The 72089-nt window shown below is 34.4% G+C and overlaps 2 protein-coding genes across 2 annotated transcripts; one reads left to right on the top strand and one right to left on the bottom strand.

The window, feature by feature from the left end:
- Positions 1 to 18535: 18535 nt before the first annotated feature.
- LOC128221603 (uncharacterized) lies at positions 18536 to 53583 on the top strand. Its single transcript, XM_052930209.1, has 9 exons — positions 18536 to 18671; positions 21832 to 23062; positions 36400 to 36456; positions 41448 to 41551; positions 41611 to 41668; positions 41760 to 41949; positions 46400 to 46578; positions 46790 to 48487; positions 49886 to 53583. Exons 2-9 carry the CDS (start codon positions 22772 to 22774, stop codon positions 51374 to 51376), a joined length of 4068 nt encoding a protein of 1355 aa, XP_052786169.1. The 5' UTR covers positions 18536 to 18671; positions 21832 to 22771; the 3' UTR covers positions 51377 to 53583.
- Positions 53584 to 56336: 2753 nt separating this feature from the next.
- Positions 56337 to 65845, bottom strand: LOC128222060 (signal peptidase complex catalytic subunit SEC11A). Its single transcript, XM_052930830.1, has 6 exons — positions 65717 to 65845; positions 65159 to 65268; positions 64292 to 64441; positions 63883 to 64002; positions 63003 to 63060; positions 56337 to 62260 (listed from the first exon to the last, which is right to left on the bottom strand). The coding sequence occupies exons 1-6, from the start codon at positions 65771 to 65773 to the stop codon at positions 62210 to 62212; spliced, it is 546 nt and encodes a 181-aa protein (XP_052786790.1). The 5' UTR covers positions 65774 to 65845; the 3' UTR covers positions 56337 to 62209.
- Positions 65846 to 72089: the final 6244 nt, after the last annotated feature.

Raw genomic sequence — 72089 nt, 5'->3', positions numbered from 1 at the left:
TTTTCTACGTCAACTTTTCCCCATATTGATAATTTGAAATGTACAAGAAAGATTTTAACGGAAAGCCTCGTTACCTACGGAATGCCGTTAAGGTCATCGCATGTGAATGTGATGATCTGAAACGCGATACTCGATAGTACGATGATGAAAACGCGACCATAGCCTTCCGGTGCGCATGCGCATAAAATAATTTGCCCTCCATGTGACAAAATATCGGATGCAGGGTCGCGTTTTAGGTAGATTTTATGATCTGCCATTATCATAAATATATGATTATAATGTTAAAGAATCGTCTTTTAAACTCTCAAGTCGTTTGGAAAAATTAACGATAGCGCAGCATTTAACCGAATTACAATCTGAAGTAAAATGACGTTATTAACCTGATATGCGCACCTGTCTTTTATATGAATGATACTTCTACTACTACTGCTACTGTTACTTCTACTCCTACCACCACCACCAGAACCACTCCTATCACTACCACTCCCTACCACTACTCTTCTGCTACTGCTACTGCTGCTGCTGCTGCTGCTGCTGCTGCTGTTGCTGCTGCTGCTGGTGGTGTTTGTTCTAAGAACACGACATAATAGTGAGTGCTTGCTAGTGACTACTTAAACCAATGATGATATAGAAGTTTCTGCCTGGAAATCCGACCCTCCCTGGAAAATTTTGGTGTGAAAACGATGATTATTGGATAACAACAACATCGAAATGTTTTAGGCTAGTTGAGTTATTTTACCTTCAAATTGTCCATAATAACAACTATTATAGTACTGGTAAATACTCTGTAAAGTAAGTGCAAACGTGCAGCATTATGATGATGATGGAGATGATTATGAGGATAATGAGGATTTTGAGGATGGTGATGATGATAGTTACGATGATATAACAGCAACGACAATGTAGATAATAATTTACAAATCATAATTCAACGACGACGAGTAAGGAGAAAATAATGATATGATGATGCGACACGACGACAATGATAATAAAACTACTAATAATAATGTAACGACCACGACTAAAATGAAGATAATTAAAATAACAATAATGCAACGACGGCAATGATACTAATTATGATGCGACCAATAATGATAACGATATTATGATGCGTAGTTGATGATGATGATGATGATGATGATGATGATGATGATGATGATGATGATGATGATGATGATGATGATGATGATGTGAAATTCATTTGGATAAATGTTTGAAGATACTGTTTTTACCGGTAGGTTTCATTGTAGGTTACACACCACCATTGTCATTTCCTCTATAATTCAATGTGAAATGATTATTTTTAGACAACATTTAAACGCATTTCGAGCGAATGCAGACTATGAGAAACATATATAATCTTAAAGTACAAGCTTTAAATTACCTTTTAAGCCAATAAAAAGGGGGGTCAAGTTATTCCTAAGAAAAAACTCTCCACTTGAAAAACAAACTCTAAAATATGCACAGTCCGCCATGACAGTTCTTCCAAAATGACCTTTCAACTATAGGGCAGCAGTTTATGCTTAAATCTCTATTCTAAATGAAAAATCAAGCAATAATAGATACTCAAGGTATAAAAGTTTCAGGAATAATGATATAAAACTTTTTATTTACAGTGTATTGAGCATGTGAAAACATGTCTATCAGTCATAAAAACATTAAAAACATTATTTTTTATTGAGAATTTTTCACACAAGGGAAGTACATATGACGCAATGGTGACGTCATACCTGTATGAAGACATTCATAATTCAATCTTTATTTTTCTACATGGCACATTGATAACCACTTCCGATTTAAACTAACAAAACGATCTCGCTTTTTTCGCCGTGTACTCTCCTTGCTGCATTTGCAGCAATTTTGTACTTGTTAAATTATATCTATTTATTTTTTCCTTACATCTTTTAGACGTCACGCGAACCCATTTAATAGAATATCGCGAACAGCGCGGCCACCAATATAATTCGCTAACGGATTATTTTCCCGTAGCAGGATTATTTGCCTTAAGAAAAACGCATGGGCGATTTAACTCGGAGTTAATTTAGCGAATTATTCTCGGCTCAAGTAAACAAACTTGCCATTAGAGTGAGTGCACTTCCTGAATATTGAAACAGGCAGATATGATAATAAGTGATGTTCCGATGATCGATTATAATCGAAAATCGATTGGTTGGGCCTGAAATCGGCGACAATCGATAGTATTTGGTTATGATCGATTATCGAAAAAAATAATATATATATATATATATATATATATATATATATATATATATATATATATATATATATATATATAAGTAAGTGTTCAGATGTTATCTTTAACAAAATGGCTGATGAAAGCCACAGTGAGCAAGAAAATGAACTATTTTTTATACAACAACACTTAATAACTTCAATCATACACCTAAGGTATATGCATATAATGATTAAGTGTTTAATACTGTACATGAATAAAACTACAACTCAGGTACTATCTAGTATTTTAAAAACCGATTGTACTATCGATAATCGGTTACTAAAGTGGAACCGATCATCGATAGTAAAATTGCAACCGATTCCCAACACTAATGATAATACACGGAGGAACCAAAGGCTATGCTTCAACTGCAATCTTAGACATACTGAAAGCGAATATCATTTTCTTCTAGTGTTCCTAAATATCTTGACCGAGGACGAAAATACTTGAGACCATGTATTGTCTTATTATTTTGTATACATTTTTTATAATGATCAACGATTTCTAAAATCCGACTTTTCTCAAATAAAGCAATGTTTACCTTTCCGCTTCATATTGATAGAAACCCCGTCATGTATCTAGATGTACCGGAAATGATACTATTTACCCGTGCAATGTTACGCCTTTACGCTTCAATGATCTGATGAACATAACCCAGTGTAAATCTCGGTATTACAAAAATATCGCAGTGCAAATAATTCCGGATTACAAATTACACTCGAATCATTCGCGAATTTACAAACCTCGGATTTACCCAGAGTTAGTTCGCCGGTAAAAATGGCAATAATTCTAATAAAAGTAGTGCGATTTTTTTTTTAATCTCATCCAAATATTCCTCAAAGTTTAACTCGTGTTTACATAAGCAGTACACTCCTACACACAGGGTACATAAGGTAGAAAATTCAGCTCTCTTTGAGCTTAACGAATAATGCTCACACTGAGCCAATTTCTGACCACTGTGCGCAAGAGTGAGTATGATTTAAGTTTAGCTCAGCCCATGCAGGTCAAGATTGCAACGCCCAATTGTCAGCGTTTGTTGATTCATTATCAACTAAAGATCTAAGTATTGAATATGATTTATAAAGAATTGAATCTGGGCTCGACTTGAGTAGTCAATATAACCAAAATGATACCATTTATATCTTTCTGTTTGTATTTAGTGGTATTGATCCTAGTTTTCCGTATAGAGCTTCTAAGTTTGTTGATTTTTTTTACATTTAATAATTTTCGACAGAATTTAGTGTTTATAAGTTCTATATTTTTACGCTCGTGGAATCCAAATACTTGTATCTCAGTTTAATATTGGGGCCACAAGAAAATTAATGATCTTTATTTTTTGTAGAGGTTGGTAGTTTAGTTTCATTAAATATAATAAACAAGTTGTGAAGAGAGTTCGATGCATGCTATACAATTTGCTTAATATGTGTTCTTGACCACTTGTTGTTTTGTAATAAATGCACGCCAAGATATTTATATGTATTAACGATTTCTATTTCATGAGTATTTATGGAAAAACAAGGGTTGTGGGGCTTCCTTCTCGAAAATCATGACTTTGTACTATTGAGTATTAAGCCGCATACATGGCAATATTGGTGTATTTGCGTTAATTAGTCTTGTAGAGCCTGTATGGAATGTGCGAATACCGCATCGTCTGTTTCACGCCTTTATTTGACCATATATGCTCTAAATAATGTTTGTGTGGTAAGTACATAAAGGATAATTATACAGTCTAATGTTGATTTAATCTTTTGAATTCCAAGTTGATTACTATTATGGTTTTAAATTTCTTAATGCCATTTTCATAGGCTATACTCGAAAGAAGTCTGGAATATATCTTCGCATGAATGTTGACTAATCTTATTCCTCTAAACAGTTTAGCATATCCAGGATGACCGTTTTTAAAATTTGGTACAATAATTCCCTTTACCCCCAGGACTCTGATTATTCAACCCTACTATACATTGTATTTTATATTACAAGTAATGAGTGAGCAATAATTTGTCGTGATGTTTTGTTTTGTTTCGTGATGTGATAGATTGGTCAATTGGTAGTCTTTCAATATTTTGGGATATTTGATTGAATTTATTTGCTTGGTGATTGATCTTTTTTAAATGTTTTTGTATTGTTTTTTATCATTGTCATTTTATCATTCTACAGTGATTTATTTTGGCTTAGGCTCGGAAAACTTCGTTGGTTCGATTATTTCAAATTCTTAAATAAGATATAATCAGTCAAATCATGAAGCATAAAATAAAAGACAGCATTTTTCCCTGTATTACTACAAATGTGCAAGTTTCTATATTGTTATCTTGGCAAAGTCCGCCACTTGTTATTAGTATATCGGTCATCTTGTACAGAATGATCATTTTTCCTTGATCATCAGTTATCTTTTCCACATCTTTTACATACAGGATCAGTATTAAAAAAATCATCATAATTGGAATCTAAAATTCTATCATAATTGATGAAGTCTTTAAATTCTGATGTTCAGCTATTTAAGTCACCAGTTAAAAACGATTCTCTTTTGTTTTGAAGTATTCTATATCTAATTTTAGAATATCAAAAATGATCTGCATCATCATCATCATCATCATCATCATCATCAAATATGTTTTTGGTTATGTTATATAGAACCAACAAATATAAATACTATTATCACAGTCAACAATAGATTTACAAGTTTGCAGTCATACGAATTCTTTTTCATTTAAAATATACTCTAAAATATATACTTATTGCATTATACTTATATATGACGTCCTTTACGTGGCTGTTTTGATTTGTTTTCGAACAGATGATAAGTGTAATATTCATATATATTAAAATTACAAAGTGTTCTTTTTGATAGCCATGTTTCGTTGAAAAATAATTCATACTCGTTTATAAAGTTAAAAAAATCTAGAGATGGCATTATCTGTTCATTGTCAAGTCAATCGACCTGTTGTTATTTGTACCGTTATGTATCGTCATGATCGACCCCAAAATGCAATGTTCAAAAAGAGTTCTTATTTGGTTCACTTATGGAGTAAGAAATGTACTCTTTTTCCTTATATAAATGATTGAAGGTTTAATTCAGTTATTGCAGTTTAATACGAAAGTCAATCCATTTGATTCTGATATTTTCAAATCACCAAGTAAGACATTTCTCTTTTAAGTTCTTTGATCATACTTTTGCTCAACCAAAGTTCATAAAGAGTTCATCAAAAAAAATACAACTGCCTGAAATGATTAAACATATAAATTCCAAAGGTGGTGTGATTGTTCCCATGACAATAGGCGTTACCTTATCGCGTCTTTATAATAGCCATTGTCGGTTTCACAGCTTTACTGTGAATCACAACATGCTAATATTCTTCATTTTGTATAACTTCACACTGTATTTCACCTTGCCTCTGAGCTTTGAGTTCGTGTGTGGTTATTAGTATGTACCTTACTTCTGTAGTGGTTTTAAACAAAATCAAAGATGAATTTGTTTTTCAATTGACAACTGTTGCTCTCTCGTACATGCATGTCTTTGTGTTATGTTTTAGCATTCTGTTACCGTAATTTGCATTTTGGTAATTCCTTGTTTGCTTTACATATTTCATCAGTTTTACATTGACAGGTATTGTCCGGACATCTTAAAAAACTATTTACTTAATATTTAATCATCAAAAATGATGTATATCTATTTTGTGTGCGAAATATAGATTATCCATATAGTTCATTAAAATTGAGAAACGGTGAAATGAACTTCCTAACATAGTGTTAGTGTCGAAGATTCCCATACATACCATTGCAGAGGACAATCTTCTGGATAAATGAACAGTTCGTCACATAGAAAAGAAATCTCATAAAAATTACTTCAAGTACAAGGCACACAGAAGGCGCATAAATAGTACATTAAAATGTTCGCTATATGTAAGCAATGGTAATGCTTCTCTTAGAAAGATTATTTTAAGAAACAAGTTAATAACTGACACCAAAGCGTTCGGGTTGAAACCAATAGACAACTTTATTAAACAATAGGGGAGGGGGTGCACAAGGTTGTTTATAGGTTTTAATCTGCACTTAAAAAACATTTTCAACTAGGCTTCTGATTGAATGCTACAATTAATTATATCGGAAATATTATTTTATAATACAGATATAACAGAGGAAAATACTCTGAGACAGAAACAAACCAGTCTAGGTCAGAGTCAACCTTTTAGGGAAGAAGAACGCGACTTCAGAAACCAAACTTTTCTTTGAAATATTATGGCATTGACTTCAATTACTATTGACATGACAAGATAAAATAATGTTGATATCTTACTGAAATAATCAATCTTTCTTTAATGATTCAAATGAAGGTTTTAGCGTTTATCCCCTTTTAATGTGGATGACCATTGACCTACGCACCCCGTTGAGTGCCTCATATTTTGACCGCATAGCTGAAATATTTAACTGCATGCCGGAAACAAACAGGGCGTAATTACAATACACAGTTATTTGTATCATCTAAGTATATAAACACAGATGTAACAAAATAATATAAACAGTACATACTGATATTTATACAACAAAGTGTTTTTGCAATTGCTCACAAAACTTAAAAAACACATTTGGATTGCGTAAGAATACATATATTAATATTTCATTAGCTTGCTGTGTGAGCTTCTGTAATCGGCCGTGCATGCTGATGCTTTACATAATTGTTGGTTCTTTTTACTGTATGTATTTAAATGTTGTTGTTTTTTATTATTATCGTAACAATCGAAAGTGGCAGCTTCCTTCTTTTGACCTAATTGACCGTATCTGGCGATACTTTAAAGTCGATCGTTGATACACAAGGTCGGGCCCAGCCATTGTTTGTGCCGTCGATATCAGGGTCAGTTTGTGTAAGACTAATGATTCTGTTATCTTTACAGACCACATGAAATATTTCCAGGCGCATCCGTTCAATCTTGTCCTCTACTCCCGGACAGAAATGCAGTGGCGCGATCTTAAGAAGTTCCATTCGACATTCCCGGAACCACAACACGTACAAACAAGTGTCAAGCATACAGTTAATCGAATAAACTATGTCAATCATTATCAGTTGCAACCATGTGGTGTTCACACCAAGGGATATAATAATACTGATAACAATAGACGTTGAGATGATTACAAGTAAATATGCAAACGCAATCGTTGTTGCCTTATAACTGTGTAGAGACTTTGCTGTTCTCCTGAATCGACCGGCCTTTGACGGATTGTGCTCCATTCTCACAATTCTAAATATGTTAATGTAACAAGCTGTTGATAAAACAATGACGCTGAAAAGGACAATAGAGAACATGGTATGGGTAGCCTTGTTACATGATCCGATGACGTCAAGCCACGTGAAATTCGTCGTTATGTAACATGCACCGATACGTACACAGTAATATAAAGCCGACATAAAAAGCAAAATGCAAAATACAATTTTCTTAACATTTGATTTGGTTAATATTCTCATATATGAGTGTGGCCAAGTAAATAATATGAGTCGTTCAAGACACATTATCCCGACCATTAAATAGGCTAGCCAGGCAAATTTGATGCTGACAACTTGAACTATGATGTTGGCGGTGTTGTCATCAATGAATTTCCGAGCTGTAAATCCGATCACAGCTAAAACATCCATGGTTATTAGAACACTGGAGAGGAACCTGTAAAATCAGATTTAAAACATTCATTTCAATTTTGGCATGTAAAATCTTGTGTGTAGCAAATGTAATAATAGTGGAGCAATCTAGGAGCCTTGCCCCGTCTCAATGTAGGATTTGGTCGTATCTTGAAAATATTAAATCAGCAAAAAATAATAGATAATTAAATACAATGGAAGATAACAACAATCGGACGGCGTCTTATAATTAAATGCTTGGTAAAAGGAATGATATATGCATAGTATGATCTGATGTGTGAAAACTATTAATATTTAGCGCGTCTTTTCGAAAACATAAATGCCCGTTGCTGTATGTGCTACTGTATTGAGAAGTTGAGCAACTTTTACGAAATAATATGTTTTACCAGAAAAAAAAATCAACTGTTTTCATTTTTATGGTGAATGTCTTTCTTATATGAAAATATATAATAAAACAATTCTCATTTATTTTCACATAGAGTAGTAATAACACATTATCTTCATCGTTATATAATATAACCTTCTATGCATTTTCTATCAGTATGGTTAAGCTCACACACTCACACGCACACACATACACACACGCAGACACACGCACACACACACACACGCAGACACACGCACACACACACACGTACACGCACACGCACACGCACACACACACGACAGTGATGTCCCCTACACTTAGATATGCATACAAGTAAAAACTACAATAGAGATTTAATATTTGTTAAATAATTCAACAAATACATACATTACGAAAATAAAAAAAATAAAAATAATAATCGTTATGGCTATTTGTGTCTTTTACTGATTATGTTAGTTTCAGTATTTCCCACTTTTTATTGTGGGCTTCGTACTTATCGTTTTTTAAAGCAATTTGCTCTTCTATTTTAATCCTTAATATAAGATACATCATATATGCATGAAAGGATAGATGTCTATTATTGCACTTGGTTGAGTTTATATAAAATTTCATTAAAACAATAAGGAAGTTGCAAACATTACTATATTTGTTTTTTACATACTATTCCCAATAAAGCCTCACGTTTATTGATTACGATGTTAATTGTTGTTGAGGCAATAAAATTATTTAATTTATTCCACAACTGTTGTGTTTCATAGCATAGAAAATATATAACTAATAACACACAGGGCATTGTTGCTTAGGTGTTCCTATATTATCGACAGACTTTCCGAAAAATATGCAAATGCTTGTTGATTCAAAAGGTGATAAAATATTGTTATGTAAAATTTGGTCAGTTCCTTATTAACCCAAAACATGTTGCAAAGGATGTTTGTTTAATCCCGAAAAAATATGTTCATCAAAACAAAATAAAACATAAAGTTTGAAACGTTTTAATTTTAGACATTCCCTACCCCATTGTGAACTTTGAAGGCCCATAAGGCTAAGTTTGATTCGCATGAACATATTTCTATAAAAAAATATCGTCTCATATACTTTCTCTGAAATTCTTGATCCTAGGATTTATCTTGTTCGTCCGTTGATAAAGCAGCCGCATTGAATTGGGTAACATCTTTATACATATTTTGAATAAATACCTGGCGTTTTTCGGTGTTCTCTTGGTCCGGTTGAGAGCGACGAGAGCAAGCAGGCTGAAGGCGATTAGCGGAATGTTGACACACGTGAACATCACCTTAATCCACGAACTGTAGTCATCAAGGCTGGGCGGAGAGGTCATGTGCACTGCCTGCGTTTCATTAGTCCAATACGTCGACATTTTGTTAGTTGTACTTTTATTGAATGGCATGATCGACGCTTCTGTTTAATAAATGAATTAAAGTTTAAACAACCAACTATGCACAACTATCGCGTATATTCTGTTATCCTACAACTAAAAAGCTGATACGGCTCGTAATGAACCTATTTATTGGTTATAAAGGTAGAGCGACTGTTTCAATGGCAATTGGCGTTTTCTTTTATCACTTCTTTATAAAAGCTATTGTCTGTTTCACATATGTTGTGCAAATCACAACACATATTAATCATCAATTATAAAGTTCATACCCTATTTGATAGAGTTTCAGCACTGTCGGTTTCATCTGTGAAAGAACAAGGCACCTAAATAGGCACATCTTTAGCACTCTTTAACAGTCAAGATATGTAAGCAATTGTTAACATAGCACAGACACCTGGCGACAATACAGATCAGGACCAAGCATCAACCTTGTCAAATAACACGGACATGGTGCTTGTGTTGAGGGTCAATTTGTATGTTTAAACTAGGCTCTTGAGAACTGTATATACAATTGTTTTGGTTATATGCTACAAGTGATTATAAAGGAATTATAATTAATAGAATAAATATAACTCAAAGACTTTACATGAAAGAAATGAAATCTTAGACAGAAACATGTCTAGGTCTAGGTTTGGGTTTACACTAGGAAAGACTGGCAATTCTGAAATTAAAAGTTTGTTTGTAACTATATGACATTAAATTCAAATTCATATAAGGCTTGGCTATGACGTCAGTAAAACTATTTATACCCGCGCTATTTCGGATAGTAAACAAAACAGCATTTGCAACGTCAATCAAGACGCAAGCCAATTATCAGGTCAAAAACATCCAAGTGTTTATTTCAAACCCTTTGAAGCATAAAATTTGTATCACACTATGTGCAAATGCATAAATTAATGGCATCGAACATTGAGAGAGTGAGTGAGACCTTCTTTGGAATATAGGAAACTAGAAAGAGGAAACATTATCACCACTGGAAAAACAATTGTCCTCAATAAAACAATACAATGGCAACTACTGGGACAAGCCCAGTAGCTGAAAATCCAATTATAAAACCCTGTTTAGGAGCAAAAGGCAGGGCCAAAACGAAAATGAACTTGGGACACAAAATATTAACATCACATACGCAAATATAAAAACCACAAACATACCACACAAGCCGAGCTATCGGAGATAGTGTCTGTCAGCGGTTTCATTTTACCAATACGTGATTGTGATGTAAACAATTTGAAAGCCTTCAATTTTGATTTTTTTTTATAGAAAATTACGTGTCGTCAGTTTGAAACTTCAAAATTTAATGCCAAATTTAGATGAGATAGAAATCATAGTTTATTGTTTAAATATGGATGTTTCAGGACTATGTAAGAAATGTTTATGTAATGGATTTTGTAATGGAGATGTAATTGATAAGAAACTTATTTATTATGGTTTGACCACTTTCCAGTCAGTTTTTCTCTGGATACTCACAATTCAGTGCCAATTATATATAAGGCTTGTCGACAATTTGAGAGCTTAGATGTACAAGTTTTTCAGACATAATTAAAACATTAAGATTATAGAAACTCTACCGAAACCATGATTTTAACAAAGCCTTGAACTTTCTTACAAGTACGGTACATACTATTATTTTAAAGACCGCCCCCTATGAAAATCTTACGTGTAGAATCTATCAATATACCAGGGTGGTTCTTTCGGGAAAATCATAACTGCAATAGGGTTTCGTGATGACCTAGAGAAAAATTTCAATAAATTTAGTAAATAAAAAAAAATCACAAAATATTATGAAACAGTATGAATGCCCTAACTAAAACACAAAATATCTTACTTTGCGTACACTGATATAACGTTATAATTACACATTCATCGTAGAAACTGTCGTCATAAAACTTGCTCTCGATTTCAACTTCACTAACATTTCAAATACATGTTTTGTTAAAAAAATATTTAATATGCCGCCAGTAAATTAACAACACTGAAGAGTGTTTCTGACATTATATTTTCAATATCGACTTTACTTTTAATTCTAAAGTTTGTAAGCATAGATAACTAAGAAGATTCTAATGCCTCTGGACTTGATCAAATAGGACAAAAGATTTTCAAATAGTGTGGATATGTTATTTTAGACCGATATATAACCCAATAAACAGCAACGTTTCGAGTGATCAACTAAAAGTTGAGAAAACTGTATTAAGACTCAGTCAAAGAGATCTCAACAATTTGAAGCTACAGACGAAACTCGTTGGCTCGATATTCTAGGGACCGGCCACAATACTCCGAGCCTCGAGAATATCGAGCCAAGCGGGATTGCTTACAGAATGTGATTTTTCCTTTGATATGTTACAAAAACTCTTGTTTACCACGTTTGGTATTTGCTTCGCTATCTTTGCAAGAGAAGATTATTTATTGTAAATAATTACCGCACACACGCCGTACAGTTCGCACTATTACTTATACGATACTAAGAAAATATTTTTTTTATTTTTTTTTATTTAATTACGCAATAATATTTAAAAAAATATTACATTTATGCGAAAACAACAAAAAGGCAAATCTTATACAGTTAGTAACATATAAACATAGCTCATACGAGTTGAACACAGCACTGGAAATATAGGTATCACATGAATTAAACATTAAGCACATCTCACTGTTGAACCATTTTAGCACTAAAATAAAATGCATGTTACATGTTAAAAAATTATAAAAAAATGAGGTGATGGGGGAAGTTTCGAATGTCGCCTTTTCAAAATTTATACATTGAAAACAATTGAAGTGATGGAATGTTTGCTCAAACTGTTAAACCATTTAGATTGTATAACAATTATGCAATTGTAATCGATTAGCGCCTGGTGCTAAATGAAGCCAAGCAAACAAATCAAGATGTCAATTTTTTACCTGAACCCGCCAAAATGATATCGCCCCAAGCAAACAAACCAAAGTGTGATTTTCTTTCTTGGGACCGCGAAAATGAGCGTGGAGAAATATCGACCCTCAAGATATCGAGCCATCCGATCGATTTTTTTATGAAAAAGAGCAAAAAAATCGGTCCATTTAATTTGGTTCGAGGATATCGAGCCAACGAGTTTCGACTGTATCTTCATAAAATTTCCAAAGTGTAAAATGTCCAAAGTGTTTGACAAACACGTTGCAAATCAATTTACATTTCTTCTAGGTAACAATCATTTACTTTACAATATTCTATTTGGTTTTCGATAATACCATTAATGTCATTCCACACTTATATATTATGTGATTCCTAGTTAAGAGGCCGACTCTTGGTTAAACTGCTGGAACCGTTTTCATAGATCTTTGAAAAGCTTTTGATCTCCTTCTATATTCAGTATTATCGTCATCGTCGTCCACGTCGTCATAACAGGAGGAGAAGGGGGGAGGATAGCAGGGGAAAGAACTGTGATAAGATGATAGCGGACAGAGAAAGATAGAATGAAGAGGGAGAGGGAGAGGGGATAAGTGAAGATAGAAAAAAGAGCGAATGGGGGATAAGAAGGAGGGAATGGGAAATTGAAGCGGAGGGACTGGGGGATTGAAGAGGAGAAGAATGGGGGATAAGAAGTAGGGAATGGGGAATTGAAGAGGAGAAGAATGGGGGATAGGAAGGAGAGAATGGGCAATTCAAGAGGAGAATAATTGGGGATATAGAGAGATTATAGACGAGTGGAAATCTGAAGGAATTATGTGAGACGATAGATGGAAAAAGAAGGAGATACAGATATAGCTGAGTTCAGAGGGAATGGAAGCAAAGAAAAGGAGATGAGAGGAAAGGGTGGCGAGAAAATGGAGGCTGAAAGGGAAGGAGAAGAGGAAACAAGTATTATAGAACAGTGGTTTGATTTCGTAACATGCGCGACCACATACACATGTACGATGGTGACTCTGGGAGTCAATGGAAAGACAGAAGAGAAGACAGATCTCGTACCATGCACGACCACACGTACGAGTGGAGGCTCTGAGAGCCAGGCTCGGAAACCAGCACCGCTGGATCCCGTACAAATTCGTCCAAGACTGGACACACTGGGAGATTGTGTCATAATATAAAATTTGGAGGTTTAAATGGCAGATTTATATATCTCTTTCCGTGATAATGTTATTTGTATAAATGTTAACAGTGGTGCACTGAAAACCTACATGTTAAAATATCATATTTTTAAAACCTTATTCTGTAGTGATACTTTTTCAAAGTTGAGGTGTTTGTCCTATTTCAGCGATTTAGTAAAATAATGATGCCTTCTGGTTTTGTTTTTTTCAGCTGGTTTATATTATAAATAAATTTGATAAATATTCTATAAATAACTATATTAACAATGCTTTACTGTAGCGTGTTCGGCCATTACAATAAAAGGTGCGAAAAATGGCTTTGAATGTAAAATTGCTTGAAACTTAGGTTGCTTAGTTTAGTTTTTATTTACTCTCATCCCATAATACAAATATGTGTTTTGGGGTCATCAACATGAAAAATACAAAATGTTGTATATAAATATGTAAAAAAAAACAATAATATATATTGACCAGGCTGTATGGTTAGTAATGTAGTACTAAGTAGGTTCAAACAAAAGTTTGAGTACATAAACAGATAGAACTATTTATAAGGACAGTGGATGCTAAAATTAGACAAATAAAGTAATGTTGGTTAAGGGTTGCCAGGTGGGGTTTTAAAAGCTTGACATATAATTTTGACAAATTTGCTTAGGTTATTCAGCTTCAAAAGATCATTTTCACTCTTATTTTTGAAACAGCCTCATTTATTTTTACCTTATCAAATATAGTATTGCTACTAACAAGAACATTTTTAAATATCGTTTATTTTCTGCACATCTAGGTTTGTTACAAATTCTTCACACTTGTCATTTTGCCAGTGACGTATTCTTTCTGAGTTATTATGTAAATCAGAATCTTCGACATGTCTGAAAGCAATGGACAAAAGTCAGCAAATTCAAAGTGACTAAACAGTTTAAGACATTCTTTAGAGGCAATAATATAATCTACCACAGAAGCATTCTTACAAGTAAAACTACCAACATTTTTATCAGAAAATGCTCTTCCATTCATTATTAAAAGATCGTTGCTTTTACAGAACTCTATAAGGTTGGAACCTAATCTGTTTACAACTGTATCTTTAGAAGAGCGGTTTACAGCCATAATAGAAGAGGTTAACAATTGTGCAATGCTTTCGTCAAATACTTCATTTGGATTGATATTAACTTGCTCAAAAATAAAGTTGTCAACAATTGTTATATCAGACAGTGAGCCGGTTCTTGCATTAAAATCCCCTAATAAAATCACATTTTTATGTGATGTGCTATATATATCAATTTCTTGGTAAAAGGCTTCATAGAATTCTCTGGAAAAATATTTGGAATTGTCTGGAGGGACATAAGTTATTCCAAAGTAAACATCTTCATCAGTATTAACCAGAGTGTTAGCAATTTTAAACCATTGAATGTATTCACAGTTGTTATCTATAGTTTTGAAATGTGGTAAAATATCATCTTTAATAAAAACTCCTATTCCTCCAGATTTTTTGGTATCTCTTTGCATTCTATTTTTTGGTACAAATGTATAGTTTTCTACTTAAACTTTATCATAGTCATCAAGTTTTGTTTCAGTACATGCACAAATATCAAATTGCGATAAAAAAAACTACAAAAATCAGGTATATCTAGTTTCGGCTTAAGCCCACAAACATTTAAACAAGAAAATGATAAATTTTGTCGGTGTGATGGGTCTCCACCATGGCAGTCCTACAGTCGAGAGCTGAGTGGTTCCTGTCGGGAGGTCTCTGAGGGGCAGCTGATCAGGTCGGACTGGTGCTCCATTGACGAATAGTTTGTCTTTGAGGAGCGTAGCCTTCTGGTTGTTCCTCTTTAGCTGGCGTAGGACTGAGTAGAGCTGTCTCCTCTTCTTCTCAACTTCTCCTGGGAACTGCTCCCTAATACCATATTTAGCTTAAATGATGACTTCCGTACTAGTTCACGTTCTTTGAAGAGATTAAATTTGGCGATAATTGGTCTAGGGCCGTTTTGTCCTCTTTGGGGGGGGGGGGGGGGGGTGCCAGCCTGTTTACACGTTCAAACTGTATGTTTCTTATTTGTAATATGTCAGAGAGGAAGCAGTTTAGTTCATGTTCTGTATTTTCAAAAGTTCGTCCACCAGTGTTTTGTACTTTTTCAGGAATATTTGTGAATATGAGGTTGTCACGCATACTTCTGCATTTAAGGTCAATCAGGTCTTCTTTTAGAAATATATTTAGCTGGTTCATGTCAGTTAATGTTTGGCGAAGTTCATCATTGTTTGTCTTAATGCGCTGCAGTTCTTTTTCACAAATAGATATTCTGGCAGAGTCTGTGTTGCTGTTTTGGATCACTTGATCATATTTATCATTTAGGAATGCGTATCGGTAGTACATGTAAAACTGATGTTTTTACTTCAAATGTAAGTATAAGTGTTGAAACATGAAGAGTGCTTGCTGTGCGTCACAAAATTTGTATTCAACTCTATGACATGATTTTGTTTGGTGCGTTTTTGTGTGTAAAAATCTGATATATGTCTATACTGTTTACATTAGCATGTTGTTGTTTTTCATATTTGATAATATTTTGAGATGGTCACTTAAAACTGTTTATTAGACAGTCATGTGAGATTTTAGTTAAATTGGGTTTCATTTTAAATGCGTTTAATATCAAGATGTAGGTTTATAAATGATAGACTATTCGGCGCGAGGAAATGTGAAAATCTATGAAGAAAATATCTATGAAGAAAATAATGTAAAAAAACTCTAAAAAATGGCTGAGAAACAGTACTGTATGATTTTCTTCGATCCGGACAGCGGATAAATAGACACTATATTATAAGCGAACCTTTAATTTTACCGCATAAAATAATTAAAGCAAAATTATACACATGGATGTCCACATTAAATAGGTACAAAAACATGAAAATTGTAGTGATAAGTTTGTCTCAATCATTGGTACTCAAAGTACTCGGCGGGGGGGGGGGGGCGTAAGACGACTGCGGCCGTTGCGCTGCGGACAACCCGATGGAGCGCAGGCGAAGTTGCGGTGAGTGTGTAAGTTTATTTATACTCGAACTCGGGCAAGGACCATTCGGCGTTTTCTTCTTAATATTAGATTGTTAGTCATGTAAGATTTTTGAAACATAGTGCACAGACAGAATGTACCCTTGTTATATCTACACTGGTCCTTAAACGTGCACCAGTGCATAGCACTGTTGCACATTGGTTCCCCATTTAACGTCCCTCCCGGAAGACGGTTAGTTCTGCGGGGTCGTACCTGCTACCCCTGGATGGACAGTCATGTGTTTTACCACTAGACCACGGATCCGCAAGGGTGGTTGCGGTGGTGGCAGATCCCACGCAGTGCGGCTTTTCGGACATGCGCACTGCTGACTGTCTCCTGGTGGACGATATACTTGGGAGCATATACTTCCAGGAGCAGGAGCTACGGGCATGGAAACTTTGGAAGTTTGAGCAGGTGGCGACATTGTCAGAGTGTCAACTCCGGGGACATGTTGTTGTCAGAACAGTTACAGTTTCTTTAACGTGTTCGGTGTAAAGCTCCAATACACGGGATACAAGTTTCATGGATTGAACCAGTACGGACTACGCCATTTTCTCGGTACTATCCTTTTAATGCCGAGCGCTAGGCAAGAAAGCTACTGCATGGTACCATATTTTAACGTCTTTCGGTTTGACGCGACCGATGTTTGAACTCCCGACCCTCCGCACCCGAACCGATCGCTTAACCACCGAGTTATCGGGGCAGTAAGCTACTATCGGGGCAGTAAGCTACATCTTACATCTCTACAGACAAAAAGTACTTGTTGTTTGGTATATTAACGAGTTTGCATCCTGCATAATTCAACCAACTAATTTTAAGATCATTCAACCAACTAATTTTAAGATCATTAAACCAACTAATTCTAAGATCATTCAACCAACTAACTTTAAGATCATTCAACCAACTAACTTTAAGATCATTCAACAAACTAACTTTAAGATCATTCAACCAACTAACTTTAAGATCATTCAACCAACTAACTTTAAGATCATTCAACAAACTAATTTTAAGATCATTTAACCAACTAACTTTAAGATCATTCAACCAACTAACTTTAAGATCATTCAACCAACTAACTTTAAGATCATTCAACAAACTAATTTTAAGATCATTCAACCAACTAACTTTAAGATCATTCAACCAACTAACTTTAAGATCATTCAACAAACTAATTTTAAGATCATTCAGCTAACTAATTTTAAGATGATGCAACTCATCCAGAATATTTTAAGAATGTTAGTCCGTAATTATATTGAAATTACATGTATACTTGGACGATTTTAGGCGAGAGGGCGGGGGGGGGCGGGATCGACGGGTGCCCCCCTTGGCCCGCTAGCCTTTGTATTTTTCATAACTAAAATGTTTTAAAGAATTTGAATTGTTACTAATTATCAATAGTATTTCGTGTTAACATTCTAATAAAAAAATCAAACTCATTAAAAGTTTTGATGTCAATCATTTAAAAGTATAGTATTATGTTCAAATAGCTGTAAAACTGTGATTTTGTGTTTCTTCATAATATGAACAATAGAAAAAAATATTTTGAATTTTCTTGAAAACGGCTGCTAGGTGGAACGTTTAAATTTTGTTTTGTTTGTAAATAAAACCATTGAAGTATTCCTTTATGTTATTATTTTGAGTGTATTACCGTAGTTAGAATATTAATGAAATGTATTTAAAAGTTGTACATGCCTATTTTGATGTAATTTACATGACCGTGAAAACTCTTGTAAGTCTGTGTGCCGGTAAGGGGTGCAACTCTTTCGGTCATGTTTGATTTTCGCGGGGAAACGTTTCAATCATAATCAGTGTCGCGAGAGGCATGCCAAAATCACTGGGGCGTGTAAAAGATGCTATACACAAAAGAAATGTGATAAAAATTAGGAAGTTAGACTTCACATGATTATAATCAGAGTTAACACAAGTTTTCTTTGTGCGAAGAGAATTTAAATAAGGTAAGTTTTCAAACTGTCTTTGTGTCTTATTGAAATTTGATTGCGATAGTTTGGTCAAGTTACAGAAGTTTTTAATTGATAATGATCAGGGTGAACAGACGCTTATAAAGCATATTGAGATTTATTTTAGTCGTCATTATCTTTTCTTTTTCATCTAGTTTAACTGTTCGTCAAGTGAATTTTCTTAAATAAATTGTAGAAATTCTGAACAAAATACCATGGTGACTACATTTGTTTGAAAATGATGCCATGATCTGTTAATGATGGTGGCATATGGAACAAATTATTTTTGACGTATACATTGATCATTGATTATTTTTTGTACTTGTATGTATTAAAATTACTTGTATATCATGAATTGGATTACAACAATAACGCAGTATATCGCAATGAGCAAATATCTATTTATAATATACACAACAAACAAACAAAATTCTGCAGTTCTGAGACGAGTCACCCGATTTTCAAGATGATGAAAACAGGAAACATGTGTCTGTATTACTCATAAGCATTTAGGCTGGCTATGCAGAAATATTTATTTTAATTAATATTTGAACTTTTTTTTTATTATTGCAGTAGTGGAGTATCCTGTCCAAATTGTTCATTCATGTAAATTCTAGATATTTAGAAACAAATGAGTTTTTCATACAACAGTATAAAAATTATGTACATTGTTTTACAAATCTCTATCATTTTTTTTTTTAAATGAGGCATAACAAAGAAATGTTTGGTTCTGATTTTAAGACATAACTTTTTTTTTTAACCCAAAGTTATTTTTTTATTTCCAGCAGTCACTTTTTTCTGACTATTCTTTTTATCAAATTATCTCCTTAGAGATATTACTATACATGTAAATAAAGAAATATCCGCACCTATTCTGACCCTATATTTTTTTGGCAGTGAAATCAGTAAACAATTTCACATTGCATAAACTGGTCAACTAAGATAAATTACAGTAAAAATAGATATTCTTACTACTAAAAAATATTAATTTGAAAAATTGTACCAAACAGCAGGGTTCTCAATTTAGAAGGTCTGTAAACAGCCCAGTTGGGTTATAGAGCACTCGCCTTGTCAAGGGAAGAACACAGGTTTGAGCCCTGGTCTGGCTGCACATTTTTCTCATCCAATGACAATATGACATACATATGTATTGCTAAGTTAGCTTCATTGATCCTTATGCAAATTACCAATGCATAAAAAAAGGTTTTTTTCTGGTTATATGCCCCCAAAATGTGTTGTTAGGTATCTGTGTTTTTAATAAGGCATGTTAATTTACAGTCAAAGGGCATTTTTTGTTGACATATGGAACTTAGACTGACTACTGCAACATTTAACGCTGAACTGAAGTCTAGTTTCTCCAAAAAAAAATTGGTTACCACATTTTTTTTGCAAAATGTTGATAGTTTACTATTTTTCAATATTTAATTTTGGAGTCATTGGAAAAAAATAGGGTTCCCTCTGGTTACCAGGAACATACCTATTCTTGTTGGACCCAAACATTTGAAGCAAGCCTACATGTATTTCCAAAACAGCCGTAAATTTCTCAAAGCTTAAAACAGATTGTGTCAAACTTTTCAAGGTTTGTTTACACTCAATTTCCCTGACATGATTGCTTGGAGTTAAATATCGGTGCTGCAGCTCAGATTCGTGAGCTATTGGGAGATATATTCACACAGAATTTTGTAATAGCAATTTAAATATCACATGGATGCTTTGTTGTGTTAAAATTTCAGGGAAATACTAGTCTATTTAGGATAAATAATTAACTGTCTCCTGTAGAGAAGGTAAATAGTCTGACAGTTTTTTAAATGTCATGATTGTTTGCTTGTAAGTATAAAAAAATAAAATACAGGGTTTCCTCTGGGTTTTGAAAAGTTATGGCAATTTTTTTTGGCAGGGTGTTGAGGGGGCCATAGCAGGCCCCATTGCTGGTCAAAGGTGCTGTCTGTGTGGGATTTTAAGCATTTTAAGTTTAAGCAGTTTAAAGCATAATAAAAAAAAAATGGCTTGGTTAGGTTTACATGCTTTTCACAATCAGGTAGTGTAGGTAGGCTTATTTATATGATATATTTGTATTAGGCTTTATATAAGAACTTTATATTCAGAACTGGAGAATGGTTTTCAAGTAATCTTCTGAATAAAGCATTTAAGGTGTTAAACTACATATAAAACGTTTATTTTTTTATTTTATTTTTTACCAACTGACTTAGAAAATCGTAGTGTTGGTGCCTATTTCGTTGGTAGTGTCGGGTAACCTGAACCAAATGTATTTTATTAGGCCTAAGTTTGTATCTAAACATACCTAAACATATTGATGCAAGACCGAAAAGTGAAGGCGGTTAATAACCTGGCAGCTAAAGGGCTTTAAACATTTCTTATATATATAGATAGGTAAGTTTTTTTGGCAAGTGATTTTTTTTGCAATAAGTTTTTTGTTTAGACCTAACTATTTGGTACATGTGATTAAATCAACTATTTTACAATATATTAAATGGGTTTGATATATATACAAATAATTAACTTATTAACTCATCATTCTTTCTCAAAACTGTCAATCAAACAAAGTACCCAAGTTCAGTATTTACTCGAAGAGTAATTAAAAGAAGTTATGCATTAGTTATAATAAATTTGGTAAGAAAGCGGAAAATAAAGTTAATGGAGAAAAGTGTCTAGTATATATTCTAACGCATTCCAATGATGACAAATTATCCCGCATGATATTATGAGTACATTAATTACTTTACACAAGCAGCGCACAAAACTCCAATCCTCCAATAATACTACTCCAAATGGACGTTTTAGATTTAACCAAAATGCACCATTTATGACCGAGTTTTTTTTTCAGTCCTATTTTGGGCTAAAAATTGACCCGATTACCCTTCTTGAAAGTTTTTTGGAGCGTTGTCGTTCAAGACCCTAGTCTATGCTGCACAAATTTAATGTTTTGTTGTACCAATTGTGCTGTAAAATATTTGAGCAAATATTTTTTGTCAATTTCGCTTCAAAGCACTACTGAGCGAGGAAAGGGTGTATAACCATTATGGAATATGAGTGATATAAAAACAGAATTTTCCATTACGCTGAGCAAGCGAAGGGCGTAACCATTTATTCCGCCCCTGCATTATGAAATATCATTGTTTTTCTCTCATTTTTTCAGGAGCAAGGCAATCATACACCACCATCACCATGCCACATACATCCGTGAACCTGTTGGGGAGGATTTCGTTACATTGATGAGTGAGTTGGATGTATGAATGAGCCTGAGTTCACATATGTTAGTACTTAGTGTACAAGAACTCATGACACTCGTATGGTAAGAGTGGAAACTACCTGATTCATGGCAGAAATGTTTTAATGGGTGATATATGAAGATACCGGGAGATAAGTGGAAGTTCTTTGTTCATTCATTTACTTGTACTGATACTGGAAAGTGTACATGTTTCGGTCGGGATTTTTAATGTATACATGTGAAAAGTGTTCGAAAACTTGAATTGACCAATATTCATCTGGAGATTGTACATGAGTTGATGGGGATTTTTGAAGTATACATGTTAATAGTTTTTGAAACTTTTCATTGACCAAATTTTGTCATGAAACTCATTAATTTTGGAATTGCGTCAGGAATGTTTTATTCCCGATGCATGACAATTTCGTAGATACATGCAGTGAATAGTGGAAGCTCTTTGTTCATTTTTACGTGATATCTATAAATTGTACTTGAAAGAGAGAGTTTAAACACTGCTAATTATGTGGTAAGGGTATAAGGTTTTGAATTTGATTACCAGCTAGTAAGTCGGATAATGTTTTCTGACAATACAAGATACTGAAGTGTTTGGTTCCTTAATAGGAAAACGCGAGTGTTCAGTAATGCTTTAGGTGAAGGGGAGTTGAAAAAATAATGTCAAAATGTTTGTCTGGAGATATAAGTGTCAAGTCTTCATAAATTAAACATGGCCAATTCTATTTATAGCCATTTACAAGTTTTGCTGGGCTATGATGTACATGTTGATGCTAATTTACATGTAGTCGTGAATATACAGTGAGTTTTTGACAAATCGTTTCGGAGTTTGACAGAACATTTTACAAAATGAATTACCATGGCAACCATAGAGGTATCACATAAAACAACGACAACAACAAACAAAAACAACAGCGTATTTCCATCTCATTCTCAATATTCCAATCAGTTTGAACGAGGACCTTTACCGAACGTGACGTCCCAGAAAGATTCAAACATGTGCGCCGGACGATTGTGGATATTCCTTCTCCTTGGTGTTATTTTGGTCGTACTGGGGATTGTTTCGCTAGGGATATACATGAATATGGAAAGCGTGACGTCTTCGAAGGAGAATATGGAGCTGATGCCACTGTATATACCCTCTGGAAGTGTGAGTAAATTGTATAATTTATTATTTAGTCTACTAAATGTTTGTTTTGATAATATAATAAGAAGGAAGATTGCAGGAGAAATATAGTGAGAGAAAACTGGTAAAGACTCTTAAAGAGACTTTTTCATGGTATGAAAAATGCACTTTTTACAGATTTTTTTATTACAAAATAAAGTGTGGCAAATCGTTAGGAGTGTTCAAACTAAGATACTGAAGACTGGAACACTTCGACAAATGTTGATATTTATGTATGCTCAAATTTTGTCTTTGAAAAACTCAATTAAATAGAAAAACTCACAGTATCCTGATTAGTAAATTGACATTATACAAGATGCTACCAATGTATTCAATAAAGGTTAAAACATCCATCAGCTTATTATGAGTCAATGTGGGCAAATGGAAATGATATCAGTTAGCTAGCTTTTTCAAAAGAACAATGTATATTTTCTTGAAATTGGAAAGCAACCACCATTTCCTAGCATGTTTAGTCAGACCTAAAATCATTTGGTTCTAGGGCAACGTCCTAATAATTTTGCCTATAATTTCTGACCAATGAGATGCCTATAATTTCTGACCAATGAGATGCCTATAATTTCTGACCCGTGAGTTGCCTATAATTTCTGACCAATGAGATGCCTATAATTTCTGACCCATTAGATGCCTATAATTTCTAACCAATGAGATGCCTATATTTTCTGACCTGCGAGATGCCTATAATTTCTGACCTATGAGATACCTATAATTTCTGACACATCAGATGCCTATATCTTCTTGTCAAGAGATGCCTAGTATAATTTCTGACCCAAGAAATGCTTATAATTTCAGACTAATTAAATGCCTACAATTTCTGACCAATAAGATGGGTCAGAAATTATAAGCAACTTATGGGTCAGAAATTATAGGCAACTTATGGGTCAGAAATTGTAGGCAACTTGTGGGTCAGAAATTATAGGCAACTTATGGGTCAGAAATTATAGGCAACTTATGGGTCAGAAATTGTAGGCAACTTATGGGTCAGAAATTGTAGGCAACATATGGGTCAGAAATTATAGGCAACTTATGGGTCAGAAATTATAGGCAACTTAATGGTCAGAAATTGTAGGCAACTTATGGGTCAGAAAATATAGGCAACTTTTGGGTCAGAATTTTTTTGGCAACTTATGGGTCAGAAATTATAGGCAACCAATGGATCAGAAAATATAGGCATCTCATTGGTCAGAAATTATAAGCATCTCATTGGTCAGAAATTCTGACCCATTTTCAATGACCTAATACTAAAGCAGGCATAATTCCAAGTGTTTTTTTTTAATTGCTCCCCAGAAATATCTCCCCAAATGTAATGTTTAAGTGATTAATTTCCCCCATATTTATTTTGTCAGGAATACTTGTTTTTGAAAGGTCTGGTAGTGAAAAATCACAAATAACCACCCCTTGTATTCAATGGTAAGTATTGGAAAGGAGAAAAACTTGACCTTAAAAAATAATGATGAATAAAGAGCAGATAAAGAAAAAAGAAGAGAAAAAAATACATTAAACCACTTGTACATGGTTTACATACAGGACATAAATAACAGCCCTTAAAAAACTTTATATTATGACACAAACTGCCAGGCCTTTAAGGCTTGAGGACCGGAATTGCGACATTCTAGGCTCTGCGCACCCGCACCCGTTCTATTTTGGCAAATGAAAGATCAATTGTGATGGTGGCTAACTAGTGAACAAAAATATTTCTCCAAAAATAAGCCTGCTATGCTTTGAATCCAAGCTAATAATTTAATTACCCAGATATTTTTCCTCAGCCATGGTGGAAGTCAGATTCCCACGGTAGTTGCCAGATATTCTTGTCTGCGAAATATTGGAAGATTTTTCTTAGAATTTTCAATTGGGCGAAAAGTTCTGCTTTCATTTAAAATGATTTTAAGTCAGTTTGATTTATTCGAAAAGCAGTTTACTCTTGTATTTAATTATTTTGTTAATTGGTTCTTGAAGAATTTTTAATGGTAGAATGGTTAATTTATATTGCTTCAAAAGTAGATCTAATTTAGGAAAGTAATTTGATATTTAAATCACGAAAGTTCTTATCAAGGTATTAATTAATATTTCAGACATTAAGAACATGGTATTATCATTAAGTATTGATAAGCCAGAATTTAGTTTAAACTTTAATTATTTTACAACAATTGCGAAGAAAGTTATAATATTAAGTTATAGTTAGATGACATGAAGTAAATTCTTATTCTTAATGATTAAGATTGGGCCGAGTGAGTATAATCAGTATAGCTAACGAGTCCTTCTTTATCATTAAGGAATTACTTCAGGTCGTGTAACTGACTTCAAATACATCCTCATTTGCTGATACATTGACTACACATAATCTGGCATCTAAGGAGTATGTATCTGATGAGTGGCAGTAGGGGGACCTTTAAACACCAGCGAAAGTTGAAATTCTTAATGATTAAGTCTTAATTAATGAATAACCTATCTGCAATTTCATTGGCTTAAGATGTAGGTTGTATTCAGAATTCTAAGTTTCTAACTTAGATTAAGTCACTCTTGCAGGTGGCACTATTGCGCGAGAGTGTTGTCTTGTGCTGTTGGGAAAGCCAGAGAACCCCAAGAAAACCCACTTGTCTGGCTTGGTGACCAGTCCAACCAAACTCACATTCTATAACTATTTAGTGTTAAGGAAATATACTTTTCCCTGCCATAATGAAAATAGTTCCTGCACCCACAACTAGTAGTATTTCAGATTAATTATACATCTGTGAACGCTTCCATGCAAGTGTTTAATTCAGTATTTTTAGGTAGTGATTCAAATTGTTGTTGTTTTACAATATTGTCAAGGACATCGTTAAATAACTAGCGTTTAGGTTTAAATGAATAACATTATGATTTCCCCTCATGCTTGTTATTGAACAGTGCCATTCCAATGTTGAGGTTTAAATGTCAAGTCATGTGAAGAAAGGAAACACTAGACATGGTAAATTCTAGTGATGTTCTGATGATAGATTATCATCGAAAATTGATTGGTTGCGCCTGAAATTGGCGACAATCAATTGTATTTGTTAATCATCGATTCAACTGGCGAGTTGTTTTTCTTCTTTCCTCTCGTTATTTGTGTTTGGTTTTATCTTTTCACCTATTTTCTTCTTTGAGTTTATTTATTCATTTAAAATGGAAGTGTTCAGTGGTTAATGTTAACAATATATGGCCGAAAGCAACAACAACACTAGATACATGTAAATTAAAACATTTATACATGATACTCATAACATTTTAAGCATAATTAAGGAGAATGAGTTATGGTACAAAATTAAAACTACTATTAAGGAATTGTTAAAAACCGATTGTTGAAACTATCGATAATTGGTTACTTGAGAGGAACCGATTATCGATAGTCAAACTGGAATCATTGGCGCGCTTTTCATTCCCACCACTTGTAAATTCAGTAAAAGTATCAAATTTAGATTTTAGCAGCTGAGTGAAAAGCATTTAAAAGAACAACATTTCTTGGTTTTGGAGCTTAACTTAAGCTGATAACTGGCTGAGATTTCCTTGTTATTGAAAAGTGTTTTTTTCTCTTATGACTTTTCTCCTGTGAAAGCACAACACTGCAGTTTCTCAGATATAAAATCTTGAACCTTGACTGGTGAAGTGAAATACAATACTGATTCCTGCAGATTAGGCGTGACACGATTAATGTTGTGGTTCCTGTTACTCTATTGACTCTATTTTTAAAGCTGCACTCTCACAGATTGAACGTTTTTACAACTTCTTTATTTTTTGTCTTGGAACGAGCCAATTATTGCGAAAATCCATGGAAACCGGTTATATAATACTGGTGACAAAAAACAAGATCGCAGGTTTTTATATTTAAGTTCAAAAGTTGATGTTTTATGCATTTTTCTTAAACCGTTAATAAAACATTAATTTTCAAACGGAAATATGAAAATGTACGATCTTTTTTTTTTTGTCAGCAATCTTATACCATTGGTTTGCAGATATTTATGCAAAAATTTGCTCTTTCCAAGACAAAAAATAAAAAAAGTTGTAAAATGGTAAATCTGTGAGAGTGTGCATGTACATGTAGCTAGTTTAAGTCCAGCGACCCTAATCATAATTAAAAGAGAAAAAAAGTGTAACTTTTGTATATGATTTTGTTACATTTTTGGCAGTATTTATTAATGTCAGAATGTGTATAACAGTTTGATGATATTCATACTTTATATGCTATTAAATAATTTTCCAAGATAAAATGTTAATTCCCTATAGATAAAGCTGCGCCTGTTTTCTGTCAGAATGTAATAGAAACCAAATCATTATTTTTGATTAGCCTTTAATATTATGTTTTTTTTATGTGTGCAGCATATGATAAAAAAAAGGTTCAAGTTTTCCGTGAAATGAAAACGTTAACAAGTGTAAGTGCCAACCCTATAATTTCATATTACTTCCGAAATGTAAAACTGCAACGCACTTGTAAGAATAATGAATATTAAGCGAGTTCATACTATAATTGTTATTTGAGCTTGTTTAAAAGTATCGCTGTACTCAAGAATGGTTACAATTTTCAGGCTGGAAACTTAAGAAATGTTTGTATGAATTTAAGATACAATGATATTATTAAACCTTTTTTCATTGGTATGTTACTGCCAGTGGCTATTTCAATTTAAAACCCCATTTTCTCATGATTACAGCTATTGTTGTGAATTTCCCCTTTTTCTTTATCCCAATATTTTATTGTTAAAGTCTGGGTTTAAAATCACTGGCCATTTATTTTCTCCTCAAAATGTCTCATCGGGATTTCAGCTTCTTTTTTCAATTTTCGGAAGACTTCCAAAGTATGTTTAGTACTGAATTATGTCATTTAATTGACTTCAACAGTTCTTTTTTGTCTCCTCAACTTGAACTCAGAATTTGAATTACAATTGATTTTAGAAGCTGTATTCGGAGCATTGTCAAAATGAACTATCAAAATGGCTGGTAGGAGTTACTTAGTGTCTTTTAGCATGGAACGAAAGGATCATTAAAGATAATCATGGCCATCTGAAATTGAAATTGTAATGATTGTACCTGTCATTCTAGTGGTTTAGTGGTTTTGTTTATGTCATATCAAAGTAAAAAGGATGACTTTGTGAATCTCACATGTTACAAGGGCATACAAGTTTTAAGACATTATCTTGTCCATTGGAAATTGCGATTGTAATAATCATACCTGTCATGCTTGCTGTTCAGTGGTTTTGTTTATGTTGTGTTGAAGTAAACAGTATATATGACTTTGTTAATCTCCCATGTAACAGGGGGAGGGGGGGGGGGTACAAGGTTTAAAGAAATTATCATGTGTAATGATCCTATCTGTCATGCTTGCCGTTTTATAAAAGTGGTTTTGTTTATGTTTTGTGGAATTAACAAAGATGGCTTTTTAGTGTTTTTTTCACCATTAACGTGGATCTACTGGCTCCTGTGACCCCCCCCCCCCCTCAAAAAAATGAATAAATAAATATTTCTTTGCTTCTTATTTGAAGTCAAGAGAGCCATCAAAAGAGCCTCTATAGAAACCTACATCACCTACAAACAGTATAAACAGTGAAGACCGAAAGCCCATTGAGAGGAAAGGGCGAAATCCTTTATGAGACATATTGAATTAAGATGTCTTACACGTGAAAGTGTTAATGTCCCAAAAGTATTTTTCCCGTCTTTGGTAAGGAAGACTCATAAAGCTCACTTAAGACTTTGCAGACCCCCCCCCACCCCCAATTTTTCAATCCCAAGTGTAATACCACTAGACCACTGTTTGATGTACTGGAGTCTGTTTCATGGGATTGAACTTGCGGGTGGGGATGGATTGGGAATTAGGCAGGGTTGGAAGTGGGGTGTAAGTGGTAGGGGTTAGGAGTGGAGGGGGAATGGATGGGGTTTGGGGGCGGAGGGGGCTTCGAGTGGAGCTGGTTGGCATTTTATCAAGATTTCTTTAAGAGAATTTCACCATTTTGAAAATTTCACCTACATGTACAGTCTTTGCCTTAAAAATATTTCAGAACTTGTGCTTTCGGGCAAGTCATTGAAGAAAAACACTTGCCTCAAAACAGTTTTACTTGCCCAAAACAACCAATTCATGCGTAAATGTAATAAACTCAATTTTAATTATAATGTTAACGTTTAATCAAGATTTATGAATTGTTGCTGAAGAAATTATGAAAACAGAGGGATCTAAATTTTGGATAAATGCACTTGCCCATTCGGGCATCCACCTGGGAACTTTGACTTGCCCTAAACAGTATTTAATTGTCCCGGGATTCGGAAAACCCTGAGTTACGATGAACTTAATGCATGTAGGAACGAAAAAGCTCATATTGATTCTTCATGAAAATGGCCCTTGCATTTACATCCCCACCAGGTATAGGTACTACTAATTATTCTAGGTCTACATGTTAAAGACATAGGACAATCACCTCAGAACCGTCTGCCCCTTTATCTGTGTCACAAGCATTAAAGCCCTCAGAGTCACTGCCAAATTTCTAGATGTATGTTCAAAGTAGCTAAAACTGCCGAAATTATCATTCTGCTTTTAAAATCTCAAAATAATAAAACAAAAACATATCAGATTTAGTCCAAAATATTACATTTCTCGATATCATTGATTCATGAACTGGATTTGATTACCAGATTTGAGTCAATTAACACACAAGTAGTTTGAGCTATTTATTATAAACAATACGGTATTTAAATGATTAACATCTTGGCTCATTATTTGAAATGGGTGGGTTTACTATGAAATCTTTGATAAGATTAAAACTTTAGATTATTTCATTGTCTCACGGTAATTTAATTTATTTTGAGTTAATTATTTAAACATGTTTTAAAGATTTGTTTTTGCAACTAAAATTTTTTGTACATAAAATTTTAACAAATCTGAAAATGAGCCCAAAAGTTGAGACTGTATGATTATAATAGCCGGCAAAGTACAATACTTTAATATAGCTAGGTGCACATTAAAAATGAATGGACAATTCAAACAGATCACTGTTGAAATATTATTATTGGTTATTATTATTATTTTACTATTCATCAAAAAATATTATGGGAAAATTAAATAATTTAGTTATATTAATTCTATTAAAAAAATCTGTATCTGAAAAAAAAAGAATTAATAGAATATCTGACTAAAGACGCCAGAAAATCTTGTCGAAATTTTATTATTTATTTACAATATTCAAAAGCCTATTCAGACATAATTTTTTTTTTAAATCATAATGAGTCCCATAAAAACTGAAAACCACTACAAAAAGTGGTTTGTGCTCAAAAGAGCTATTTAAATGTTCAATGCTTTTAGGACAAGTTTTTACAATGAAATATGACCACTTCTAAAGGAATTTTAATACTTGTAGCTTTTCTATTTTATTCTCATATCAATGTGTTTCGCACAACCAGTGTGATCATTAAGTGCAACCATTCAGTAAATGCACCTGCTCAATTGTATGGTCATGTGACTGTCATGTGATTGTGTTATTTACATGTAGGTTATATCGTACCTGGTTTGACAGGTTGCAATGTACTATTAAATTTAACAAGGTCTGATGGACTGTTGAATGTTTTAAATAAATTGATTATGTTTTTGTCTATGATGGTAGTGAAACAAATATCTTTTATTTAATACCTTCAAAGACCAATTTAGTACTATATTATGTGGAAATAATTGTATAATGAATTTTTAATACCAGTAGTTTTTTTAATAAATGGGGTTAAATGTCCACATACATTGTCTTTTTACATCTTAAACAAATCTATCACATTAAATGAATCTCATGTATTGATGTAGTTTTCAATTTCGTTATATACAATAATATATGATGGTATTTTAAACAGTATTTTGCGATAAACATTCATTTTGCTGTTGTTAAAACAATAAAATAGTCGATAAAAACTAAATTATTTGTTTGTATAAATACAAAAAGTGTGTCATTCTACAACTGCTTCGATATTTTGTGTTATTCAATAATTTTTCATGAAATGTTTTTAAGGTAAAGCACAAAAATGTTCTTTGATGATTTTGAACCTGATATAGATGTGTAATTGGTCGGAAAAAAGGGAGAGATGTTTTTCACTGATAAAGTGATTTATCTTTAATGGTTGGGCAGAGAGGAGTTGAAGACGGCCCTTTATGTTTTAAAATAGCGAAAGGTGATTTGAAGTAAATGGAAACTTTAAAATTGTTCAGACCATTATAAGCCCCCCCCCCCAAAAAAAAGTTCCATTTACAACTAAAAAAAATAGGGTAGGCCTCACCTTTTTGCTTTTTTTTGAGGACTGGGATTCTATACTAATAATTATTAAGTATAATTATAAATTTGTTTTATCCGTCAATACACATCAATCCATTGATCTGTCCATCCATTGATCCGTCCATCCATTGATCCTTCCATCCATCGATAAATCCATCCATCGATAAATTCATCCATTGATCCATCCATCCATTGATCCGTCCATCCATTGAGCCATCCATCCATTGATCCGTCCATCCATTGATCCATCCATCCATTGATCCATCCATCCATCCATCTATTGATCTGTCCATCCATTGATCTGTCTATCCATTGATCGGTCCATCCATTGATCTGTCCATCCATTGTTCATTGATCCATCCATCCATTGATCCATCCATCCATTGATCCGTCCATCCATTGATCTGTCCATCCATTGATCTGTCCATCCATTGATCCATCCATACATTGATCCTTCCATCCATTGATCCATCCATCCATTGATCTGTCCATCCATTGATCTGTCCATCCATTGATCTGTACATCCACATCCATCCACATCAACATCCATCCATCCATCCATCCATCCATCCATCCATCCATCCATCCATCCATCCATCCATCCATCCATCCATCCATCCATCCATCCATCCATCCATCCATCCATCCATCCATCCATCCATCCATCCATCCATCCATCCATCCATCCATCCATCCATCCATCCCATCCCATCCCATCCCATCCCATCCCATCCCATCCCATCCCATCCCATCCCATCCAATCCCATCCCATCCCATCCCATCCCATTCATCCCATCCAATCCTATCCCATCCCATCCAATCCCATCCCATCCATCCATCCCATCCCATCCCATCCCATCCCATCCCATCCCATCCCATCCCATCCCATCCCATCCCATCCATCCATCCATCCATCCATCCATCCATCCAATCCCATCCCATCCCATCCCATCCATCCAATCCAATCCAATCCCATCCCATCCCCATCCATCCATCCATCCATCCATCCATCCATCCATCCATCCATCCATCCATCCATCCATCCATCCATCCATCCATCCATCCATCCATCCATCCATCCATCCATCCATCCATCCATCCCATCCCATCCCATCCCATCCATTCATCCCATCCAATCCTATCCCATCCAATCCTATCCCATCCCATCCCATCCCATCCCATCCCATCCCATCCCATCCCATCCCATCCCATCCCATCCAATACTATCCCATCCAATCCTATCCTATCCTATACCATCCCATCCCATCCCATCCCATCCCATCCCATCCCATCCCATCCCATCCCATCCCATCCCATCCCATCCAATCCCATCCAATCCCATCCATTCATCCATCCCATCCTATCCCATCCATTCATCCAGATATTTTGCAGTTGAGACCTATCAATACTACAATTTAAGAAGTATTCCTACTTGTTTGTTAAATTTACTTTGTTTACTAAATTTACTAAATTCTTCACTGCCATAAATAATATGCCCTTTTCTCCCTAAGCACCCAGTGTCTTCCATCTACAGTACCATTTCCTTTTAAAAACCTGGTTACATATTATATCTTTAATTAAATATTAAAAACTATTTACATCAACCGGAACCCTTTTCATTAGATATTTAGAAGGAAATCCCTTCTCAGGGGTGTATGATTTCCCTTTAAAAACAAATTCATTAATTTATCAAAGTAAATTTAAACTTCAAATATGCCGTATCATTTTGTTGACGATAAATAACATCTATCGTTATTAACCACGTAACCAGAACATGCATAAATACTGACATTACGCCAGGCACACTTTCATCGCATGCCAAACCATGAGCGCGTATCAGATATCGTGGCAAGCTTGTGTCAGGTTTTAATGCGATCTTTCAAGCGTGAAACCGAGCTTAATTTTATCAACCTGTTACCACAGTTTTGGTTAAGGTATTTCATCCATCATCAGACCAAAACAAAATGCTAACGGTAATGGAAGTTTTATTTTAAGTAAACAGACTGTTACTTGTCATTATTACTTGTCATTATTTTTGAAAGTTTTCACCGAGAGGTTTTTTTACATTTATATATAAATATATATAATATTATATATGTAATAGTTAGATGACATGAATAAAAATCTTAATGATTAAGAATAGGCAGAGTGAGCAAAGCAAACGAGCCCTTCTTTATCATTACCATTTTAATTCAGGTCATCGAACTGACTTGAATACAACCTCATTGGCTGACACATTGTTAACACAAACTCTGACGCAGGGAGTGTGTATCGCATGAGTGGCAGTGGGTCAACCTTTAAACATCCACGAATGTATTCTTTAAATGATTAAGCCTAGTACTTGATACCTATCTACAATTTCATATGCACATAAATGAATAAATCTAAATGTATCTAAATGAATATTATGCTAGGCCTAAAAAAAAATACATTTGGTTCGGGTTACCCGACCTTACCTACGGAATAGGCGCCGACCCTAACGTTTTTATAGTCAGTTTGAAAAAAAAATGGAAAACTAAAAAAAATAATAATTTTTTTTTTTTCTTTTTTTTTTTGCTTTTCAATATGTAGTTTAAAACCTTAATTGCTTATATAGAAGATAACTTTAACACCATTCTCCAATGATGAAAATGACATTCTTATATAAAGCCTAATAAAAAAAAAAAAAAAAAAAAAAGCCTACCTACCCTACCTATTTTTGAAAAGGATGTAACCCTAACCAAACAATATTTTTTTAGGCCCTATTAAAGAAACAAATTAATAAAATTGCTATTTATATATCATAGTAATTTTTCTGTTTCATTACCTCCCTTTAATATACACTATCATGATGGTGGTGTCGTTATGGTGTTATTCAAAGATATAGTCCATGCAAAAATTATAATGGTTAATCAATATAAACTAAACATAATAATAATCTTGATGTTAATATCTAAAATATACTAAAGCCTTACAAAAAAATGTCAGAAAAAAATTACCAGGTAGGGATTTTTTTTTTCATTTTTTTTAATATTCTTTATGTCAAGATCATTTTCTTGAAAAAGCGCTTTTTCCTTAAGAAGTCACTCATATATTCTGCACTGTAATGGAGCTATATATTCTGCACTGTAATGGAGCTATATATTCTGCACTGTAATGGAGCTATATATTCTGCACTGTAATGGAGCTATATATTCTGCACTGTAATGGAGCTATATATTCTGCACTGTAATGGAGCTATATATTCTGCACTGTAATGGAGCTTAATGATTCATTAAAAATTAATGATGGTTCATTTTTAAAGAAAACTTGGGTTTATATATAGTGGGAAGACCATTTTTTTTTCTTTTTGAAATCAATTAATATTAAGGTTGGTGGCATTCATTAGGTAGGATCTGGTTACTGAAAGTTAACATTTTGTATTGTTAGCCCTAACACATCTTTGCATCTTTTGATGGCTGGCTTACCTTAAATATAAGTTTACATTTCCTTAAGATCGTATCTTCAAAATTGACTTAATACATGATAATTACATTACTAAAATGCTAAAATTCTTTATGCTTACAAAACATAAATAGTCTAGCCACCTGTATTTCATAAATAAATACAGCTCCAATTTTTTTTAAAAATATCCAACTTTTAGAATTTCAACAATGAAAAAAAAAAAATTATTACTATTTTTTTATGGTTTATTTTAGGAGTATGTATTCGTTTTTGGATATTTATCAATGCACATCAACATTTATAATAGTTTATGTAGATATATCGCTAAGCTTATAAATATATCATTTTTGACTCCTTTATTGTATTTTGATAACATAACTACTGGCCTTCAAAATGATGGTACAAACCCTGCTAAATTTTTAGATGTACATGTATGTAAATTCAAATTTTGGACAAGATTATTAGTGAAGTGGTTTTTTTCACTTTCAAAGGCATGGTGGTGGGGTCCTTCGATAGGGGAAAATAGGGTCATTTTGGCAACAAGGTGAAAAAGACTGATTTATATATTTTTATGTTCAACTTGTTTGCTAAATCTTAAGGGGTCTATGCACTTCCAAAAAAAGGGCGGGGGGAAGGGGGGGGGGAATAGGGCTGAAAAAAACACACTGCAGTGCATGGCTTGCAGGCTTGTGCTAATTTCGACCACTGCCTAAATTGCCTGAATTGAATTCTTCTTATCAAACATAAGAAAAATAAGACTTAATATCTCTAGAACATAAAATATATAACTTGATCTGTGTCTCCCCTTCTTTCTACAGTACCAACGCCGTTATTCATTTACTTATTAATGTGACTGCATTTGATACTTTGAAGAACAGGTGAAAAGAAAAAAAATGCTTGGGGGAATAAATCATCCCGGGAAGGAGGGAAGAGGGGGTAGTACATTGACAGCTGAATGGGATTTAGATGCTAAACATTTATGAAATACAAGTATTCAATTTTAGGGTATGATGAATTAACACAAAACACTTCTTATCATATTGCAGGTTCAGATTCTGTACTTCATCGAGGTTAAATTTCTCTTGTGTAATAATCAGGGATGTGATTTGTCCAATCCGCGGATTTCCGCGGATCTTATGGATACAAAATTAAATGTTTGCTGTTATAATCGGGGTTGTGATTTGTGTAATCCGTTAATTTCCGCGGATCTAATAGATACCAAATTAAAAGTTTGTTGTTTAATAATCGGGGTTGTGATTTGTGTAATCCGTGGATTTCCACAGATCAATCATTGCTCCAGGGACCAAAAAATAAAAAATATATGTTTAACTTATTATGAAATGTGAAGTGGTTGCTTTTGGTTGTTACATATATTTAACCCTTTGCATGCTGGGTAAATTGTCGTCTGCTCAAAAAAGTCGTCTGGTTTATTCTAAATTTCTTTTAATTTACTTAAAACTTTGGGGATATATTGACTGAGTGGCAAACAGCTTGGAACCTGACCAGGCGCCGAGTTACTCGGCGTCTGGTCTGGTTCCAAGCTGTTTGCAAAGCCCTTAAAATCGCCATCAGCAGCCTAAGGGTTAATAATATTATTTATTAATATTTAAAATTCTACTTTCTATGTGTTTTCAGGTGCTGTTGGCTGGTCTGTGTGTGAGTGGTCTGTTTTGGAAGCGATACAGAGGACTGGTAAGAATCTGATCTTGTATTGTGGTATTCAGTGAATCTAGAAAGCCCTGTAACTGGTTCCAGATATTTATGCAAGACCTGAAGTGATTTCCGGGATTTGCTCAAATTCTCTGCAGAAGACAAAATTTTATGCTTTCAGGTCTTGCTCGAATTCCCTGCACTGGTAAAATACTTTCCGGGCTTGCTCGAATTCCCTGCACTGGTAAAATGCTTTCAGGGCTTGCTCGAATTCCCTGCACTGGTAAAATGCTTTCAGGGCTTGCTCCAATTCCCTGCACTGGTATAATGCTTTAAGGTCTTGCTAGAATTCCTTGTACTGGTAAAATGCTTTCAGGTCTTGCTCGAATTCCTTGTACTGGTAAAATGCTTTCAGGGCTTGCTCGAATTCCCTGTACTGGTAAAATGCTTTAAGGTCTTGCTCGAATTCCTTGTACTGGTAAAATGCTTTCAGGTCTTGCTCGAATTCCTTGTACTGGTAAAATGCTTTAAGGTCTTGCTCGAATTCCTTGTACTGGTAAAATGCTTTCCGGGCTTGCTCGAATTCCTTATACTGGTAAAATGCTTTCCAGGCTTGCTCGAATTCCTTGTACTGGTAAAATGCTTCCAGGGCTTGCTCGAATTCCCTGCACTGGTAAAATGCTTTACGGTCTTGCTCGAATTCCTTGTACTGGTAAAATGCTTTTAGGGCTTGCTCGAATTCCCTGCACTGGTAAAATGCTTTCCGGGCTTGCTCGAATTCCCTGCACTGGTAAAATGCTTCCAGGGCTTGCTCGAATTCCCTGCACTAGTAAAATGCTTCCAGGGCTTGCTGGAATTCGAATTCCCTGCAATGGTAAAATGTGTTCAGGGCTTGCTCCAATTCCCTGCAACGGTAAAATGCGTTCAGGGCTTGCTCCAATTCCCTGCATCGGTAAAATGCGTTCAGAGCTTGCTCCAATTCCCTGCAATGGTAAAATGCGTTCAGGGCTTGCTCGAATTCCCTGTACTAGTAAAATTGGGGTGAGTGTTGGCATATAGATTTGCCCTTGGCTGTCCCTGGCAGAATGATATTTAGGTGACGGAGGTGCACACCTGGTGTTTTATTCCTGCTGCACTTAGTGTAACCAGAGTTTTGACCCTTGAATGAGCAAAAAATTGAAATGGGGACTTTTTCAACTTGTGCATATGTAGCTCATAATTTCAAAATTATAAGTCATACACTCATGAGATATTCCAGGAAGGTATTTGATGTTATTAATTTGTACATTTATTGAGAATGAACAAAATAATGGCAGATATCGATATGCTTTGTGACAAACACGTCATGTTGGGTTTTCCATGTCCACATTTCCAGTTGTTCTTCACATGTTTCACCTAGTCTGTTTTCAGTGTGTGTATACCACGTGATAAATTAATTGCGTCATAAATGCTACGTCGGAAGGCAATATTTTGCTTCGAATAAAGACTTTAAACAAAGATAACTTCATTATTTTTTTCATCATTTTAATTCAAACATAGCGCAGTCTACGTCGCTTACGGATTCCCACCTTTCAGGTCTTTCACCAGAGGTAAATTGAGAGTTTTGTTTCTTAAAACACTTCGACAAACCTTTTCACAATACAGCTGTCTGACGGAGCACTATCAAAACATTTTGGAAAAAGGTTTGTCCAAGTGTTTGAGGAAACTAATCACCTTATCAAACTTCGGTAATATAACAAAGGCGGGGCCGGCTCCTTAAGCGGCATAGACTGCCCTTTGTTTATTTAAAATGGTGTAGTAAAAGAAATGCTATCTTTGATTTAGTCTTTATTTTAGGCAAAATGTTGCCTTCCGATGCAGTATATATGACGTAATTATCACGTGCTATACATACACTGGTTCTATATTGTCTAAAATAATAGTTTGAAAAACGCAACACTCAGCCTTGAAAAACATCCTTTTCAGGAGAAGTTTTATCTGAATTGGGGACATGATATTCTTCGTTCTGTGGAGATTTAACTACCCAAATGTCTAAGCTTTATTTTGTCCTCCCCCTTGACCAGAGGGCTTTAATTTCAAATGATTTGCGGGTGTAATTGTGTAAAAATGCAAATTGCAGAAATTTTCTATTCAGATATAATAGTTGCTATGGTAACTTAAATTACTAGGGGCTGTGTTCACACGACCCTAGATTGACCTTTTTATTGTATTCTGTTTGTACTTAAAAGGGTTGTTTATGCTAGAATATTTAGTTTTCACGTTTCAAATTAACATATATATATATCCGCTTTAAGGGATTTCATGTTGATTTTAGAAACAATTTTTAAAGCTGCACTCTCACAGATAGACAGTTTTGATGTGTTGAAAAGACTAAGAATTTTTCCTAAAGTGTTAGTAATGCTTTTAGCATTAAAACATTATGTATATGAAAAACTGGGATCTGATATTTTGTCAACTGTCTAATATATTTGGTTTCCACGCAAAAATTTGCTCCTTCCAATTTTATTTGTTTGTGTCAAAACAGTTGATCTGTGAGAGTGCAGCTTTAAGATGCATCTTGAGTTTAGAAACTTCTGTCAAATCTAGGAAAAAAATGTTTTTGGTAAATGTTCGGCCACCCATGTCTTGTCTATAGATGTACAATCAATTGTACTTCAAGGTATTATTCATGTAAAAAACAACTTCCATGTTTATATAAATCTACTCCTAATATCAACAAAACCTCAAGGCTGGTGCAGGCTATTACGCCCACATGCTGCACGTTTACATTGTGTCGGCATCTATCATTTTTAAAACTGTTTCTATGTTTGTATACATTTCAGCCAAATATTTTAAATGATTCATACAGGTTCTAGAGCTATATGGGAATCAACATAAGTTGCAAAAAACCACATTGATGCATAGAAATGATCTATAATACAACCGCTGAAAACGTTGACGATGTGTCATATTCTTCGGCCATATGTTTTATCACATTTTCAGGTTCAAGCTTCTATGGGAATTAACTCTGCTCTATCTTTCTTATGTAAACTTAAAGTATTAGCTAAAGTCATGGCCCAGATTTCTCGAAACTTCTTAAGTCCCTTAATTAATACAGGATTAAGCTAAGCTCACTATTTTTGGTTTACAATAAATTGCGTAATATTACTTTCTTTAAGAGTTTTTATACTTTAGATAGGAATTATCATTATAATAATCACAATAAACCATTTTTCATTTATCAAAATTCAATTTAAGTATGTATTTTGTCTAATTGAAATAAGCTACTTAAGCCTGTTAAGCTTAAGAAGTTTCGAGAAATTGGGGCCAGGGCTTTTTCCATAGTACTCACGTGTCTGACTATTGGACCCATTCCCAAAGCAAAATATGAGATATTTTTCCCAGTCTTCAGAAAAAAATCACAAAAAAGAAGAAGTATTTTTAGTTGTACTGGTTTATTTTAAATTTTAATTTAATTGAACTCGGAAATCATTTATTTTCATCACATTCAGAGATCAGTATGAAATATTATCTGTCATGATTTATTGCAATAGATATTTATACACCCCAAGGAATGCTATTTTAGCCATTTTGGGTCTTTTAAAGGGAAAATAAACTAATATTAAATCATTTCCTAATTGGCTGGAGACTTGACAGCTTTTTCTTTTAACTGTAAAATTTCCCAATTTCGGCATTTTTCATGACGCAAAATTTCCAAGAATGTCTAGGGTCTTTTTCCCAAAATGGACAGAAAAAGCCCTGAAGTCAGTTATGGAAGGGTGTTGCACTCTGTTCTTTTTCTGTAGCACCTTCATTGCCATATGGAGACCAGCGCGGCATCAAGTTCTGCCTTCATAGCATTATAAATACATAAAAAACTTAAAGCATGTCTGACTAAATTACTTCAAGTAAACACAATTTCAAACATTATTTCCAAATTCATAATGTTCAAGTTCTTCATAGCCCGATTTAATGTCCCCTTTTTATCCAATCACTAGAATCCTATCCTTTTCTGCAGCACCCTGCCCTTCTTAAATCCTGGCTATCCCTAGTATACTTGTATCATTGTACTTTCCTATTGGAGCTTGCAGCCCTTTTTCCCCAAATTTTGGGAGTATGGCGGGGCCTTTTGACAGGGGAAATTTAACTTGTATATTGCAAAAATCATGTTACCATCATGCAAGCTAGATTATCGATTGTTTGAAACTTAACATGGTGCCCACCTGATCTTTACCAGTTTTCACAGTTTGACAATGAAAATATGACTTCTACAGATAGTAGTAAAATAAAATTTCCACAATGGGGGAATTTTTGACACAACCTGGGGAAAAATATATACTTTACTCCATGGGGAATGGGGCCCAATATCGGCCCCAAATTTGCCATAAAAAAAGGGCTGGCTTGATATGTCTTATACTTTCTCATGATGTTAAATCATTTATGTTTTTTTCAGGTTTTTACTCTTGTCGGTATCATCATAGCCTCTCTGTATCCTAGTTTGAATTAAATAACGTTGATGCCATGAAACAATCTTTTCATATGTTGATGATACGAATGTGTCAAATACTTTGTTATTATTTTAAAAATTTATTATATTTTCAGGTTCTAGCTACTTTTGTATCAACTTAGCCTCAGCATCTCTTTGTATCCTAGTTTGAGTTATAACATTGACGCCATGTTACAACCTCTGCAAATGTTGCCGATACAATGTGTCAAATACCTCGTAATGCTTAATGTATTATCAGGTCCAGTAGCTTCTGTCAGTATCAGCGTAGCTTCAGCATTTCTTTGTATCCTAGTCAGAGGAATAATGTTGCATGTTACAGTCTCTTTGAATGTAGATGATGTGATGTGTCAAATACTTCGTTATTATTTTAAAAATTTATTATATTTTCAGGTCCTAGCTAACTGTTGGTATCAACGTAGCCTCAGCATTCCTCTGTTTGCTTGTTGGGGTAATCACGTTGACCCACATGTTACAACCTCTGCGAACGTTGACGATGTGATGCGTCAAATATCTTGGCATTATGTTTAATATTTTACTATGTTTTCAGGTCCTAGCTACTGTCGGTATCAACGTAGCCTCCGCATTCCTCTGTCTGCTTGTTGGGGTAATCACGTTGACCCACATGTTACAACCTCTGCGAACGTTGACGATGTGATGCGTCAAATATCTTGGCATTATGTTTAATATTTTACTATGTTTTCAGGTCCTAGCTACTGTCGGTATCAACGTAGCCTCCGCATTCCTCTGTCTGCTTGTTGGGGTAATCACGTTGACCCACATGTTACAACCTCTGCGAACGTTGACGATGTGATGCGTCAAATATCTTGGCATTATGTTTAATATTTTACTATGTTTTCAGGTCCTAGCTACTGTCGGTATCAACGTAGCCTCCGCATTCCTCTGTCTGCTTGTTGGGGTAATCACGTTGACCCACATGTTACAACCTCTGCGAACGTTGACGATGTGCCGCTTCTACAAGAGTCAACAACTCTGTCAGTGCTTCTCCGCGTATAGTCGGGACGTCTTCTCGCTGAAGTTTGATGATGAAGGTATTATGCCGTTGGAATGGTTAACTATGGTTAAGAAGAATTATAATGTTATTAATTAGGTGTTTCCATATTAGCCTAGTTATTTGTCCAAGGTTAGTTTATTTCCCTGAGCCCGAAAGGACAAATAACTCCGTCAATATGAAATCACCTGATTAATAATGGTTTTATTAATTAACTGTTACATATGGTTCGATATTTTGGTTAAAAAAAACAACATTCTAATAAGTTACCTCAAATTTATTTTTAAAGCCTGTTAATCGTCTGTTCTTCTCGGCTTAGGGAAGGGACATCTTTCATTGCAGTAATTGACAATGAAGCTATAATACTGTTAAATCTGTTAACTCAGCCTTTTCATGGTTACTAGCCAGCCACTCTATTGTGGGTGCATTTTGCGTCTGCTCTGAAACCTTGTAGCATTACCATAGCGAAAAAAACATTGTCCCAAAACATTGTCCCGGTAGGGTAGCATTTGGGTCACAATTTTGTTGTGACTGGGGCTTTTGGCAGTTTTAGGCTGAACAAGAACCCTTCATAAAATGTCTCCAGGCTGGGCATTAAACCAGGGTCCTATATATGTCTCACTATATTAAACACCCCTGACTTTGGTCCTATTATATTCAGTAATTTTGCACATCGAATATAGAAAGCTTACACCTTTGAAATGTCGAGTTACTTGTTTCAACACTTTCAAGAAATATTGCTTGCTAAATAAGTTTAATTTTTGTTCCGTCGTTGTAAAATATCTTAAGATCATAGACTTCAAGTTATATCATCTGGCGACAATTTTTCTCGAATCTTCCCTTATAACAGGATTTTAAATAGGAATTATCTTTGTTATTATCACTATAAACAATTTTTCATTTATTGAAATCAAATTTATGCATGTATTTTGGCTAAATGAAATATGCTATTTTTAAAAGCCTGTTTATAAAGTTTCGAAAAATTGGGGCCATCATCTTCTTGCTTCATAGGTAATTGGGTTTTAAATTGATAAAGAGTGTAAAATGGTGGAGCCAGATTTTCTTCCATGTTGTTTCCCCACAAAGCAAGGATAATTGATTTTCATGGGGTATTTAGTTAATTAATTATTAAAATGCAGTTTCGTGGGGAACAGATGGCTTAAAGGCACAGTATGAATTAAGGCAAGAACATCTGGGCTTTATAATATTCTAATTATTGATATGCCTGATTTTATTAAGTCTACTGGCCAATGAATTTTAAATTACAGGCCAATCAAAACACTCAGATTATAATCTTAAATTTAATTTTAATCTGAGTTGGTTTAATTGAAAAGTTCCATCAGTTCCATTAAGAATTAATCATAGGAGCATTTTCTTACTATTTAGGCTTCAAAAAAACATTAATATGTACGGGTTACCCAACGTTAATGTACAAAATAGTTGCCGACTCTATTCTTTTAAACAAACAAAAAATTCTGTATGCACGTGTTATGATAAAAAGTAAAGAGTTGTTTATTATAGTGTCACCCCTCTTAGTTAAGGGTAGCCCTTCTGGTTATGAGACACCAACATTCAAGAACATCTTTACCCTGATTCTTATCCCATATGCCAGGCACCTGGCGGGCAATCGGTACCCCTCGATTTTACTAGCTGCTCGGTCGGCAACCGGCCATGTCAGAACAAACCTGTGTGAGACTCAAAACCTTCGACCCTCCTTTCCGTAGGCAGACGCCTTAACCACTAGGCCACGAAAACAGTCATATATGTTGTTTAAAACCTTTGATTAAAGATTTATAAAGATGATTAATTTTACACAATTCTCCAATGATGACAATATATTACAAAAAAGCCTAATAAAAAAATAAGCATACTTTAACCTTACCTGTTTCTGAAAAGGCTGTAATTTTTTGGCCTAATAAATTTTTTCAACAATAGTAGTGAAGGCATTTTTAAAAAGAATTCTAGTAGCAATTTTGTACTTTATAAAGCGATGTTTCCAGGAGAAGTGTTCTGCACTGTTTTAAGTCCTTTACATATTTCCTCCTAAGTATAGATTTTTGATGACACGACCCCCTGCAATGTTGAACTGTCCCTTTGGTGTCATAAATCACGCATAGAATTCTTCTTGAACTGACCCCCTGCAGGCCCTAACTTCTCGAAACTTCTTAAGTCCTTTATATCAGGATTAAGCTAAGCTCGCTTATTTTGATTACTATAATTTGAGTAATATTTACTTCTTTAAGAGTTTTAAGAAATTAAATAAACATGATCTGTATTAAAATCACAATTAACCAGATTTTCATTGATCAACATTAATTTTAAGTATGTATTTTGGCTAATGCCTGTTATGCTTAAGAAATTTCGAGAAATTGGGGCCAGGTTATAATCTAAGAGTAAATCTTAACATTGTAAGCCTAAGACAATACTCTTTTTTTCTCATTTATTTTTCACATAGATATATATATCAGTACAGTTTTAAATTCTCAACATAAACAACATATCTATGTATTTTGATAGGATATACATATATTCAGAAACAATAATGCTCTCACACATGCACACGTACAAACACTCGCTCCCACACGCGCACACATGCACGCACACATACACATTGCATACACACCCGATCGTATGATGTTTATACGATCGGTGTCCCTTGTATTAGATTCCATTAATGTTTTTGTTTTTTATTTTTGAAGTCTAAGATTTCTTTGTATGGCTAATTGTGTCTTTTATTATTAAATTATATTGTATGTTTAAGTGCTTCCCATTTTTTTGTTGTGGGTTTCAAGTTCGTCATTGTTCAAAGCAATTTGTTCTTCTATTTTAATCCTAAGACAAGACTTGGTGTCCCTTTAAAAAGCTGTGTCTGGACAATTGATTGTTATTCATTCTTTCTCACGGATTTTCGAAAATCCTTTTAGGCTGTGTTAAATAATTAGGGGTTTTCTAGTTGAGTCATTATAGCAGTTTTATGTATTAGAAGTACATGTATGTGTCCCCTACATGAATAGAATCCCTGTACCAGTACTCTTTGTATTAAAACTAAATGATAATGACTAGGCTTTGTACAGGAAATATACTTTCAAGAAAAGCTGTAAAAATGTCTCCTGCAATTCAAAAATGCATTTATTTAGATCTGCCACTTTTCTTTTTGCGTTTACTTAGATTTAATCTATATGTTGTGCTTAAAATGTTATGCCTTTCTCCAAATCCAAAAAATATCTTAGAATCCATTATTCAAACCACTTATCTTAATAATTTTGATTTTTGCAGCTCACTATAAGGCAATTTTAGGTGTAATTAAGTATATTATATCTTTGGCCTAAGTGTTAAATAATTAATATGTGTCTTATTGACTTCTGCTTAGTTACTGCTAGAAAGCTAAGAGAAATATTTGGTTTCTAGCTAACTGGAAACCAGTTATCAATATCACTTTGAATCTGAAATTTTAGTTCAAGATATTAAACACATTATTGTCTGAGAGTCAGAAATAAGCTGGAAATATAACAGTTTTTTTTATGGATTATACGCTAATCTTAAAAATGTGGAATATGTAAGAACCTTTCTTTTATTGTTGCAGGATGATGAGTCTTGGATGATTCATGTTTCTATATCAGGGTTTTAATGTTGCTTGAATGTCTTATAAATATATAAATATCTTGTTAATGGTTGTTAAGTAGTTATAATAAAACTATTATTAAACTTACTCACTTGTATGTCTGCTCTTTTTCAAGATTATGAAATATTTTGATTTTTCATGATAATAAATGACGGCTTTTCCCAAAACTTAATTTTATTGAAAAATATTTTCGGAACTACCAACTATTTTTGGGGCTTGAATGTATTTTAAAGAAAAAAGGTCCAAATTAAAAATCTTGGTCATGATTAAAAAGAACATATTAGGATATTGATATGGAACTTTTTATTTACGCATGTAAGGAAGTATGCATCCTTGGCACCCCAGGGTATTCATAACATATACACCCTGGGCAAATGGGCTGTATCTCGTACTTATGGATGAGGTGAAATCCAGCCTTTTGGTTGGTCGCATAAGACACGCCTCATTCTGTATGGAAATGACCGAGAAGATAAGGATGAATTTTAGTTCTGAATGATCCAATGAGATTTCGGCTTTCAAATCATTTTAGGCAGGAAATAAAATATTTTTTTCAAATTTGCTTATAGCTCTTCAAAAAGGAGATTCTACCTTCAATCAGCTTTTGCATTGGTCAGAAAATGCTTATAAAAATTCAAGCTTTAGGAAGTTTCGCTAGCCAATTTGCCAAGGGAAACATAAATGTTATGAATACACTGGAGTATCGAGGAAGGCAAGTATTTAGCAAGACCCGTAACTCTGGCAACAATATTTGTCAAATCATGCCCCTTGTAAGAAAAAAAACCCAACCCAATATATCAGCATCAGCTTGTATTTCTCTTATTCTATTAATATTGTGTAGAAATAACAAAAAAGTACCTTTTATTTTCAGATCTCACGAAGTACGACTTTGAAGGTGCCGCCAACTGCGAAGACGTACAAACGTTCCTACCGCAACTTCTCTACACAGTTTCCATCATATACTGTCTGGTGTTTGTCGTGGCGATTGGAGCGGCTGTGTTAGCCCTTTTGATTTTGAGGGCGGAGAGCGTTAAACGAGGCTTCCTCTCGGTAAGTTTAATACATTTCCTACATAGTGATCTCTTTTGACGAGCAACTATCTCTGCCTTCATATAAGGAAAGCAAATGCATTTTAGCGTAATTTTCAGCATTATAGCGAATGTTCTTATCAAAGTATTTCTCGAGGTCCAAACGACTTTGAGATAGCGAGTTTTGACTATACGAAAAATTATGAGCTCCTTGGTATCTTCTGTCTTTTCAGGCCGATTCTTATGAAGAAGTGTATACAGTGAGTGGCTCTTCTCAGGACCAATCCGATAGTGAATCAGACGACATTCCTGATGTCGTGACCTCTGGGCAGTGTCAAACACCTGTTACTATAAATAGCCAAACAGTACTGCCTAAAAATAGCACCAGTCAGACACCTTTGCCTAAAAATAGCACCAGTAATTCATTGAACCAGAACAGCACAAGAGAAAGTACACCAATCAGTCATTCTATAAATAAGGTTAATACTGTAGGTCGAAGAGCTGTCACTCCTCAGTTGACCAATCAGGAGCCAGTGTCAAGGACACAAGTTCAAAGGTCAAAGACACCAGGACTGAATGACCTTGAACTTGGGAAGGAGAGTTTAGCAAATAGATATAAAATCAACAAAACACCCGACCGAGAAATTAATGTCAGACAAAGATTATCGAAAACCCCGGATAGAGAGATAGGCTCTCACAGGAGAAATAGCTTTACAGTGTCAAAGAGGTTAAGCAAATCGTGTGACTCTCTGGATTCATCAGGAAATGAAGCTAGGGAGAGAGCTAAAAGTTTCGGTACTGACGGGAAAAAGAAGGGAAAGTTAAAAGACCATCGGAGAAAAGGAAAAAGGGCCGCAACTGTGCATACCTTGGACACAGATCAGTTATTGTTGATCTTGAATCTGCAGATGAGATATTTGCAGGAATCTAAGGAGCAGAAGACAACTACTGACATTTATGGTGGTGGGAGTGGGGTTCAAGGGAATCGAAGGGCCGTAACTCCGCAGCCAGTATCTCAGAAACAAATAATACCTCAGAAAATACGGTCGCATACTCCTCAGCCTAGAAGGGCTAACAGTAGATTTCGGGACCAACGTGCGTATGATTCTTATGCTCAAAATTTACCTCATAATAATGGTGGTCTAAATCAGGCATACAGACAGCCATTACAAAGTGATGGGAAAAGTTATGTGAGCGACAGTGCTGCAAGTTCTAGAAGGACTTCTCAGTCGAGCGAAAAATCCAACGACTTGTTAGTGAGTAACGGAAATAATGACTTTGTGTATTATCAGGGTAATCGAGGCAATAAAACGTTTGGTGCAGACAGTTATTTACACTCTCAGCAAATAAGACAATCGATTCAGACGGCTCCGAATATCAAAAACGGGTACAATCCATATATCCATTCAGCGCAAGTTACACAATCGGTCGATAGTGTCAATTACGTGACATACTCTGACAGTATGTTAAACAATCCTTCAAACGCTCCGATTTCCCGATCGGGACCAGCGATTAATTTAAAAGCGGGACCAAAATCACGACAATCGGTTCAGAACTACTTTCTCCCATCGCAACCGGTTCAAAGAGGGAAGCATCAAAATTTGCCACCGACTCCAATTTCCCGCCAAAAAGTAACTGATCGACAACTTCCTCCACAGCCCGTTCATCGGGGACAATCAGCTTTTCACATTGTCGATAGGAAATCGAAATCGAGATCTTCGTCAGTTTCAAGTGATCCGAGTGGACAAATGAATATGGAGATACCAAAAAGGTTGAGGTCCAAAAACAACAGTCCACATGATCCAATCAGGGATAACTTCAGCATGCAGCCCCAGATGAGAGACGGGGGAAGAGACAGCAGGAGAGAAGGGGAAAATGAGAATAGCAACTTTATTCTCAGAGACCCTCAAGGGAGCTCTGGGCAGGATGAGGTAATAGATATAAATAGCTTTCTTCTTACTTTCTAGACACTAGATGATACAAATCCAAGAAAGAAAAAAAAATTGTCAAAAACTTAACACAAAATTGACATTGCTGTGTACAATACATTGAAACTTACTGATTGATCACATCAATTATAACTCATGATCTTTCGCAGTTTTTGAGCATTTTCCAATTCAATAATGTAAAATGATGTATTATTGGCCTCCTCATAGCTTTCATTGACAAATCTAGGCCTGTTTTGAGGAAATACTGTATTTTCCGATTCTTGGACCATCTGGTGTCTAGTCCCTTTATTATGAAAATTTTATTAGAGATATAAAAAAAATATAAAAGCTTGTCTGTATTTCATAGAAAAAAGTTGGCATTGTGATTGCCCAAGTTTCCTAGACAGCTATATATATATATATTTCTCCCACCTCAGATAAGTTGATCCAATAATTTAATCATGCTAGAAATTCTCATCATGCCCACGGGTGAAGATAAAATGCCCGTATGGAACTCCTTTTTAATTATTGCCACATTGTAATTACCTCCCTTGTTGAAGACAGTCGTCTGTAGCATCATGGAAACCTTGTCTAGTAGCAATATTTAGAATGCTAATTAACTATTTCTAGCTTCAAATGTCACCATAAAAAAGTTTTTACGCATATTTCAAGAAATAATGCTCCACTCTCCTCCAAACTATTTAAACACCGATTTGACTAGTAACATAACCTGAATCACTGCGAGCATATCCATGACAACCACGAATTATCAGATATCCATACGCATTTATTTTCACTACGCACAAAAGAGTTCCAGCAAAACAAATACATTTTTACACAATTTTGTTTAACTCTTACTGAGGTGGGAGAAAAAGCATCTACCATAGCCGCTCGTGTAAGATGGTTCATCCCGACCCTCGCGCAGGGTGTTTTACAGAAACTCGGTAAACCTCGTTTCCGCAAAACACCCTGCGCTCGGGTCGGGATTAACCGATCTTACACTCTCAGCCATGGAAGATACTTACCAAAGTACCAGCCTAAATATTCCAATAAAAGTAAGTACTCATGTTGCAAGAGCCAATATGCACATGTATAGGAATGGCTTTAATAAACCTTCAGTAATACTCCTTTTTCGCTGAAAAAACAACAGATGGGGTTTGCCATCTACTTTCGTCACTCAAATTAAGCACTTAAAGCAGACTTGAATTGCATATATGGAGAACTATTTAAAAAATCTAAGAGTACTGATTTTGAGATACTGAATTTAGAATGATACCTCCATGATATATATTTTATTGGACTCATTTTAATAGTCTTACAAAATATCATTACTGTAATATATATTTTCTAATGATGAAACTAAACATAGTTTGCTGATTTTACATCTGATTTATTTTTTAGCCCCTGCCGCCTTACTCCGGACCACCATCGTACAAGGAATATGTCTCATCATGTAACACATCAGTTAATTCTTCACTTTCTTCAAACCCTGATGATATTTATAGCTTCCCAAAACGCAGAGGTCAAAGGTTAAATGGAAATACAAGTGGTTACCATGGTAATGGTAAAAATGATAAGTTTGGCGGAAACATGAGTGGAATGGATGATAAAAATGTTAGCGGAAAAATGTTTAAGTTTACTGGTGCTGCTACTACTGATATGAACCATATAAACAGAGGTCATTCAAATGGTATGGAAAATTACCAAGGTGAAGGTCAAATTCAGGGAAGTGAAGAGAATTCTGGGAAAAAATATAAATGGACCAATCAGAATTCAGGAAATAATGTAGTTCAGGGTCAGAGGTCATGTGCTGAAGGTCAGGAATCTATAAATAGCAAAGTAAAGGTTAAACCGATAATTGTTCCGGAGGATTATTATTCAAGTGTAATTAAAGAGCAGAAAAATGACTCCACTTACGCAAACAATGATAGGAATAAGATGCCTGATCAGAGTATAAATGACCAAGGCAAAATTCGGGAACCAGAGTATGGCAATACTAATGCACCAAAACTTGCCGGTTACCAGTATAACTTTGATGATATTGATGGCGGTCAGATTGGACCGGACGAACATTATCATGAGTATGAGGATGTTTATGATACTCCCGCGAATGTTAAAAAAAGCGGAAAAGCAAAGGATGGAAACAGGTACTCTGTTAAGAACCATGGTTTACCAAACTCTGGGTCACATATGCCAAAGAGTGTGAAATCCAATGTCATGAGTCCCAAAGTGGAGAGAAAATTTGATATTAATGACAAAATGGTGGAAAATGTGCATAGTTCAGAAATTAAACACGGTAGGTATGGAATTGACTCTGAGTTTGCGAAAGCTAGCAGTAAAGTTGGAGCTAGTGTTGAAAATGTTCATGCTGATGTCGTAAAGAAAATTCCGAGAATTCGATTGAATGATTTGAGTGTGGAAAATGAGAATGTTGATGATGATGATGTTTTTGTTGAGGAGAGTGCTATGGGTAACGGTAAAGTTGGTGATGTTGAGGCACAGATGGGCGGGGTTGCTACAAGGCGTATTCAGAATTATGAAGAAATTGATGAACTTGATTCAGCCAATCAAAATCAAGCATCTGGTCATGTGACTTGTGATTCATCCAACCAGCAGACGGATGAGGGCTACATGAAAATGACATTGCCTTCAAAAGTTTTTAAACTTAATGATAATACTGAAAATTATGGAATTGCAGTGCATTTGACTGGAATTTCTGCCAATCAGAGCTCAGGATATAGTTATTGTGCTGAGCAGATCTCAACCAATCAGAATGCCCTGTCAGGTCATGTGGACAGTCTTTCAGCCAATGAGAGCTCTCGACACATGCCTGATGGAGAAGATAATTCAAGTGATTTGACCAATCAAAGTTATGAAGAGACTGGTGTTTAAAAGACTGAGATAATTGAATAAGAAGTTTTTATAACCTAAAATTAGTATAATTTTAGTGTACTCTTACCTTAAACATTATCTGTAGCTCTGTAAATGTACATGTTTATGTGTTGCTCTTACAAATTTGTACATTGAATGGAATCAAGGCTGTTTTAATTAAGAGATCTCTAATGTTTTCATCTTGTGTATACATAGTGTTTTTGTTTTTGTTTGAGATAATCATTGTCTTATTTCAAATTTGTGTTTGTAATAAAATGAAGGTTGTGTGTAATATATATATATATATATATATATATATATATATATAATTCTTAGTGTCTGAAGTTATAATCTTTCTTGCAGTAACAAATTCAATTATTTGTTACAAAAATAGTAATGAGCATTATTTTGAGATTATGACAATATATTGACTTGCCATTTGATTATCAGTACTTGCCATTATATGTAATAATGTGTTCAACATGCAATTGATATTATAAGAAGAGTGATGTATGATATTATAAGAAGGGTGATGTAATAAAGGATTGATTCGGATATCAGGATAAGGAGCTTTCAAATTCAGATTGTCATATATTAAATTTTGTTAAGATTTTTGCAGGACATAAGCATTGAGGTTTTTTTTAAATAGCTTGGAATAGATATACATGTAATTGGCTCTGGGCCAGTATTCAATATTGATCTTATCCTGATCCTAAGACATGCTTCAGTGATTCCATTCAGCCTATTGGTCAGCTAAATATACCGGCCAATCAGAATTCTTAGCTTCTAATCTTAATTTTATGTTCAATCGAAGTTGCTTATTGAATCCGACCCCTGAGCATAATTTCAACAGGGTTCTAATAAACTTCTAATCCTGCTTAAAGCTTAAATTCCTCATTTGTATAATCAGACTGTTGTTATCCCTGTGTAAACATATTTAGCTGATTATTCAGAACCTTGTCAAAGTTAATACATTGTTGAGGTCATCGTTGTTAACTTTTAATATTTCATGATGTGCTGATGTATTAAAGTGATGCTCTTATTCAAAATCAATACATACACATGTATAACAAACATCAGTTTTGACTGATAAACCTTTAAATTAACTACTTACTAAATAATGCATTTATTGAAAATATCAATTTAAAACTGATAACAAGATTGTAACCGTGTATTTAATAGCATAAATCTTAGCAAATCGACTCGAGTTAAAAATGACTGAAGAAATTTTATGAATATGCCCTGTAGATAATCTATAGATATCTACTGTAGATATTCACTCTTAAGGTACAAATTTGCTCCAAGAATTTGTCATTAAATTAATAAACCTCAGTTGAATGTTGATGTGGTAAAAGGAATATGTACATAATTGTTGTGGTAAGATATTACAATCTTTTGCAATTTCTGAGTACAATTGTTCACTTGCTTTACGCTGCACTCTCACAGATGGACCGTTTTGACGACTTTTTTATTGTTTGCACTAGAATGAGCTATTTTTTGTGTTAATGTAAGAATCAGATTGCAGTTTTTCACAGTCATGTTCAAAATTGATGTTTTATGCGGAAAAAAACACAGTTTTCTTGAAGCATTAGTTACGCTTTTAGCCACGTAAATATTAAAGACTGTGATCTGATATTTTGCCACCAGTCATTTATCAATGGTTTCCAGATATTTATGCAAATATTGGTTCATTCAAAGACAAAAATAAAGGTGTCAAAACGGACAAGGCATCCAGGGTTCGATTTTTGGCCGTAGCACATGTGAGGTTAATGATGGACAAGTGACGTAATACGTGTCTCACAATGTTTGTAAAATAAAAAAAAGTTCAAACTAATCAATTTGGAATTAATTTTAGATGAAAGACATTTTTAAAAAAAAAAATGTTTATAAATATACTTTGGTTTTTTTTATTGGAATTTCAGAAAACCTGGAAAAAAATGTAGTTTATAATTGTTTTGAAGAAATTATTGTACATGTATCTTAATATGAAGCCATTATATTTTACCCACAATAAATATATGCATTGTTGATTTGTAATCATGTTAATTCTGTATTTTACTCATAAATATATTGTGTATTTTACATGTTTTTCTACAAAATATTATTGAAAGAGTTTTAAATTTTAACGAATTTCACTTAAAATGAACATTATGTATATATACATGTAATTCATTTACAATTATGGTTGATCCTTTTTGAATTTTGTATATTTTTATTCAAGTAAAATTTACAAAATAAATTTATGTGTATTTTATATTTGTTGTCATGGCATTCCACTGTGCTATGTATACATGTGACATGTTATTATAAAAACAACAGTATTATTAAAAGTGACTCGCTCATGTTTTTGGACTTAAAAAAGGTTTTACCAGTAATGCAACTGAAAAAACTTATTTTATCATTATTTTACCCTGTGATTCGAAATTGCGCGAAAAGAATTTAGGTATAAAAAAAAAACTTTGGTTAAAGTTGGGTGCCCACAAAACCGACGCCAGTCAATTCAAGAAAACCCCACTTCTTGACCAAAAAGCCGCAAGGTCTTGTACAACAGAGTTGGATATTTTGACTTTACAACAATACATTAATAACATCACATGATAATGTCAATCAAACAATAGCAAGACAAAATCGTTGAAATCCACTGTAATGCAATTGAAAATTGTGGTCTTCAAAGACGATATTTGAGCAAATATCAACATCTGCTGAAGGGTTCCAGGCTGAGCTGTCAGTATCGTAGTTTTTACACTGCTAATGATTTGCCAAACTTTATTTCGGAATAAAAAAGTGCATTTTTTAACCATGAGTGAGTCCCTTAAAAACAAGAAGTGTCTTGCAAGGGGAAAAACTCAAAAGGTATTTATGCCCTTTCGAAGGTTTGCTAATGTTGGTCAGAAGGTTTGTTGGTCAGAAGGTTTGTTGGTCAGAAGGTTTGTTGGTCAGTAGACCTTTTCAGTCTGCCCTTCAACTTGAGAACGGTTTCGCCCTAGGACCATCAAACTTCAGTAGGTTGTGCTTGACCAGTAGATGACCCCTACTTATTATCCCCCGCCTATGAAATAGGGAGGGGGATATTGAAATGGCGTTGTCCGTCCGTCCGTCTTTCTTTCCTTCCGTCCTTCCTTCCGTCCGTCACCTGCGTTTTCTCAGTAACTAGCCGGTATAATTTCATGAAACTTAAAATACATATGAACCACTATACTGGAATGATGCCCGTCCAAAAAAAAATTTGATTGGTCAATTGTCCTTGGAGTTATTGCCCTTGATTTTTTGAAAAATGCACATTCACAGCCATTTCTCAGTCACTAGCTGGCAGAATTTCATGAAACTTAAAATAAATATGAATTACTATAATGGGATGATGCCTGTTCATTTTTTTTTTGGATTGGTCAATTGTACTTGGAGTTATTGCCCTTGATTTTTTGAAAAACTCTCATTTACAGCCATTTCTCAGTAACTTAATATTGGTAGAAATTCATGAAACTTGAAATAAATATGAACCAACATACTGCGATGATGCCTGTTTATTTATATTTTGGATTGTGTAATTTCTATATGAGTTATTTGCCCTTGATTTATTAAAAGATCCATGTTTGCAGCCTTTTCTATGCAACTAGCTGGTAGAATTTCATGACACTTGGAATAAATAAGAACCAACATACTGTGATGATGCCTGTCTATTTTTCTTTTGGATTGGTCAATTTTCCTTAGAGTTATTGCCCTTGATTTATTAAAAAATCATTGTTTGCAGCCGTTTCTCAGTAAAACCAATGTGCTTATCTTATTCTTTCTGAGATTTTTTTTAACCTTCAAGCACAAACAAGCCATCAAGCACAAACAAGCCATCGTTGGCGGGGATATCTTTTCACTGAAAATGCTTGTTTTAAATAAAAGGGCCAGTAGATCAAGGGTTACAATAGTCTTCTGATTTTTTTGCCTGTTGGAAATGTTTGTCATCACTTTCCTGAAGACATTGTGAAATCATTAATAATCAACATCTTTTTAAAACCCATGTATATACAATCTTCGGCATGTTACATACAAAGTGGCATTCATGGGCAGGCTATATTTACTATAGATGTGTCTATTGCGGTAATATTCTTGTGTACCAAATTACATCAGTACCAGTCTTAAAGTTATGGCCAATTTAAAGATTGTCCATGACAAAATACTACAGCAATAAAATTGGACACTTGTTTTTTTATCAAAAATTGTTGTTTGCACATCGTGGCAATATGTTGAATAGTCATTTGACCTCTTAAGTGTGACATCATCTCAATAATGGTGAACATTTGTGATGAGTTATTCCAAAATCCTTTGAGTTGTTCATGAGATATCAAGCGGACAAAATATGTAGTCATGTAATATGACCTTTGACCTGTAAGTTTGACCTTGGACCTTGGACCAAGCTGATTGAAACATGCGCTCAGCACTTCGTCTCAATATGGTAAACATTTGTGAATAATTATTTCAAAATCCAAATTTATGCTCATCAAATGTATTCAAATGACCTTTGACCTTTGTGACCTTGACCTTAAATCAAGCTGGTTGTAGCATTCACTCTGCACAACTGATCAAAATGCTAAATATTTGTGGGTGGTTATTTCAAAATCAAGCTGTTCAAGAGATATGCAGTGGATACAATTCGGGAGGGATGGACAGACAGACAGACACACTAACATTTCAGGTTTGTGTTGTTTTTTCTCCTTCTTTAAAAAAGCCCATAAAACTTTTCAGTAGAAAACATAACCAAATAGCTCCCAACCCTAATGGACACAGCCCCTTAAACTGCTATGATGGCCTTGACAGACAACTCTTGCAAAAATTAATGTCTTCCCATTTATGACATAATACATTGCCTTTCTTTGAAACACCAACAAAACTAAATTATTTCAGGAAAAGATTAATTTTAAAGTTTTCGCAAATAAGCACATGTACACAACTTCCTGTCACAGATTCACCAATACACAAGAAAACAAATGAAGAAACTTTACACCAATTTATTTATTTTTTCAGTCATAATATTACAAGTATTCTTCAGACACTAAACAAAACAATTTCAATAGCCTTTTAATACAACAGACATGATATTTACAATCAAGCACTCATTGACTCATACATAAATTACTTAACTCTGAAAATATATATAATGCTTTATGGCCCTTTTTAACTGGCCTAGGAAATAAATGCTTCTTTTTATTCCAACTGGATCTCACATGCAAAAAGTTAGTATTTTATACAAATTGACTGAACAGAAAGCAGCGGACCTTTGAAGTGAAGAAAAACAATTGTCAACTTTAAGGGACATGCTCACGTTTTATATTATCAGACATTTTATTTTTCATTTTTTGTTAAATTACTTTTGTGAAGAGTGAAAAAATAGTTTGCTTCAATGATAAATTATCGTAAAAGAATACATCTTAAGCTCAAAGGTTAAAAATATTGTTTAAACAAGAGATGTTTGTCAAACATTATGCCCCCTGAGCGCCAAGTTGCCAGAAATATTTGGACAATTGAATGAAATATGCATGGACTGAAATGACAGCTGATTTGTCATTGGATGCATATGAGGCAGGTCATCTACTGGTCATACCTAATCTTCATGTCAAGTTTGATGACCATAGGTCCGGGAATTGTTGAGTTATCACTCGGACAAGCTTTGGTCTTCCAACAGACCGACCGACATGTGCAAAGCAATTATATAACCCCTCTGCTTCGAAGGGGGGCATAATTAAACTAGATGTTCACTGAAAACTGATACTTCAACTCATGCATTTAGTGACATATAAATTTCTACTGTCTACTATATAAGAAAATAAAATATGGACAATCAGAAAACCTTTTTTCAGCTTACAGTCACACTGACCTTGACCTTTGACCCACTGACCTCAAAATCAATAGGGTTCATCTGCTGGTCATGACCAATAAGCCTACCTAGTATGAGGTCCCTGGGTCAAAGCGTTCTCAAGTTATTGATCGGAAACCGTTTTTCATGTTAAGGTCACACTGACCTTGACCTTTGACCTCAAAATCAATAGGGTTCATCTGCTGGTCATGACCAATACACCTACCAAGTATGAGGTTCCTGGGTCAAAGCGTTCTCAAGTTATTGATCGGAAACCGTTTTTCATGTAAAGGTCACACTGACCTTGACCTTTGACCCACTGACCTCAAAATCAATAGGGTTCATCTGCTGGTCATGACCAATAAGCCTACCTAGTATGAGGTCCCTGGGTCAAAGCGTTCTCAAGTTATTGATCGGAAACCGTTTTTCATGTTAAGGTCACACTGACCTTGACCTTTGACCCACTGACCTCAAAATCAATAGGGTTCATCTGCTGGTCATGACCAATACACCTACCAAGTATGAGGTTCCTGGGTCAAAGCGTTCTCAAGTTATTGATCGGAAACCGTTTTTCATGTAAAGGTCACACTGACCTTGACCTTTGACCCACTGACCTCAAAATCAATAGGGTTCATCTGCTGGTGATGACCAATACACATACCAAGTATGAGGTCCCTCGGTCAAAGCGTTCTCAAGTTATTGATCGGAAACCATTTGGTATTCCGACCGACCGACCGACAGACAGACAGACCGACCGACCGACCGACATGTGCAAAACAATATACCCCACTTTTTTCAAAAGGGGGCATAAAAAGTGACTGATTATCTTGCTGAAAGCTGTTTTTAACACTATGAAAATTTACATATTGTAGGCTTGGATTTACAAAAATCTGTTCATATGAGCATCTTCCTGTTGCTGCTTGGTGTTAAATGTTCATAAAAATACATAAAATAAATAAATATCAACAAATTAAAAAAAAAAAATGGCCGACCAAATAAACGTTAATGAGTCCCTTAAATATGCAAAAAAAGTTCTCTCAAGTTGGAAAAGCATACAATTTTTTCAACATGAGCGAGATTACTCGCTGTCTTACAGCTGGATTTAAAACTTCACAGAAGCTGCTATTTTTCAAAGATTTAAGTGATAATTAACGAATATTTTATATTCCAAAGAAATTAAACAAAATGCATTAATGGGCCAGTTATTAACGCCATCGTTGTTAACTTTCAAATTGTTTCTGCTCTGGAAGTTTAATCAATGGATAAACTTGTTATCTACAGTATATCTAACAAAATTTAAGACAACTATTTTAGACGTACCTGTTTTATTCAAATATATAAGCACATCAAAAAATAATTCACAATTAGAAGTTAACAACGATCTCGTTAATCACATTGTTAACTTATTGTTTATTGTGCACTCAGATTCATTACTGGGCACAGAACACTCAAGTTAAAACAGTAAATAGCGCCATAATATTATTGTAAAATGGCAACGTTCAACATTGCACTGTTTTTCAACATAATTTTCTACACCCATGCACAAAATACAGAATATTGCAAATACTGACAATATTAGAATTCTTCAACCATGACAACATAAATTACAACACATGCAGTCACATTTTTTTTCTTTCCTCATAGTCTTAATATTCTTATATACAATTTTGATTGAAAAACATGATGTTAAGAGTAATATATGCAGCAAATAGTATGTGGTTGAGATATAATACAACGTTTCAGAGTGGAGAGACATTTACAGCATTTTTTCCCTGAACTTCATTTCTCTGGTAGCAAAATTACATGGACTTCCATCTTCTATGCTTTGTTGTGTACCGTGGGCGAATTGGCTAGTAAAATCTTGATTTATGAATAATAATGAGGCAGTTTAATTGATCCAAGTACCAGAATTCTGATGCTTTCCGGTAGAAAAATATTTTTACCAAACCTGGAATCGGAATAGGTATGCAAGTAGGTTTCAGTAGAATAATTTTTGACAGCAGTGACAAGACCACTGGGCTATTGAGGCAACTAACTATAAAGGTTTATTAAAGAATGTTAAATTGTAACATGCAAATTCATTGAAAAAGTTGTCTCCCCTGCCTCATGCATATTCATTAAAACAAGATTTTGTCAGTCAATTGTCCCATGGTATGTATGAAGTTGAACAGAATTAATTACCATGATTGCACAGGTTGCTGACGATGGTCTACTCCTAGCAGAATAAAGCTACTGTGCTCACAAAAATGTACGAACTAAGAATCCTTCCAAATGCAACTTTCATGAACAAATATGAGGGGAAAAATGCTTTGCATTAAAGGTGCACAAATGTTCGAAGTGTTCATACTCATCCCTCCTCTGATGAACGCCGCATAGATCCTCATTTCATCATTTAGAAGAGCTTTGACAACCAAAATTCCATTAAGCAGATAATGCCTGCAGAATTGCTTTTCAGTTACAAAAACAACCACCAATTTTAATTTCACCACTCATGAAGTGAGTTATTTCGAAGCACTGGCATGTGCAAAAGCTAGTATAGAGGTATTTTGCATTGAACACTAAGAAAGTTAGCATTTATTCATGGTCTTCCACACGATCAAACCCGCTCACTGGTCCAAAATTTGACATGACTCACATATCCCCATCCAACTTCTCTGTATCAGATCTAGACGTATATCTTCTTGTACATAGTTTCTTTTTTCTGCTAGTTTATTAGTAAGTTCCAAAGAAAAATGTATGTCTGACAAATTAGAAAAGTGACCTACATGTATCAAGATGCTGAGCAAAAGATTGTCTGTCTGTTTTTCACAATCGTTAAAAGGCGCATCACTCAACAGTTATTGCAGTCAGAGTTACGGGCCTTGATATACATGTATATATTGTCACTGGCAACATGCGTACCAAGTTTCATTAAAATATCATGTATGAGTTTTTAGTTAATGCTTTTGCGCTATGTAACGCTGATTGATAACGGCATCTAGGCTATGACGATACATGTAATTCGACTTTATATATTTAAAAAAACAAATGAGCTTAAACTAAAAGATCTTAACTAATGAAAACAAATGAATTTTATGACGAAGATGCGTAACATGTTTACAGGTTAAATGATAGGGATACAAAACAAACATTAAATAACCTTAAAAACCTAATAAAAAATAAGAAAGTATAATCATCAAGCAATTTCTTCACTTATACAGAATTAAAGAAATAAATACTATGTCGATTTAATATAAGCACACTTATTTAATATTACATAGAATTCATTCAAAGTTTTTATAGAATGTTACCAGTAAATTCGTAAACATTTTGAAAGAATTGCAAATTGCAATGCACCGACAAAAGCTCGTTTCAGAGTCATGTTTTATGTATGTACATATAAATTATGTATTCATAACGCTTCAATTTATGTAAAAATGTTAACTTAAATAATATGTATGCGTTGATTTTTTACATTCATCACTATATATATATGAATACTTCACAAACCATATCATAATACACTTACACAGTTCACATTGAGTTTTGGATATTTTTTTAAGTTATTTTACCAAAAAAAATTGTGTAAATATATCTGATATAATGCCAAAAAACCCCTGATAATTCTAAAATTTACTACAATACTAATTTCTCCTTGTTATGGTTCATAATCGATCCATAATTACAACAAGAGATGGAGTCTTTTCCTTCCAAAATGCAAAATAAATATTGTAAAGTGACTTATTTTGCAAGATCATTTTTTCATAAACATGTATCTTTTTCCTTTTGAATTGGATTCCCCCTTATCATAAATTCAAGTTGAGTTAAGAGTGTTGTTGCTTAGTGTCGACAGCCAACAATATATTTTTGTAGTATACAATCAAATTCAGCAAGTGAAAAATAATCAATAAATTTAATAGTATACTGTACTCTGATATCAATTCACGACCTGACCAAATTGGAACATTCAGTCACTTAATTTGAAATTTGGGAGAATTAGACAAAATTCATACTCTAGAAGTGCTTGGCTCAAAAAATGTCAAAATGTCCTAAAAAATATAATTCAGAGGCTCAAATGGCAACACGTTGATTATTTCCTTACTTTTGTGTGCATATAAGATACTGATTAAAGTCAAATGTGCACAATTATGAAGCAAAATAATGAAAATATGACACTTAAAGATAATTTCAGTTTAAAGCTGCACTCTCACAGGTTGACCGATTTGACAACTTTAAAAAAAAAAATGAATCAAAATCAGCTGATTTTGGCATAAATGCTTTTAAATCAGTGAAATAAGATAACTCACGTGACACAATATAACAGATTTCAATTGTTTGGGAAACTCAAAAGAAAAATTATCATTTTTTCGAAGTGTTAGTAACGCTTTCAGCCATAAAACATCAATTTTCAACGTAAATAGTATTAACTGCAATCTGATCTTTTGTCTGCAGTCTTATATTACTGATTTCCAGACATTTACGCACAATTTGGCTCATTCCAAGACAAAAAAATAAAAGGTTGTCAATATGGTCTATCTGAGAAACTGCCGCTATAAACTAAAGACAAAAATCAACCATGATCTTTAATGAATTCGAGCAAGCCCAGGGCTGGTATTCAATATTCATCTTAAGTTAATCTTTTGGTCAAACATCATATAATTTTTTCACTCTATGAGTATCAGTGGTCCAAATTAACACAAGCCTGCAAACCCTGCACTGGTAAAATGTCTTCCGGGCTTGCCCAAATTCTGAATTTTATATAGCAGGGCTTGTTCAAAAATTTGATGCCAAGCTATAGTATATGACTTCGGGCTTGTTCATCCAAAGGTCTAATTTCAATGACTGCTCTATTGGTCTAATCCGATTAGCTACATTGTTCCAATTGAGACCAGTATTGAATACCAGCCCAGTAGTCATGTTACCAGTGGAGGGCTTGGAGGTTTTAATAATACCCTTAAAACTTAAAACAATTCACAGTATTATGAAGACTAGTAAATGGGCAACTTTCAGCTGTGTAGATGATGTGATGTCGGCTATTCTCGATGTATTAACACGAACGCCCCTAGACACGCCAAGATTGCATACTGAAAATATATGAAAACGTGTTTGTCATTTTTGTCATACAAATCGTAAGACACATATATATATTATAGTAACACATACATAAAAAAGTATACACCATAACAAACTCAAGGATGTAATTAACCTGAAAGCTGAAGGGCTGCAACCAGTGCAGTGGGTCGAGTGAATAAAGCATCGATGGGTGTTGTTGCGGCAGATATTTCGAATGATGATTTTACCGAAAAACATCTGTTATATACAAATAATATTACTCAACATTAATCACTCTTTGTATTCGATACCGTTGTTTGCTCCATACCTGCGCCAATTAACCCAAGGCATTCCTTAAACCGCGATAATTGCACCTTATAATAACGTTAATTGGTCTGTCACGCCGATGTCAGCGTAGGTGTGAAAACACAACAAAGCGAGGAGCATGGGTCGTCTGCTAGCGGATTCAAAATTAAATCGACTATTTTTTGTGCACAGTTTCAAATTTGAAATAAAGATTGATAAATACACGTGAAAAACGTATTTGGTACCATATATTTAGTTCGAAAAATTGATTTATTCGAAATAGTGAAGTTCGGTTTAAACATTAATTTTTACATTGAATAAAGAAGGAAAAAATCGGGACTGAAAAAAAGTTTGAAATACCGATTAATTCGGTTTATCGGTGTTCGAAATAGCAGTGTTCTACTGTACCATAACATTAACTATAATTTGAGTTTCCTTAAAGACTTTTACCAAACTACATGAACTTACCTTGAACTTTGGGTAATCATTCATCAGAATTGTAACTATCCCCACATAAGGCACAAACCTGTAAAACAGAAATTGTAAGTAAAAAAAATAAATTCAAGCAATGCTCTAGTTAGACCTAAATAGCAGGGTGGGGTGCCCCGCTGCCCTTTTCCGGCATCCTGCTATTTTTTTACTACACCCCAAGTGCCCTTTTGTTTGACAGACTCAATTTTCAGAAATAAGTACAAAAATAATTATAAAAAAATAATATAAAATATAATCAAATTTCAAATATATTTCATGTGAACAGAATATGGAGCAGGATTTAAAACAATGGCAAAAACAAAATTTGACTTTTTGTGGCTTTTCGCATTTTAGACATACCTCTATAAATGGATGCTATAAAAGAACAAAAAACACCGCAAAGCAACGAAACCAGGTTTTTAATGATCGACATAAGAACTTCAGCCTTCATTGTGAGATTCAGTTTCAACCGTTTTTATTAACAGTGATCATAATCTTGACCCCAAACGCAATCCAATGAAAGGTTCCATAAACTCTTCCTAAATTCCAAGTTTAGTCAAGATATGTCAACCCTAACTTAAGTTATTCATTTTCAACTGTTTTTAGTAACAGTGACCTTGACCCTAGGGCCCCAAACACAATCCAATGAAAGGTCTCCAATTGATAATCTTTTCCTATATACAAATTATTGTCAAGATATGTCAACCCAAACTTAAGATATTCAGTTTCATACTTAAGTTTGACAATGCCCACCCGGGCATACGTCATTCTAATAACCAAGATTTACTATTCGAAAACCTGGTGAAAACCTATTTTAAGATAAAAATCAACAGAAACAGCTACTATTGTTGACAAGAACATAAAGCCAAGTACGCACCCTCTTGCTCTTCCCACCACCTCTTTCTTCTCCAACCAGAGCTGTCCAGGGGCGTACAACCCTCGGTCATCCACTGAGTTGTTATCTCCCTTTGTAAGGAATCTAACAGTGCCATTCTCCCTGAAAAAAAATCAGGATTCAGGTTTATTTCCTTAATTTTAGAAAGTCTGCAATACATACATATCTCTTGCCAATAACTTCAGCGAAATACTTGTAAACAATATAATCATAACCATTCTTCTGTCTTATTGTAAAAAAGATAAAAATGGAAATGTTCACTGACAAAGACATTTGTTAATGCATATATTTATTTAAAAAATAAAACTTAAAATACCATTTAGTTTAGAATTGCAGAGAACAAAATCTATATGTTATTTTCATTGAAACAAGTCTTTAAACTTTAACTCACTTTTCATGTATTTTTAAAACCCTGTGAACTATAGGAATCTCTCGCCCCTCAATTTTGAAGACGACAATTTCTCCGACCCGTATTGGCTCTTCTCTGTAGTTTGTGAGGAATAGCAGGTCACCTCTGTAGAATGCAGGTTCCATACTGCCACTGTAAAAGACATTATTTGAAACATATAATATTTTATAGGGTATTCAAACTTAAGAGATCTGCTTTGTAGCAAACACCAAGTTACTCTGTTGTTTTTGAAATAAAAAGGAGAAATCAGCATAATGGGCGATGTGTATTGTCTCTTGCAACATGTCTTCTTTTAAATTTATCACACAAAAACAACTTTGACAATATCTCAAAATTTTACAGTTTAGCTACCAGTAGGTATATGAAAACTTTGAAATGATGTTTAACGAAATGAATCGCATATGTCCAAGTTACGGATGTTTTGGATGAAAAACTATAATTAAATTTCACACAAGCTACCGGTAGTATTAGTTACAATTACATGTTCAATACAGAGCACTATGTAGCCAAGACAATCTACACCCCTGTAGAATGAATGATATGTAGAATGCTGATCCTCTCTTTTCAAATCATGTCGTCAGTGAAAAAACATAAGAGCTTCTCGACTTCTTTATTAAGGAAAAAACACACCAGCTAACAAGAAAATTGAAAAAAATCTATTGACATTTCTCACTCACAAGAGACCAAGATCTTTCATGTGAGTCAAATCTCAAACAAGCTGACAATACTTTAAAAACTGAAATTTGCTCACAAACAGTTTGAGATTCAAAGACTGGTATAATGTCTTAGATTCTCAAGATACTATTAATTATAAACAAAATAGAGAATAAGAAATTTGCTGAATTTTACCTGAGCACTACCACAATGGGACTTTCACTGCCTGTTACAACCATAAGACCCTTCCATATCATCAGTGCAGAAGACACAATCATACCAAAATTGAGGACTTGGTAGTACAACTGAAAGGAGAAGATTGACATTTATAAAACATGTATGCAGATTTAAATTTAACCGACTACTGTTCAGCTCTACTGACACTGTCCACTCCTCCCCTCATTATCATTTGGGCAGATCCAGGCACACAACTATGATAGATGTGAATCACAGGGAAAAAATGTGCATGTTGGATGGTTTATTTCCACGATTTCCAGACCACCAACATTACTGACTGAGCCTTGGGTTGACTATTGTTTCAGTTAACCAAAGGTCACAACTCAGCTATAAATTTATCCAGGGTGAGGTGCTCCTTTGAAGTGTATTTTTACTGATTTCGGATGCAATCAGTTTCATATAGTTTTCAATGCAGTTGTTATAAAATGAAATCCACAAAAATGAATGCGGACTACAAAATATGGCGATGTTTTACAGAAGAAATATCGATGAAATCATTTGAAAAATATTTTTAACCTGACGCTTGTTCATTCGACGAACATCGTCGAGGAAATCCATGTCCAGCATCCCCATATTTGCAACAAATCTGTGGAAATTCAACAGAAAACCGGCTCGGCTAACACTGACGACAACTTCCGGGTAAAATTAGACGTGCTTGATGGATTTTTATCACATATTGTAATCGATTAATTCTGGAGTAAAACCGGTTTTATTTTGAACCACAAGAATGTACGGCGTCGGAAGAAATGAGAATCCCTTCTTTGTTTTATGTTAAATTACTCCAGTTCAACACTTTATCATGAATTTGCAGAACATATTTCGGCTTTAACAGTATTTTCCACAAACACTTTGTATGTTGATTTTACACCAGATAACTATATATAGTAGTAGTTTTATTCGTGCATTATGTCAATAACAGTACATTTTACATCAATATAAGATATATCACATATTGTATTTGCATGATATTTAGAGTCCTAATAAGTTATATCACAGAAAGTTTAACATGAAATACATAATACTAGATCTACTAAAACAAGTATTATTTCTGGTGTTAATGATAAAGCTATCTAATTTATTACCAAATAAAGTTTAACATAATACATGACATTGCACAGGATAACCCGTAAAGATTTGCACAAGTACAAAAGCTTAATAACGATAGTTTCGTCTTTTTGTCTACCATCTGGCATTTCTATAACGTCTATAACGTCCATGTGCCACAGTCATGGCCGTATCTCTGGGTTCATCGATCCACTTTCCTGCAAAAGGGATCTAGTGTTTTCGAACCCTCCGATTTTTAATCATTTCGTACCCGGCATATACATGTTTTCATTTCGTACCCTATATTTTATTTTGGTTTTAGTCCTGAAATACAATGCTAAAATGAATATAAGCGTATTGTTTTAACACACATATATGAATCTTATATGACTTTTGTATGTTAATTCGATCGAAATTAGTTCTTAAAAAAGTCATATACCATTTTTTTTTAAAGAATTTCACACGTCTTGAGTCATAGTGTAGTGGCCAATCAGAGCTCAGTGTTGATAAGCCCGACTCTGTGTATGATAAGCCCACCTCTGGCTAACAGTTGCATGTATGTTTATTGTTCAGTTATTGATTAGATTCAAGATCGTGTGAATATCTATATGGGTCTGTTGAATACATTACACTGACAACATTACAATTATTAGGAATTAGGAATAATGCAAAATATCCATCCAAGCCGAGTCACATTAATGAATATCTTCAAATATCAGTGTGTGTGTGTGTGTGTGTGTGTGTGTGTGTGTGTGTGTGTGTGCGTGTGTGTGTGTGTGTGTGTGTACCACGTGATAAATTACGTATATATGCTACGTCGGAATGCAACATTTTGCTTAAAATGAAGACTTAAATCAACGATTACTTTTTTGTACAACACCGTTCTAAATGAAACAAAGGGCAGTCTATGCCTCTTAAAGAGCCCCGCATTTGTTTTATTACCGCAATTGGATAAAGTCATTAGTTTCATCAAACACTTCGACAAACCTGTTTCCAAAATCATGCTTTGACAGTGCTACGTCAGACGGCCGTATTGTGAAAAGGTTTGTCGAAGAGCTCAGTAAAGAAACTAAACTCTAAATCAAACTCTGGTAAAAGACCGAAGGCAGGGCTCTGTAAGCGGCGTAGACTATGCTATGTTTCATTTAAAATGGTGAAGAAATAGTGAAGATATCTTTGTTTAAAGTCTTTTTTCAAATCAAAACATTGCCTTCCGACGTAGCATTTATGACGCAATTTATCACGTGGTATATATATATACACACTGAATATGATATTCATGTAAATTGAGTGTAAATTTAAAAAAAATACACACACGAATGCAATGTACACATCGTCGAATGCTTCCTAATTTGGGAGAAGTTTACACTGTTCATAACTTCTTGAATCACTACAACGACCCGGATGCATTTCGGTGTGTGCTGACACCGTACACAAGTATGAACATCACCGAACAAAGATCGTTGCATTTTGTTTGTTGAATCTGTTTGCCTGTGATAGGCCATGGATATTTAATACAATTCAAGTTCGAGTTCATGTTTAACACTAAACGGATTTCGGCTAAGCGTATGATAATTATAATAATGTTTGCAAATTCAATATGAGGGAGACAATTAAAAATTGACATGTCGTCAAATTATTTCTGCTATGCAAAACAATAATTATAGCAGACCAATGATGGATGTCATGCCAATACATGTAACTACATGTATTTCATTAACATGAATATATATTTATATTAACCTCGTGTTATTCTCTTCTGTTTTGTTCTGTTTTACAGTATGTCGCTATGTACAATGTGTTGTTTTCGCTACTCTCGGTATGCAAACCGTAACTATTGCATACAACCGTTGCTGATATATCGCAAACCTTATAAATTTAGGTATTTAACTTTTAAAATATGTGCTAGCATCGAGAATCCGCCATTCAGTTGCACATATCAATGATCCATATCAAAAGCATTTATCAGATTTGATTGAAGTCGCCCAGATAGCTCACGGTAAGGTTCGTGAAAATTATTTGACCAGTTGATGCTCATATATGTAATATGATCTTATTAAAACATGATTTATGTTCTAATGTTTCTCGAGTAATGGGCAACTTGGTTTCACTATGTATGGAAATAATTTATTATAACCGGAGTTTGTTAAGGTACAGGTAATTAGTTCCCTCAAACACTTCGTCATAATGTTTTGGGGGATAGTCAGGTGTATTACAACTAACGTCCACGGATCAACCACACTGACAGTTTGTTTATTTGAATCTATCAAGGTCTGTCCACGCCTATTGGCTGCGCTTTGGTGTGAACCCGCCATTAAGACTTAATTTGTGTTTTGACATGAGATATAACTGTGACTGCACTTCCTGGTCAAATCCAAATATTAGAAGACTAGAAGAAACAGAGTGAGACACAAGCGATCCGAGAGTGCGATACCTTAACCCTTTTCGAAGAGACTTCTTGGTTCTTTAAGTGGTCGGTGTAATACACCGATTCAAGAGATACAACTATCCTGTGTTAAGCAAGTACAGAGCACACCAATACACGTGGAGGTGGTGTGTAAGTTTATTTCTACTCGAACTCGGGCCTTGCCCATTCCGCGAGTGCTCCGATAAATTTGTTAGTCATTTTATGTTTTCGGAGCATCGTGTACAGACAGAATGTAACCCTGGTTAGAGCTACCCTGGTTCTTTACCCCCAAATTAACATCCCTCCCGGAAGAAGATTGGAATTTTTTAGTGGTGCGACGGGAAATCGAACCTGCGACCCCTGAATTGATAGTTAAGTGTGTTACTACATAGACCACGGATCCGCCACTATACATGTGGCTGTATTAATTAAAGTTAAATTTATCATTGTCCTTAGACACGCCTCAGGAATTCCATTCAGTCCATTGGTGAGATATTTTTACTGTTCAATCAAAACACTTGGATTCAAATCTTAAAATAAAGTTAAGTGTAAGGTGATTATTAGTTATTTGGTCTGTAACTGACCCACCACGGAAAAATGAGGTGGGTCCGTGAAATTTATGGGGAGTGAGGCGTTAGAATATAGCCCTAGTCTGCTTCTAAAAACCTAATATAGTCATGTTAAGAAAATATCTAATTCTGAGGAAAATCCTTGAATTACCCACAGACATATAACCATGGATTGGAAATTTGGTAAAGCAATAAGATTAACGATTTTGATAAATTTTATTTTAAATAATACAAATCAATATTTTTTGTTTTATTTCACATAACATTATTGAACATTCAATAACGAAAGCCATAAAATCAAAAACATATACATGGACGCTTATCTAACACTCTTGCATTTTTTATCAATGATTATCTTATTATATTGCACATTTAAGACGGATGCCAGTCAAAGATGAAATTCATATACTTTCCAAGGTATGTTTGTTTATCGTAAAACAAGTTTGCACGTTCACGTTTAGACGGACCCATAGGACTAATTCATTCTTGTTTATGAGCCCTTAATTGTAGAATTTTGTTCGTGTTTTTTTCAATATCCTAACTCTGCCTTCTGAAGTCAGTAAAAATCCAGTGAACAACGAAGAAGGTAGCAAAAGCTCGACTTGCTCATTTCCGACTGCTGTTAATAGCACACAATAATCAGTTTTTGAGCTCGCTTGTCGTAGCACATCCGTGTAGGTGATGATATACCGTCTTCTTTTGAAAATCGAATCTTTGGGTTTCTGCCGTCAAGGAAAAGTTCAACCACAGTGTTTGAACTGAACTGGCTGACAAATATACGCCCGCCAGGCGTCATGCACATGCATCCTGATTCTTGAAATTTTCTTTATATCCGACTACCTGTTTGCGATCATCCAAAACCATCAATCCTTTGTCCTCATCAACAACGTATATACTGTTGTTGATGCACTCGATGACCAACGGTACACCAAAGAGCTTTGCATCGAAGAAACCTGTGTCTGGGTTGGCAGGGATTGTATGCATTAGAAACCCGATTTCTGAGTATACAGCTATGTAGCCTTGCGAGAAACCAAAGGTTTTCTTCAACAAACCTTTGATAGTACCTCCGCATATATACAGTTTTCCCTGACTATACGCGATATTATTTGGAATAAGGTCAATTTTAAAAGATCTGATTGTTTCCATGTTTGGGCGAATCTTTATAATTTTCATTTCTCTTTCCACGTTTCCAAATGGAATGTCTGTTAGTTTTCCTCCAACTGCAGCGCGTCCATGGTCTATAACACAAATACTGATGTAATTCATCGGACCCCTTGTTAGGCGTAAGCTAGCTTCTTTTAGGAAATTAGAATCAAACCTCAGCACATGATCCCCCATCAAATCCAACAGAAGAAATGACCCATCACTCGTTTGGCAAACGCCTTGTATGTTCCACTTTTCCGTATTCTCATATGGTCTCAACGCAATCTTGTTTTCCAGCGGAACTAAACAATGGTCCTTATTGAACGGAAATTTAGCGTGCCAGACCAAGCATTCCCCACAGATAAACAAATCACACTCGTGGCAGACTTTGGTCGCAAGTTTAGTTTCGATTTCCTCACACAAACAACACTTGGTACGAAAATCTTCTACGAAGTCTTTGGCAAATTTGACTTTAGCCATAATTTGTCTGCGTTTTTCAAAATCCTGTTTATTTGAACCAGTGGTCGTGAGGAGTGCGAATCAAGCTACAATATTATTGAGACATTTTAGGGTGATAGAGATAACGCATGTCGTTATCGCTTTAATACACTACTCAAAACAAGTGTTTCCCCAATTTTAATAACTAAACTTCCTATATAATCAACTGAATACGAAAATAGCCAAGCACTCGTTTCCTTAAATAATGCCATCCTATGTTGTACCTTGGTTTAAATGTATATTTGTGTTACTGTGCTCATGCCACACTCTTTGTCCATCACCGAAAGTAGAGTAATGGTATATCATCATATCAAGGAAATATCAAAAAGTGTAACACAAAGTGTAGGAACGATTCATATTTTGATAATTTGGAGATCTGAAAGTGTGTGGTTGACACCTCCAAAAAAACCCCGATTTAAGCCCTTATGAGTTCTTACTTAGTTTAAGCCAAGGCTGTTAACGCGACATTTACCGAGGACGATATTTAATAAGAATGTTATGCTAGTTGTCCTGTGGGGCTATGCTCTCTTGCTTAATCTTTGTTTAACCTTGGGCCTTAATACATTGCCTTTAAACAGGATCTAGTTAAATTAAGGAATACTGGACATTTCCCTGTATATATAATTATTCTATTATTACAATGATTGTTGAAGATCTTAGGTGCCTATCTACTTTACGAACACCTTATAGATATGCGCATTACATCTTTAACTTTTGGGGGTTTGAAAGCAATCATATACTGTTATGCATGAATGATTTGCCAAAATTTGATCTTGCCAGACGTCAGAAATATTTATTTTTTTTATCACAAAACCATATATTTTCAATTCAATCGAATTTCTGTTGCCCATTTGATACCCGTTGATCGATGGCATACGGTTTGGGATACTAGTGTAGATACAGTTCTATGTTATTATTATGAGCGAATATATAAATGAATGAAATATACTCTTCAGTTGATTGTTATGCATTATGTAGAAGCGAGTTAATTGTTTTATCTTTTTTTTTCATTATATACAATCACACATGTTATGTTCATAACATTTAAGGCGTTCAGATACAAATTTTATCAAGTAATGCTAATTCAGGTTATTTTCATTTTGAAAAGTATACATTTTATAAAATGATATCAATTTGCGATAATTGACTGACATAGATTGCATTTTTCAAAAATTATTGAATATGACCTATTAAAGTACATTATCACCACTCAAAATAAGCATAGCCT

This window comes from Mya arenaria, chromosome 16 (assembly GCF_026914265.1).
Source record: "Mya arenaria isolate MELC-2E11 chromosome 16, ASM2691426v1".
In the NCBI taxonomy this organism is placed as follows: Eukaryota; Metazoa; Mollusca; class Bivalvia; order Myida; family Myidae; genus Mya; species Mya arenaria.
The sequence above is the reverse complement of the archived record's forward strand: the minus strand, read 5'-3'. Positions and strand labels throughout refer to the sequence as shown.

Excerpts from the sequence above, each read along its gene's own strand:
- LOC128222060 (XM_052930830.1), bottom strand. The coding sequence starts at position 65,773 with ATGGGGATGCTGGACATGGATTTCCTCGACGATGTTCGTCGAATGAAC. Across the intron at positions 64,442-65,158 it reads CCCATTGTGGTAGTGCTCAG|TGGCAGTATGGAACCTGCAT; the intron begins GTAAAATTCAGC and ends TGTCTTTTACAG. Across the intron at positions 64,003-64,291 it reads GTTTTAAAAATACATGAAAA|GGAGAATGGCACTGTTAGAT; the intron begins GTGAGTTAAAGT and ends ATTTTTTTTCAG.
- LOC128221603 (XM_052930209.1), top strand. The coding sequence starts at position 22,772 with ATGGCAACCATAGAGGTATCACATAAAACAACGACAACAACAAACAAA. Across the intron at positions 36,457-41,447 it reads GGAAGCGATACAGAGGACTG|GTCCTAGCTACTGTCGGTAT; the intron begins GTAAGAATCTGA and ends CTATGTTTTCAG. Across the intron at positions 46,579-46,789 it reads TTAAACGAGGCTTCCTCTCG|GCCGATTCTTATGAAGAAGT; the intron begins GTAAGTTTAATA and ends CTGTCTTTTCAG.